General features: G+C 43.5%; 1 protein-coding gene across 1 annotated transcript; it reads left to right on the top strand.

The window, feature by feature from the left end:
* Positions 1-21,494: 21,494 nt before the first annotated feature.
* LOC144694671 (pancreatic lipase-related protein 2-like) lies at positions 21,495-47,596 on the top strand. The gene is made up of 12 exons (XM_078565258.1): positions 21,495-21,543; positions 24,622-24,776; positions 36,399-36,524; positions 40,150-40,284; positions 40,378-40,486; positions 41,384-41,503; positions 41,593-41,712; positions 41,885-42,003; positions 44,064-44,193; positions 44,298-44,409; positions 45,808-45,975; positions 47,467-47,596. Exons 1-12 carry the CDS (start codon positions 21,495-21,497, stop codon positions 47,537-47,539), a joined length of 1,416 nt encoding a protein of 471 aa, XP_078421384.1. The 3' UTR covers positions 47,540-47,596.
* The last annotated feature ends 23,526 nt before the right edge of the window (positions 47,597-71,122 follow it).

Here is a 71,122-nt window from a genome sequence, read left to right as displayed (position 1 = left end):
CATGCCAAGCCACTCGCTGTAAATTTTTGAAACTTGATTCAACTGCAGAAAGCAAAACTACATAGAATTTTAGTAACAGCCAGAAGAAATCAATGAGCAACTGACCTGCAATCAGTTGATGATCCCTTTAAATAGCATGGGTGGAGGCCTCCTTACCATTGCTTAATGTGTTTTTAGCTTAACAGCCAGCATCGGCTGCTTAATTGAGCTCCAAAATGACAGCCCTGGCTGTTGATTGACATTGTGATCTGTCTGCACTACGCACTTAGAGCAGACATTAACTGGGCATGCATTAATGTCTTTACCAAGATGGCACCTGACAAGCTTTGCTTCACAAGTGTGTTGTATTTTGGTGCTGTAAGGGCACTTATAATGCACAACATGTCAAAAAACAAAATCCAATTTCTCACCCTGGGTCTCACAAAGACCTGATTTTTGGGCGAGTGTAGAGATGAATTCTACTACAATTTACAACAAGAAAAAGCTGGGGCAGAAAGAGGCTCAGCTGGCAGCTAGTATGAACCTTGTAAACGAAGAATTTTGTTAATAAGATCCTGCATTGAAATTTACCTTTTCTGTGATCAACAATTGGTGCTCCCAGCACCCAAACAAAATTGGCAAATTAACAAATCAGTCACCTGAGCTGTTACTGAATTCTTATAGGCATCCTTTCCATTGACAGGCTGTGTTTTAATGGAACCATTGATACTTAGTTGTATTTTGCTCCCAATTTAGGGTTATTTTGATATGCAGATCATAATTTTTGCATATTTCATACAGATCTGTGATATTTTATTTAATCTCTACCCAAACTCCATCCATCCATCCATCTTGCTTTCATTAGTAGGTGATCTTCCAATATAAACTACACCATCCTCCTTTGCACAAGCACCTCTAGTTCTTTTTTTCTGAAAAGGAGTAGTTGTCCCCACATTGCCCTTTGCTTCCATATAAAATGTGGAAAAAATTATCAGTATAAATAAACACAGTTTAAAAGTTGATTGCTCATTGGAAATTCTATTTGCCAGCCAACTGTGCATCTGACTTAGCTCCCAGCACCATGGCACTGTGACAAATGTGGTTTTAGGTTTTTGCCAGAAACTTGCAGAAGCCTCATTAGCTCATGCAAACCAGAGTACGATGATGTCAATAGGATGCTGGTGCAATTTTGAAGTACCTATAGGCAGATCATATGATGGACAAACTCCGTCCATTGGTTCTCCCCTCTCCCCTTTAATCTACATGGTCTGGCTGAGCACTGTGGAAGAGCAACCAGATTGCCCACTCTCCCTGTGTCAAGAGCTGTACCAAATATCAGAGCAAGTCATCGATGGATTTTTAATGAGGCCCCACCATGAATATAGTTTGGACTTCCAAATTGATTCAGTCTGGCAGGCTGTGTACTCAAACTACCTGCCTCTCATCTGATGGAAATGGTCACTTCACAGCTGACCCCGACATTTTCACATTTACATAAGCCTGTCAACCAAGCCTACCATTTCATTATCTTGCTGATTGTTACCAAGTTAAGTTTCCAGTTGGTAGAGCAGTTTGGCATGTTGTTAAACATTTGCTTCACTGTTGCTATTTGTCATTTGATTGCAGTTACCATCCTGATTGATTTTACTGCTGGGATATATGACTTAGTTCATATATTCAATTGAGCACCATCATTTGTGATAGTTTTGAATCTTTCTGGGTTTTATGCCAGTGCTTTATCTTGATTTTAACCTATATTCTAAGCTCTTATAGCTTATAGTAAACTTTCTAACAACCCTGAAATCATCACCACGTAACTGGTATATCAGACCTACATTAGCTGCCATTTACCTTGATGCCATTGTTGGTATCTATCAATGCCTCACCTAATTATTTCTGAATAAATGATGAAGGAATGGGGAAGGTATTGCCTTATTTTTACATATAAAAATTAAGGAAAAATAAATGTTAAAGAATTATAATTTCTATAAACTATAATTTTGTATTTCCTTGAAGCTTCTCCCTTTTCACCATCAGAACTTCAGAAGAAGTGCAGCAGCTCTCCTCCCACTGATATTTGATCCACTTGGGCCAATTCATTCCCCAGAACCAGGTCCAACAATGCAGAAAGGGGCACGTGAACACCAGACTACACCTCAGTGGGATGTAGATTGAGTAAAGAGTTGGAATTTGGTTCAGGTGAGAATTTCTGGTAAACTTTTCTTAACTTTAAACTTAGATTAAGAGTTAGGTTTTTACTTTCAAACATTGTTATTTGAATACCCTAGTTAAACAGGGAGCTGCTGAAAGTGGTAATTAAGTAGTTGCCCTCAATAGGTGTTAAAGCTGAGCTGGCTAGTGAGTCATCAGAGCCTCTCTATACATAAGCAGAGATGTTTTAAACCTGCACACAGAAAGAGGTGCATGAACACCAGGCTATGCCTGAGTGAGACGTAGATTGAGTGAGGAGTTGGGAATTTGGTTCCGGTGGGAATTAGGGATAGAGGGGGAAAGAGGTGCTCCTTTTTCTACTTTTTTTCAGACTCCAGTGATTTTTTTAAAATTCGATCTTGGGATGTGAGCGCTGCTGGTCAGCATTTATTGCCCATCCCCTATTGCCCTTGTTCAGAGGGCAGTTTTTTTAAGAGTCAGCCACATTGCTGTGGGTCTGGAGTCACATGTAGGCCAGACCAGGTGGGGACGGCAGATTTCCTTCCCTAAAGGACATTAGTGAACCAGATGGGTTTTTACGACAATTGACAATGGTTTCATGATCATTATTAGACTTTTAATTCCAGATATTTATTAAATTGGTAAGGAGGATGGTCCTGTTTTTGAATGGGGAATCGGGGATGAAGTTACTGGTATTGCACTTGAATTAGCCCTTCATGTACAGCCTGAGAAGAAAGGAGCTGTCTAGGTTGCAGCCTCTCCCCTTTTCCTCTTCTTCCAAATTCACTTCCTCCTCCTCCTCTTGCTCCTGTTCCTCAGCTTCTTACCTAATCTATGGTGGCAAAGACTGGTCCCACATGATGGCAAGGTTGTACAGCATGCAAGATACCATCAGAAATTTTGAGACCTACTCAACTGAGTACCGCAGGACTGTAAAAGCAGATCAGGCAGAGGAATCGTTGCTTCAGCACGCCAATGGCATGCTGTGTCTTGTAACAGCATGGTTCTCATTATACGCATGCTTTGCATCCGTGTATGGGTTACAAACAGGAGCCAGTGGATAGCCCTTGTCACCCAGTAGTCAGCCTTTCGTTTGCTGTGGTGCCTGAAATACAGCTAGAACAGTGGAATGCTAGAAAATAAATACAGCAGGACAGTGGGCATTGATCTGCAAGATATGCTGCCTATGGTCACTGTCATTTTGACTTTGAGAGAATGGAATCCCTTTCTGTTCCAGTACATGGCAGCGTTGACATGTGAAATGCATATGTGCACAGTCAGTGGCATCCTCACGATGAAGAAGACTGCAATCCTTACAAACCCTTGTGCTTGTTCTGTGTATTTATTACTGGTAAGGGGGAATGCAATGAGGTTATCTCCATTTAAATAAAGAGCCTCAGTGACCTCCCTTATGTAACAATAGTTACAAACTGGGAGATGTTGCTAATATTTCCATCAACAGCCTAGAAGGCACTAGACACATAAAAGTCCATTGCCACATTCACATTAACAACCATTGTCTTTGTGGTCCTTGCCCTGCTATAAGGTTGGAATTGTACCTACAGAAGTTGACAAACTTCAATGAAGATGTCCTTAGTGAAGCACAAATGTCACAAATACTGTTCATCACTAAGGTTCAGGTAGGAGAATTGCTCCTTGAACACCCTGGGTAGATATAGCCTTCTGCTGAGAGTCCTTCTCTCCCTCCTTCCTCTTATGGCAGTTTGTTCTGCTCTGTGTGACCTCTGCTTATTCTCCTAGTTATGCTCTATTCCTAGAAGGAGGCCTACTACTCCCTTGTTTGGAAGCAACTCGTTTGTGAATTGGCCTTGAAGTCAGCAAAAATATCCTTCAGCACATGCCAAGCCACTCGCTGTAAATTTTTGAAACTTGATTCAACTGCAGAAAGCAAAACTACATAGAATTTTAGTAACAGCCAGAAGAAATCAATGAGCAACTGACCTGCAATCAGTTGATGATCCCTTTAAATAGCATGGGTGGAGGCCTCCTTACCATTGCTTAATGTGTTTTTAGCTTAACAGCCAGCATCGGCTGCTTAATTGAGCTCCAAAATGACAGCCCTGGCTGTTGATTGACATTGTGATCTGTCTGCACTACGCACTTAGAGCAGACATTAACTGGGCATGCATTAATGTCTTTACCAAGATGGCACCTGACAAGCTTTGCTTCACAAGTGTGTTGTATTTTGGTGCTGTAAGGGCACTTATAATGCACAACATGTCAAAAAACAAAATCCAATTTCTCACCCTGGGTCTCACAAAGACCTGATTTTTGGGCGAGTGTAGAGATGAATTCTACTACAATTTACAACAAGAAAAAGCTGGGGCAGAAAGAGGCTCAGCTGGCAGCTAGTATGAACCTTGTAAACGAAGAATTTTGTTAATAAGATCCTGCATTGAAATTTACCTTTTCTGTGATCAACAATTGGTGCTCCCAGCACCCAAACAAAATTGGCAAATTAACAAATCAGTCACCTGAGCTGTTACTGAATTCTTATAGGCATCCTTTCCATTGACAGGCTGTGTTTTAATGGAACCATTGATACTTAGTTGTATTTTGCTCCCAATTTAGGGTTATTTTGATATGCAGATCATAATTTTTGCATATTTCATACAGATCTGTGATATTTTATTTAATCTCTACCCAAACTCCATCCATCCATCCATCTTGCTTTCATTAGTAGGTGATCTTCCAATATAAACTACACCATCCTCCTTTGCACAAGCACCTCTAGTTCTTTTTTTCTGAAAAGGAGTAGTTGTCCCCACATTGCCCTTTGCTTCCATATAAAATGTGGAAAAAATTATCAGTATAAATAAACACAGTTTAAAAGTTGATTGCTCATTGGAAATTCTATTTGCCAGCCAACTGTGCATCTGACTTAGCTCCCAGCACCATGGCACTGTGACAAATGTGGTTTTAGGTTTTTGCCAGAAACTTGCAGAAGCCTCATTAGCTCATGCAAACCAGAGTACGATGATGTCAATAGGATGCTGGTGCAATTTTGAAGTACCTATAGGCAGATCATATGATGGACAAACTCCGTCCATTGGTTCTCCCCTCTCCCCTTTAATCTACATGGTCTGGCTGAGCACTGTGGAAGAGCAACCAGATTGCCCACTCTCCCTGTGTCAAGAGCTGTACCAAATATCAGAGCAAGTCATCGATGGATTTTTAATGAGGCCCCACCATGAATATAGTTTGGACTTCCAAATTGATTCAGTCTGGCAGGCTGTGTACTCAAACTACCTGCCTCTCATCTGATGGAAATGGTCACTTCACAGCTGACCCCGACATTTTCACATTTACATAAGCCTGTCAACCAAGCCTACCATTTCATTATCTTGCTGATTGTTACCAAGTTAAGTTTCCAGTTGGTAGAGCAGTTTGGCATGTTGTTAAACATTTGCTTCACTGTTGCTATTTGTCATTTGATTGCAGTTACCATCCTGATTGATTTTACTGCTGGGATATATGACTTAGTTCATATATTCAATTGAGCACCATCATTTGTGATAGTTTTGAATCTTTCTGGGTTTTATGCCAGTGCTTTATCTTGATTTTAACCTACATTCTAAGCTCTTATAGCTTATAGTAAACTTTCTAACAACCCTGAAATCATCACCACGTAACTGGTATATCAGACCTACATTAGCTGCCATTTACCTTGATGCCATTGTTGGTATCTATCAATGCCTCACCTAATTATTTCTGAATAAATGATAAAGGAATGGGGAAGGTATTGCCTTATTTTTACATATAAAAATTAAGGAAAAATAAATGTTAAAGAATTATAATTTCTATAAACTATAATTTTGTATTTCCTTGAAGCTTCTCCCTTTTCACCATCAGAACTTCAGAAGAAGTGCAGCAGCTCTCCTCCCACTGATATTTGATCCACTTGGGCCAATTCATTCCCCAGAACCAGGTCCAACAATGCAGAAAGGGGCACGTGAACACCAGACTACACCTCAGTGAGATGTAGATTGAGTAAGGAGTTGGAATTTGGTTCAGGTGAGAATTTCTGGTAAACTTTTCTTAACTTTAAACTTAGATTAAGAGTTAGGTTTTTACTTTCAAACATTGTTATTTGAATACCCTAGTTAAACAGGGAGCTGCTGAAAGTGGTAATTAAGTAGTTGCCCTCAATAGGTGTTAAAGCTGAGCTAGCTAGTGAGTCATCAGAGCCTCTCTATACATAAGCAGAGATGTTTTAAACCTGCACACAGAAAGGGGTGCATGAACAACAGGCTATGCCTGAGTGAGACGTAGATTGAGTGAGGAGTTGGGAATTTGGTTCCGGTGGGAATTAGGGATAGAGGGGGAAAGAGGTGCTCCTTTTTCTACTTTTTTTCAGACTCCAGTGATATTTTTAAAATTCGATCTTGGGATGTGAGCGCTGCTGGTCAGCATTTATTGCCCATCCCCTATTGCCCTTGTTCAGAGGGCAGTTTTTTTAAGAGTCAGCCACATTGCTGTGGGTCTGGAGTCACATGTAGGCCAGACCAGGTGGGGACGGCAGATTTCCTTCCCTAAAGGATTAGTGAACCAGATGGGTTTTTACGACAATTGACAATGGTTTCATGATCATTATTAGACTTTTAATTCCAGATATTTATTAAATTGGTAAGGAGGATGGTCCTGTTTTTGAATGGGGAATCGGGGATGAAGTTACTGGTATTGCACTTGAATTAGCCCTTCATGTACAGCCTGAGAAGAAAGGAGCTGTCTAGGTTGCAGCCTCTCCCCTTTTCCTCTTCTTCCAAATTCACTTCCTCCTCCTCCTCTTGCTCCTGTTCCTCAGCTTCTTACCTAATCTATGGTGGCAAAGACTGGTCCCACATGATGGCAAGGTTGTACAGCATGCAAGATACCATCAGAAATTTTGAGACCTACTCAACTGAGTACCGCAGGACTGTTCAAGCAGATCAGGCAGAGGAATCGTTGCTTCAGCACACCAATGGCATGCTGTGTCTTGTAACAGCATAGTTCTCGTTATATGCATGCTTTGCATCCGTGTATGGGTTACAAACAGGAGCCAGTGGATAGCCCTTGTCACCCAGTAGTCAGCCTTTCGTTTGCTGTGGTGCCTGAAATACAGCTAGAACAGTGGAATGCTAGAAAATAAATACAGCAGGACAGTGGGCATTGATCTGCAAGATATGCTGCCTATGGTCACTGTCATTTTGACTTTGAGAGAATGGAATCCCTTTCTGTTCCAGTACATGGCAGCGTTGACATGTGAAATGCATATGTGCACAGTCAGTGGCATCCTCACGATGAAGAAGACTGCAATCCTTGCAAACCCTTGTGCTTGTTCTGTGTATTTATTACTGGTAAAGGGGAATGCAATGAGGTTATCTCCATTTAAATAAAGAGCCTCAGTGACCTCCCTCATGTAATAATAGTTACAAACTGGGAGATGTTGCTAATATTTCCATCAACAGCCTAGAAGGCACTAGACACATAAAATTTCATTGCCACATTCACATTAACAACCATTGTCTTTGTGGTCCTTGCCCTGCTATAAGGTTGGAATTGTACCTACAGAAGTTGACAAACTTCAATGAAGATGTCCTTAGTGAAGCACAAATGTCACAAATACTGTTCATCACTAAGGTTCAGGTAGGAGAATTGCTCCTTGAACACCCTGGGTAGATATAGCCTTCTGCTGAGAGTCCTTCTCTCCCTCCTTCCTCTTATGGCAGTTTGTTCTGCTCTGTGTGACCTCTGCTTATTCTCCTAGTTATGCTCTATTCCTAGAAGGAGGCCTACTACTCCCTTGTTTGGAAGCAACTCGTTTGTGAATTGGCCTTGAAGTCAGCAAAAATATCCTTCAGCACATGCCAAGCCACTCGCTGTAAATTTTTGAAACTTGATTCAACTGCAGAAAGCAAAACTACATAGAATTTTAGTAACAGCCAGAAGAAATCAATGAGCAACTGACCTGCAATCAGTTGATGATCCCTTTAAATAGCATGGGTGGAGGCCTCCTTACCATTGCTTAATGTGTTTTTAGCTTAACAGCCAGCATCGGCTGCTTAATTGAGCTCCAAAATGACAGCCCTGGCTGTTGATTGACATTGTGATCTGTCTGCACTGCGCACTTAGAGCAGACATTAACTGGGCATGCATTAATGTCTTTACCAAGATGGCACCTGACAAGCATTGCTTCACAAGTGTGTTGTATTTTGGTACTGTAAGGGCACTTATAATGCACAACATGTCAAAAAACAAAATCCAATTTCTCACCCTGGGTCTCACAAAGACCTGATTTTTGGGCGAGTGTAGAAATGAATTCTACTACAGAGATGTTTTAAACCTGCACACAGAAAGGGGTGCTTGAACACCAGGCTATGCCTGAGTGAGACATAGATTGAGTGAGGAGTTGGGAATTTGGTTCCGGTGGGAATTGGGGATAGAGGGGGAAAGAGGTGCTCCTTTTTCTACTTTTTTTCAGATTCCAGTGATTTTTTTTAAATTCGATCTTGGGATGTGAGCGCTGCTGGTCAGCATTTATTGCCCATCCCCTATTGCCCTTGTTCAGAGGGCAGTTTTTTTAAGAGTCAGCCACATTGCTGTGGGTCTGGAGTCACATGTAGGCCGGACCAGGTGAGGACGGCAGATTTCCTTCCCTAAAGGACATTAGTGAACCAGATGGGTTTTTACGACAACTGACAATGGTTTCATGGTCATCATTAGACTCTTAATTCCAGATATTTATTAAATTCAAATTCCACCATCTGCCACGCGGGATTTGAACCCGGGTCCCCAGAGTATTAACCTGGGACTCTAGATTACCAAGATAAAGGCAAAATACTGGATGCTGGAAATCTGAAGCAAAAACAAAAAGTGCTGGAAAAACTCAGCAGGTCTGATAGCATCTGTGGAGATAAAGACAGAGTTAACTTTTCGAGTCTGTATGACTCTTCTTCTTCTGCTGACTTTTTCCAGAACTTTTTGTTTTTGTCCCTGGATTACCAGTCTAGTCCAGTGACAATACCACTATGCCACCGCCTGCCCCTGATTGATGAGTTTCCTTCCTGATCTCCAAGCTAGGTGAGTGCAACTTTCTATTAATTTATCTGTGTAAATTATTAACTAATTGACTAATTAAGTAAACAAGGTTAGACAGAATTGGCTGGTGGTGTGCCATGACTGCAGCATGTGGGAAACTGGAACGCACTGCAACCCTGGACAACCATATCTGCAAGAAGTGGATTAGGCGACCTTGACTCTGAGCTGCTGAGCTAGAGTATGTGTTGCAGACATTGTGGGGCATCAGGGAGGGGGAGAGTTTCCTGGGCACTTTATTCCAGGAGGCAGTCACTCCCCTTAGGTTAGACAGAACCTTGGAGTTGGTCAGTGGCCAGGGACAGGAGGGTGTGAGTGCGAGTCAGGTAGGTAAGGGGAACCAGCATGTAGTGATGGAGGAGCCTCAGCCCCTGACTTTGTCCAACAGGTATGATGTGGATGTGTGGATGAAGAGAAGGACTGCAAGGTGAATGAGCAGACTGACCATGGTGAAGGATGCCATTCGAGTGGGGGGAGCGAAGAAGAATGTGGTAGTGATAGGAGACAGTATAGTCAGGGGCATAGATATTGTTCCTGCAGTTGAGATCGTGAATCCTGATGTCTTTGTTGCCTGCCTGGTGCCAGGGTTCCAGATATTTGCTCAGGGCTGGAGAGGAACTTTCAGTGGGAGGGGAAGTCTTCCCTTCTTTATCCCTCAACTAACATTACTAAAACAGATGACCTGATCCTTATCACATTGCTGTTAGTGGGACCTGGCTGTGTGTAATTTGGTGGCTACGTTTCCTGCATTACAACTGTGACAACGTTGTATTGTAAATGTAGAGTTAAGAGCCTGATCTAGCTCTGGAGTGGAGTGAGAACCCTTCATCTCGGAGTCTCATTTTGCCTTACTTCAGAGTCAAGTTGAGTCCTGACTGAATCGATATCCAACTTTAGTGATGTGAAACCACCACTGTTGCAATGTAAAATCATCTTAAACACGGAACTTAGCAATAAGGAATTTAGCTGCAATATACAACAGCCTTACAGATCAAATATTATTTAATTATTCTAGTTCTCTTTCTTAAAAGAAAATATCAAAAAATTGAATTAAAGAATAACATGGGAGATTTCATTAGCATTGCAGATGGTATACTCCATACAAGCTATCTAAAGAAAACAAATGATGCAGTCTTGCAGTTAAAATATAATCTCAAAAGAAATCTTTGGCAGTTCCTCTTCTCAAATAAAAAATTATTATAAAAACAAAGCGCGTTAGAAATACCCTGGAGTTCTGGCAGCAATTGAAGCATACCTTGACTTTTTGGGTCAATTCTCCTTAATCTTGCAGTAAAGTTTTGTTTAACCTTTGCATTTCTTTATGGTATATTGATTTTTTATACTCATCAAAATGATGTCTATTACTGTTGAGAAATGGATTGCATCATTTTTCTTGTTAAGCATTGAGTTAATATAAAGCACTGTCAGGGTAGATATGTGGTATAGTTAGACTCAAAGTGAAGATCCCTGTACTCTGATCCAACATGAAGGTTCATGGGCTTCAATCCTTGTATCTAATGGGATTATTGGGAAAGCACCTAATTTACATGGGCTAATGACCACAAGTGTAATTTTAGGCACATTTCTCCTTGCAGCTGGAAATCTCGTGTTTTCCTGTCATTGCCCAGAATCATTGCTCTTCTTCCTAGCTTCTTTTGGATAAGTCCTTTACCTATTGAGCATATTCATAAAGCTACAGATAGTATTATGCCTGATAATTTACTTCACTTACTATCGACAAAGCATTAATCTTAAACACTCATTGAGAGTCCTGCACATGAGCTTTACTTTCGATTCTCATCCACAAGGATTTTAATGAGGAAGTAAAACATAGCATCTCTTTTTATATCACTTTCTTTATTATCCTCTTCCTGCTGGAAACAACATTATCTAATGCTTTAGGATCATCCAGTTGCTCAAACAGATTTCTACTGGTGGCATAGCCTATTCCTGCTGATTGTCTTTGCAGTAACGGTTTGCTTGTTTTAACCCTGAAAAAAAGTTTAGATAAGAGAAAGTACAATAAAAAGTATAAGTTCTGATGGGAAAACAATTTCAAACAGAGAGGAGAGACCCATGTCTTTTCACACCATACTGTTACTTATTATCATTGTTTTTCTCAGGGCCATAGCTTTATTGTAAACTATTATTGATGCATGCTTTAGGGCAACATACTGCCTTTCCTATTGCAACAATTTCCTTCTCTGATGTTATCAGCATAATTGAGGGAAAAAGACAAGTTCTGAATCACATGATATAAAACGATCTGTCAGGAATAGCAGTGCTATCAGTAGAAATGAATATGCCTGTCTTACCCAGAGATGCTATATACTGCCTCTATAATGTGGCGACCAGAACTGCACACAGTATTCCAGCTGTTGCCTCACCAAGGTTCTATACAACTCCAACATGACCTCCCTACTTTTGTAACCTATGCCTCGATTGATAAAGGCAAGTGTCCCATATGCCTTTTTCACTACCCAACTAACAAGCCCCTCCGCTTTCGGAGATCTGTGGACACACATGCCAAGGTCCCTTCGTTCCTCAGAACTTCCTAGTGTCATGCCGTTCATTGAATACTTCCATGTCAAATTACTCCTTCAAAAGTGTATCACCTCACACTTTTCAGGGTTAAATTCCATCTGCCACTTATCTGCCCATTTGACCATCCGTCTATATCTTCCTGTAGCCCAAGACACTCAACCTCACTGTTAACCACCCAGCCAATCTTTGTGTCATCCACAAAATTACTAATCCTACCCCCCACATAGTCATCTATGTTGTTTATATAAATGACAAATAATAGGGGACCGAGCACAGATCCCTGTGGTAGGCCACTGGACACTGGCTTCCAGTCACTAAAGCATCCTTCTGTCATCACCCTCCGCCTCCTACAACTAAGCCAATTTTGAATCCACCTTATCAAATTACTCTGTATCCCATGTGCCTTTGCCTTCTTTATAAGTCTCCCATGTGGGACCTTCTCAAAGGCTTTGCTGAAATCCATATAAACTACATCAACTGCACTATCCTCATTTACACACCTGGCCACCTCAAAAAATTCAATCAAATTTGTTAGGCATGACCTCCCTCTGACAAAGCCATGTTGACTATCCCTGATCAAACCTTGCCTCTCCTTCAGAAATTTCTCCAATAGATTCCCTACCACTGACGTGAGACTCACTGGCATGTAGTTCCCTGGCTTATCTCTACAACCCTTCTTATATTGCAGAACCACGTTAGCTGTTCTCCAGTCCTCTGGCACCTCCCCCATGGTCAGAGAGGAATTAAAAATTCGGGTCAGAGCCCCTGCGATCTCCTCCCTTGCCTCACTCAGCAGTCTGGGACACAAATCATCCAGACCTGGAGATTTGTCCACTTTTAAGCCTGCCAACACCTCCAATACCTTGTCACTTCCTATATCAATTTGCTTAGGAACCTTGCAGTCTCTCTCCACAAGTTCGATACCTTCATCCTCATTCTCTTGGGTGAAGACAGACGTGAAGTATTCATTCAACACTCTAGCGATGTCCTCTGGCTCCACCCATAAATTGCCCCCTTGGTCCCTTATGGACCCTACTCTTTCCCTGGTTATCCTCTTTCCATTGATATACTTATAGAATATCTTGGGATTTTCCCTACTTTTACCAACCAGAGCTTTCTCATATCCCCTCTTTGCTCTCCTAATTGCTTTCTTAAGCTCCACCCTGCAATGTCTGAACTCCACTAATGCCTCTGCTGATTTGCTTCCCTTGTACCTGCTAAAAGCCTCTCTTATCCTTCTCATCGTAACCTGAATATCTCTGGTCATCCATGGTTCTCTGGGCTTGTTACTCCTTCCTATCACCCTAGGGGGAACATGTTGAGCCTCTACCCTCCCCATTTCCTTTTTGAACACCCCCACTGTTCCTCTGTAGATTTCCCCACAAGTAACTGTTCCTAGTCCACCTTGGCCAGATCCTGCCTTATTTTACTAAAATCCACTCTCCCCCACTCCAAAACATTTTTTTTTGCCACTTGTTAAAACTTAAGAAAAGGCAGGATTGAATAATATTTACCACTGTTCATTTTGAATTTTTGTAACATTTCAGACCCTAACAGGCACCAATATTTTACCTGAAATTGGTTACTTTAGTTGGTTCTGGTTGTTCGCCAAACCATTAATATGATGTTGAAAGCAATACCTTCCTCTCTCTGAACTTTAGTTCTCTTGGAATTCCATTGATCAACAATGAGTGTGCTATTAGGGGATTCTTTATCCGGGTTGAAGCCACATGCTGAAGATAAGCTCTACAACACATCACAACTGTTTGAGTTTTGAAATGCAATCACTACCACATGTCCTACCTGGCTTGCCATAGTCATGTTACCTCTGCCATGAGGGAATGCCATGATACATACAGTTCAATAAAGACGCCACACTAGAAAGATTGTAGTCTTTGAGCTCATGACATGGTATCAGAAGTGGAGCTGGGATTAAGTTTTGAAAAGCTGGAAGAGAAGCCACAGCTACTGAAAGAGGAACACTGAAATGTTCTAACCTACTGAAAGCTGCTGAAGGAAAAGAAAACAAAATAGAAGAGCTGGAAAAGAAGGGAGTAATCAAGAAAGTGACAATTCCTACAGACTGAATTAGCAACATGGTAGCAGTGAAACAATCTGGAAAGCTGAGTGTATGCTTAGATCCAAAGGATCTAAATAAGGCACTGAACAGATCTCACTATGTCATGCCAACCATCAAAGGTATTTTGCCACAACTTGCCAAGGCAAAGATCTTCACTATCCTAGATATGAAGGATAGCTACTGATAAGTGCAGCTGGATGAAAGCAGCAGCTTTCTAACTACATCCTGGATGCCATTCAGGTGATACAGATGGCTGCACATGCAGTTTGGCATTTCCACGGCTCCAGAAGACTATCAATGCAGACAACATGAGATAGTCAGTGATCTTCCCAGAGAGGAAGCCATACTGGATGATTTACTAGTCAATGGATGTGGAGTCACAATATAAGAAGCCATAGCTGACCATGATCAGAATTTAATGCATACTAGAGAGAGCTCGCCAGATGAACCTGGAGCTGAACAAGAACAAATTACAACCAAAGATACCTGAAGCCAAGTACATAGGTCAACTACTGACAGCAAAACGTTTTTGCCAGGATCCTGACAAGGTGAGAGCTGTAGCAGCAATGCATCAACCAATAGATGTGAAAGCGGTGCAACAATTTGTTGGATTCATGAACTGTTCAGCAAAACTTTTGCCTAATTTGTCATTGGAGTGTGAACCATTATGCAAGCTCACTGCCAAGGATGTGCAGTGGTATTGGGGAACAGAACAAGAAACAACATCCAATAAAATCAAACAACTAGTGATGACAAGGCCAGTGCTGAAGTACTATGATGTCAATAATGAAGTCACCTTGCAGTGTGACACCAGCAAATGAGGTCTTGGAGCAACCCTAATGCAGCAAGGACAACCAGTCACTTTTGCATCCGGGACATTAACACAAACTGAACACTAAACAAATCGAGAAAGAGTGCTTGGCTATTAGAGTCATAGAGTTATACAGCACAGAAACAGGCCCTTTGGCCCATCGTGTCCGTACCAGCAATCAAGCACCTATCTTTTCTAACCCCATTTTCCAGCACTTGGCCCATTGCCCTTTATGCTATGATGTTTCAAGTGCTTATCTAAATACTACTTAAATGTAGTGAGGGTTCCTGCTTCTACCACCCCCTCAGGCAGTGTGTTCCAGATTCCAACCATCCTCTGGGTGAAAACATTTTTCCTCACATCCCCTCTAAGCATACTGCTCCTGCCCCTACCTTAAATCTATGCCCCCTGGTTATTTACACTTCCGCTAAGGGGAAAAGGTTCTACCTATCTACCCTATCAATCCCCTCATAATTTTGTATACCTCTATCAGGTCCCCCCTCAGCCTTCTCTGTTCTAAGAAAAACAACCCCAGCTTATCCAGTCTCTCTTCATAGCTGAAAAGCTCCATCCCAGGCAACATCCTGGTGAGTCTCCTCTGCACCCTCTCCAGTGCAATCACATCCTTCCCATAGTTAGGCGACCAGAACTGCACAATGCTCCCAGCTGTGGCCTAAATAGCGTTTTTACTTGTGAGCATTTTCATCAACACCTGCTTCCGAGAGACAAAGTAACAGTGGGTCCGAACAAAAGCGACTTAAAAGCATTTTTCTCAAACCGCTACTATCTGCTCCAAAGCGTCTGCGAAGAATGTTACTTTGTTTACAGAGATAAGAATTGCACTAAGTGCGGTAGCGGCGGGTAAAATAGAGCCCTGCCCGCCAATGAAAATGGTGGGTTTTCACGCCGTATCTTCCCGAGCCTGCCTCATTATATATTCACGCCCACGAAACACGCCATTTCCATGGTGGGCGGGCTCTCATTCGCCGGCTCGCCATCACCCCACTGTTGCATCACGCCGGCCGCCATCTTTAAAAGGTAGCCACCAGCAAAGCGCTCATCACCACCAGCTCACCACCGCTGCCTGAGAGACCTGGCCTTTCCTGGCGTTGTGTGACCACCCCTTAACGCTTCCTGGAGAGTGCTGGTCACCCCTCGGATGGCCAGAGATGAGTGCACTGCATGGCTGCCCCGTCAACCTGCGACACGGGAGACACTGGTCCAAACACGGATGCTGAGACTGCAAGAGTCTGTGAGCGCCTCCAGCAGTGACTGCTACATGGCCAGTGTTGGTGAGGAGACTGTACAACGTGTGCGGCCCAACTGCTCTGCGGTCCAATAAAGTGGTGGCGGACTCGAAGTCTGTGATGGAGGAGTGGAGGGCCGGGGTGGGGGAGGGGGGGGGTGTGGTGGGGGGGGTGCTGGGTAAGGTATGGAGTTTTGGTGGCCCTTTAGTGCCTCCACATCACTTGCATGGGTGGGCAGGCTAGGAGCCTGACCCCAATCATATCACTGTGGCTGCACCTAATCTGTTTTAATTGCAGAGACATGGTCAGTTTATACAGGTGTTCCTAATGCTTGGTCACTTCCCTCGCTTACCCTGCCCCCCCACCTCGATTGCCTGTGCGTAGGATGCCGCGCCAGGGCAGCACTTGACCCCCACTCAGCAGTTGCCTCCGAGACTGGCCAGCACTTGCCCCCAGACACCCCCAACTCCTCAGCAGTCGCCTCCGAGGCTGGCCAGCACTTGCTCCCCAGACACCACTCCACCCCCTCTCCCCCTTAAGCAGTCATCTGCGGGGCTAGGCATCAGTTGCCCCCACCCCCTGGCGCCCCTGAGGCCTATAAACAACAGGTGAGCTGTGGAGAACGCTGCTGCTCACTCACCTCAGTTCCCCCAATGTGAAGGCCACCAAGTGCGCGTAGCCTGCGTGCTGTTGTGAAACACATCGGCGTGCTTTCCTGCCGATGTGGACGGATGATATGGCGGGGTTCTAAGACCCTGGCGGGATGGCCTTTTAATTGTATGCTGATGTATTACAATTTCCCAACCGATGGCGGGAAACGCAGCCCGCTGTCAGCGGGCTGAGTGGAAGATTGCGACCTACATTCATGTCATCGTGAAGTGGGTCCCGCCCTATTTTCCGCGCATGCCACCTATCATGCCTGCCGCCAGCGGATTCAGAAAATTCCGCCCAACATCTGGCCATGACATAGGCAAGAGAAGCTGATGTACATCGCTGACATGCTGTCGAGAGCAGCACGCCCCATGAAGGTGGAGGATGCTACAACAGAATGTTGAATCTAGAAGCTTCAACGTGAAGCAGCAGCTCGACATGCTCTGGAAGTCATCAACCTGGCAGAGACATTGAATCTGACAGAAAAGCGCCTTGTTCAAATCAAGCAAACTACACAACACGATGCAACTCTCCAAGTGCTGCAAGAAGTAGTGATGAAAGGATGGCCTGAGAGCATCAAGGATACACCTCTGGTCACAAGAGCTTATTGGGCATGCCAAGATGAATTGACAGCCCAGGATGGCATCTTGTATGATTGAAATAGAGTCATTATCCCTAAGGAGATGAGAGGAGAGAGGCTGAAGCGCATCCTTGCACGACACCAAGGAATTGAATCAAGTCTGAGGAAGGCAAGAGAAGTGTCTACTGGCTAAACTAGAGCAATGATATCAAAGACCACATCAGCCAGTGTGGTGCTTCTAACAAATAACAAGATAAACAAGCCAGAGAGCCGTTGATGACACATGACTTCCCACATAGACCATGGATGAAGCTGGGAGTAGACCGCTCACTATAGCAGAAACAGATTATCGTGTCACTGTGAGCTACTATTCTGACTACTGGGAGGTAGACCAGCTAATTTTCAATGATGACAGGAGAGATAGTAGAACGTTTGAAAGAATACTTCAGTTGTTACGGCATTCTAGACATTGTGATGAGTGACAGTTCACAGCCCACAGTTCACGAGGTGAAGACTTCAGCTGCTTCACAAAGGATTGGGAAATTCAACACTAGTTATCAACTCCGCACTATTCCAGTTGAATGGAAAGGCTGAGGTGGCAGTGAAAGTCACCAAAGGAATTATCAAGAAATTGAACAGATGTGTACAAGGCAACCCTCGAGTGGAGAAACACACCAACTGAAAGCATGGAAAGTGGTCCAGTCCAAAGACTAATGTCACGTCACACCCAAACTACTGTTCCAATAACAAAAAGCTACTGAAGTAGTAACAGTGAGTGGAAAAACTCAAGGTAAAATGGCAGAAAGCCAAATTTCATTTTGACAAGACTGCCAAATCATTGCCAGAGTTGAGCATTGAAGAGCCAGTCAGGGTGCAAATCTCCAATGCTCTCAACAGGAGTCAGCCCAGGTGACAACTTGGGATGCAGTGGAAGTTAACGACCAAATATACCGACGCAGTCGCAGACATATACAAGCAAGTAGAGAAGCAGTACCTTCACTGCAGGTGGCCGATCAGGAAGATGGGATCTCACCAGCTGCACAGAGTATAGAATGACCATCACTCCCAGAGGTCCACCGGTCCCCGACAACAGAAATGGAACAACAACAACAAGTGCCATGGGAACGACACTCCCCAAAGAAGAAACATCATCTAGATAGCAGCCAATGACAACACGCACGTGTACCATTAAGAGACCTGCACGATTTAACTTGCATGCAATGCGGTTGCAGAGACTAATGAACAACTAACTATTTGTTAATGCATGAGAACAGTTGTGGTATAGTGCATAACTTCAGTAACTCACAGTTACACATGATGGTGCATGCAAAGTTGTTGCTTGTTCATTAAGGAAAGGCGGGTGTTTGGGTTTTGAAATGCAATTACTACTACATGTTCTATCTAGCTTGTCACTGTCAAGCTAGATAGGACATGTCTGGGGGCAGATGTGATACATTCAGTTCAATAAAGGCACCACACTTGAAAAACTGTAGTCTTTGAACTCATAACAACAACCGCATAGCCGGCATCATGTTTCTTGGAACTACAATAGGTATCTGAGCCTTTCCAGATATCTCTTGGATACTTTGCAAACTCATACCTGTCTTTCTTGCCTTGTCTCTAATTGGTTTACCATATCTTCCCAAATTTGATCCCTTGCCCCCACTATTCAGATCAAAACCCTCTCTACGTCCTTAGTTAGGCAGCTCACAGGGACACCAGCCACAGCACAGTTCAGTTGTAGACCATCCCAATGGTACGGATCCCACTTTCCCCAATACTGATGCCAGTGCCCCACAAACCAGAACCCACTTCTCCCACACCAGTCTTTGAGCCATATGTTCAATTCTCTAATCTTATTTGTCCTATGCCAATGTGCTGTGGCTCAGGTAATAATCCAGAAATTATTACCTTTGAGGTTCTGCTTCTTAATTTAGTGCCTAGCTAGTCATATTGACTATGCAGAACCTCCTTCCTCAGCTTGCCTATGTCGTTGGTACCTACATGGGCCATGACCACCAGATCCTCCCTCTCCCACTGCAAATTCCTCTCCAGCCCTGAGCAGATGTCCCAAACCCTGGCACTAGGCAGGCAACAAAACCGCCTGGACTCTCGCTCTTTGCTACAAAGAACAGTGTCAATCTCCCTTACTATACTGTCCCAACTACCACTCCATTCCTTTTTGCTTCCCCCACTTGAATGGCTTCCTGTACCACGGTGCCATGGTCAGTTTGCTCATCCACCCTGCAGCCCCCACTCATCCAAACAAGCTGAGAAAACCTCAAACCTATTGGACAATTACAGAGGCTCACACGCCTCTGGGTCCCCTTGCCTGCCTCACTCACAGTCACACCCTCCTGTCCCTGGCCACTGACCAAATCAGAAGACTCTACCCTAAGTGGTGTGACTGCCTCCTGGGAGAAGCATCCGGGTAACTTTCCCCCTTCCTGATGTGTCGCAGATTCTGCAGCTCAACCTTCAGCTCAATGACTCTGAGCCGAAGTTCCTCAAGCCACAAACACTTACTGCAGACGTGTTTGGCCTGGATCACAATGTTATCCAGGAGCTTCCACATGCTGCAGCCTTGACACATCACCTGTCCTGCCATCCTTAATGTGTATTAAATAATTACTTAATTATATTAATCACTTACTTATGTTGTTTTCTTATATATTTTATTAACTTTACCACCAAATTATGTACTATATTAAACCTTAGGGACACAATAGAACTTACCCACTTACCAGATATTCACCAAATAGCTAGCTCCTTTCCCTGTAGTAGAGCAAGAACTAATTTTTATTGGGTGAGAAAGATAAAAAGAGGAAACAAACAACTCTCCTCTCACCAAACTCCAAGTCTTCACTCAGTTAGTCGGCTGCACAATTCCTCAGATCTTCTTCCTGAATTATGCTTAGTAAAACTGTACATTATTTCTCTTAGTAGCACATGATTAAATTTCATAATCATAACAGTTACATAAATCAGAAGGCAAAGTTACAAAAGAAAAATTTAACAGAGCAACAGAATAATTTCCGAATTGTACATTACTTACTGCTTTTCCTTGTCACTGACATTGTGTTGCTTCATCCTTTTATTTAGTTACATATGGGATCTAACTTTTACCATTTAATGTGAATCCCCATTTCAAACGACTACCACTATTGATGAGTTAATTTGTTTCTCTGCTTGTTACCAGAAACATGGAGATTGATAGACTTTTGTTAACCAAAGTTAATATGGGATATATGGCAAATGCGGGTATAAGGAATTAGGTCACAGATTAGCCATGAACTCATTGAATGGCAGAACAGGCTTGTGGGGCAAAATGGCCTAATCCTGTTTTGATGCTCAAATGTTCTCTCCCCTTCTGAATACTCTGTTCTTCTGACTCCAGCCTCTTGTGTATCTATCCTTCACTTCACTCATCATTAATGGCAGAACCTATTTCATCAACCAAATCTTTGGTCACTCTTTCTAACCTCTCCCTTCCTGACTCAATGCCCATTTTTCTCAAGCACTGTGGGACTGAAGATTCTATGTTAATGTAAATGATTGTTATTGTTACATTTAGAAAATCATATTTCAGTGCTCAATGGCATGAACATAGGAAATAGGAGCAAGAGTAGACCACACAACCCATCGAGCCTGCTCCACCATGCAATACAATCATGGATAATGTTGGGCTTCAACTCCAATTTCATGTTAACAATGTTAATGTTAAAATGTTAATACTGCTGAGGACAGGATGAGGCCATACAGCTTTGGACCATGAAGCAATGATTTTCTGAAATGGAAATAGATATCACTAAATAATAAAGCATTCCACTTTGATGGGATAGATGTTATGTGTTATTGAACTTGATAAATGTTTATTACAGTTAAAGCAATATCTGACAGAATTAAAAGTGCCTTTTAGTGTTGCACCTGTGTAAATCACTTTATTAATTCACTGATAAGGAATATGAAAAGAAGCAAAAAATGTTTTCAATTTCAAAATATCTGTTAGTCCTGTAAAATCATGGAAGCCTTGCACTCATGAAACTGCTTGGCATTGTTTGAATTTCCTCCAAGAATTAATTTGTCATCTGCCTGTTTCACATGCACAAAAATAGCACCAATGTTACAGAGCAAACATTAGCACAGTGTGTGTGTGTGTGTGTGTGTATGTGTGTGTCTGTATATATATATGTCTGCCCGTTACACTACCAATTGCACCTTGCTCTCAGGCCAGGGCACTTGTTAAAGTAAGTCGCAATTCATGAATATGATTCCTGAATACATTACTTTCAATTAAAATTTTTTTAACATGTTTTCTTATAAATTCCATCTTAGATGCTGTGGCTCGCAATTTTAACATTCGCTTTGGGCAACACAGTGAAAGGTAAGAACAAAACAGTACAGCTTGGTATGTCAGCTGTGTACAGCAAGAAAACCAATACGTTATTTGCAGTATTGCAACTCCAAAAATACTGTGATTCTGAATTCTTTTCTTTCCTCTGCTTCTCTCTCTGACAGTGTGTGTGCACATCAATTTTATATATTTGTTTTTGATTTGTATTTGATGTAGATTAGACAAATCATTGGATTCATTGAATAGGCAGAGGAAAGGTGGAATCTTACCAGCTGTGCTGAGCTGGTATTGGGGGGCTTGGAGGGGGTTGGGGGGGGTGGTGTTTACAATTTCAGAAAATTTCACCTCAGGGTGGTTCTCTGACACCTTCCCACTTCCGAGCGGGGTCTGAATGGCACCAGCTACCTGCCTCGTAGTGGTGGGCAGCTAATTATCAACATTAAGTGCCCACTTAACAAACTGGTGACACTGCCAGGATCTTGCTGACAGCAGACGGGCCCCTTGCTGAGACTGAAGCCAGTAGGTGCCAACCCCCCGCAGCAGCAGGACACTCCTGGAGCCGCAGGTGTCAGAGAGCCATAGCTCTGACTGCAGGCCTTTCAGTGGAGGGGTTCCCCCACCACAATGATGGTCTGGCAGCTGTGGGCACCATTTGCTTTTAAGCATTTAAAGGTTTTGAAGGGTACCTTCATCTTGAAATGCCTTGTGGCCTCCCTCCTACAGTGTTAGCACCCACCTTTCCCAGTGGCACAGCTGGATGTCCAGAACCTAGGGTGCTCAAATTGGCCTTTCTGCTTGCGCAGCTCACTTGCCACCCTTAATTAGACAGGGCTCCAGGAAGCTGCCTGTTAATTGTCCACCTCTGGTAAGATTGTGCAGATGAGCAAACCTCATAAATTGTCAAGGTTGGGGACCCAGAAATGGTCCCAGCCCACATTTAAAAACTAAGGCGGTAAGATTCTACCCATATTAGGCCGAAGTATGCTAAGTGTTGATGTGATTGGGTCATTTCTACCTTTATAGTGCTTATCTTACAAAACACTATGTTAACTTTTGTGGATTCCTTTTGCAGATCCTCCTTTAGTAAGTTTATGATCCCATCAATGTCAAGAGATAAATGGAGTTAAATTGTTTCCCCATAGGGTGGCCCTCCAGCAATAGCAACCTAGATGGCCACTGGCAATATGTGCCCACCTGGTCCACAGTGAAGGTGGCCTTGCTGTAGGATGCATTGGATGTCAGCAACAACATGCCTTGAAAGCGTAAACATCATGTAGGACTGGTGCTTACACATGCCAAGAGAGCTGACCCTCTGCCTGTAGACCTTGTGTTAAAGGTATTGAGTCTTTCGAGCTGGATCTCTTTAGCCATCCCCTCTGCCCTATGAAGCAGCATGTGGCTGAGGAGAAGGTAGCTGGTGTTGCTGCTGACACTGTTGGTATCGGTGTTGCTGCTGCTCTTGTTCCACATCAGAGGCGTAAGGTAGAGCTGCATAAGCTGCTCCCATGCTACAGTTAAAGCTGACTGCAGGGAAGAGCAATCAAGATGGATGAAGTCCAAGATAGGTGAAATGACTTCAGAAAATTTGGAATTCATTTGTGAAAGAGTGAAATTAGGTTCTCAAAACAACAGAGTACAAGCCTTACCCACAGGCAGGCCAGTAGCTGTTCACTGTTTAAAGTTTTTTTTCCTTAATCAATGGCTCCCCACAGTACTCTCACCTTGTTGACTCTGGCAAGTGCCATACAGCCAAACCTCTTCTCTAGTTTTCAAGGCCAGAATTCATAGTTAAAGACTTAATTAATTGATTATTTAAATATTTAAATGCCCGATCCAACAGTTTATCTCTAAATGCACCCTAGTGAAACCCGCAGGTGGGTGGGATCAGTGTCAAGCTTCAAACTCATCAACATTTTTCAGAGCTTTAACCTCTGCTCCACGCTCCTGACCACACCTGAACCCACTCCCAGTTAACATTTAAAATTCTGCCATGTGTTAAGATTCATGTGGTCTGCCACATGCAGCAGAATCTCAACATCATGAAGGGACAGCACTTGCCACTAGCTATAAAATGAGCAACCAACAAACAGGAGGCAGAGGAGGAGAAATTGATTGAGATTGAATTGTGATTAGTAGAGACTGCTAGTAGATAAATGATGGGGTGGTGCATTGAGAAGTGTGTGAGGCTAATGGACCAGTTGTGGGATTTGGTATTTGACAATGCAAATACTGACTCTGATCGCTCGTATGAAATCATTTAACTTTTTGCGGCACTGCTTCCTTGTCCTCGGGGCGACACATCTGGCATTGATTACCACAGCTATCTGCCCCTACTCCCTTTTTGGAGTTTGTCTGGAGGACCTCCTGCCCCCTGTCGATAGATGACATCTTTCTTCCTCTCTATCTCTTTGACCCAGGCCTTCAGTTCATCATCAGAAGATCTTGGAGCACACTCTCTACCATGCTGTGTCATCATTCCGTGTTTTCCTTGCTCACGTTCTTTTCTGGGATGAATTCCAGCACTTTCTCCAATCCTCCCCTTTGAGAGGTACAGGCTGGCTTTAAGTAGTGCTAGCCTCTCATGATTTTGCAGCCCCTAATCACCAAAGTGTCAGTGCTTAGCTGAATGCAGAAATCATTTTAAGAGCAGGTAGCACAAAACGTAGGTGCTGTCTGCATTAGGTGGTCATGGGTTAATCGTGTATCACAATCTCCTCAACCTTTTTCCAGGCCTTATCAAATTTCATGGTCACAGCCTCTGCCATGGAAACAGTCCCTCAGTATTAAACTAACTTATCAACCTGCATATAATGCTTAAATTTCTGAAGTGGGACTTGAACCCATAGCCTTTAAAGAGGCTATAATGCTAATTCTGAGCGAAGGCTGACACAAGAAAGAAGCAGATAATGTTTCACTGTACTCCATTCATCAGAAAAAAGTTTCTCACATTTTCTTTTGTTTTTATTTATAATTTGTAACATTGGCAGGTTTCATTTACCTATTCATTTACACTTCCTACTAATTAATATCGTGTTCGGGGGATGAAACATATGTTTTACATAAATCCTAGTTTGTGAAACTTACTTAAAAAATGACTTTTCTTTGCAGCTGCCGAAATCTGCTACAACAGACTAGGCTGCTTTACGGATGATGCTCCATGGGGTGGAACAAAGGAAAGACCAATTAAAAAGCTACCCTGGTCCCCAGAGGCTATTGATATACGATTTTTGCTTTGGACAAGACAAAATACAGCAACTTATCAGGTAGTTAGAATGTACAATTTTTAACCGCTTGGAATGCAATTATTACATCTTCAAAAAAGGTGGGTTGGAACTTTAAATATAATAATGAGGCTGTGAGCCTCTTGTCATTGTATTTTTCAACTTTAACTATTGTCGGCTGAGTTTCCCGAGTGTCCCAGCAGCTTCATTGAAGTGTTGACTTGATTGAGGAGGTTAAAAGTGCCTTTAGACCTATCCCCAGGACCTGGTATAGCTGTCTGTGGAGCCTCTGTGACCAAACACTCCACTTTCCCCCAAGGCCCCCAATTATGCCAACCCCACCCCCACCATTCCCCCCACCACCAGGTTTCTGATTTCCCTAGTCCTATCCTCCGATTTCCCCCTACCATGAGCATGTGATCCCTCCCTAGGCCCCTGACCTCCACCTTCTCCCCATCATCTTCCCCCAACCACCATCCAGTGTCAGCAACCCACCCATTCAATCCTCCTTCTCTCTGCATGTCGTTGGCACAGACTTACCTGTGCCTGCAGCCTTCACCGACTGGCTTCACACCTGACAGAAGGCTCAGCCTGAAAAACAGGCTCCCCTTTGGGTGGGGAACTGGTTGGTCGCGTCACTGTGGAGTTAATGCTACACAACATGTGGAGGGAGTTCAGAATCCCATATTTCGTCCCCCCCACCACCAGCGTTCTGACTGACCTGCTTCCTGAGGGCCAGGTAAGTAAAACTTCAGGCCGATGAATGGGGAAGGCAAGGGAATCAAGCAAATATGGGGAGTTAAGACCTGCAAACTAATGCAAACTACTTAACAGAAAATTGTTAGGTGAGAAGAAAGCTCATCAGTGAAATAATGCAAAGATATAGAAGGAACAAAAGAATGTGAAAATAGTTGAGGTGGAATGAAAAACTAGGGAAGAAGAATTAGGAAAATAGAGAAAAGACGAACAAAATATGTTACCAATGCATTCAATTTGAAATCAAAACCCAAAATACAGGTGAAACATTGTGGATCCACAATCAAGTGAAGAAAGAAAAACCAAGTCAACACCATAAGGCAGAGCCCACCAGGCTAGGATAAGGGGAGGCAGTGGGATAGTGGTATTATCACTGGACTAGTATTCTAGAGACCCAGGGTAATTCTCAACAGAATTTGAATTCAATAAATGCTGGCCTAGGCAGCGATGCCCACATCCCATGAATGAATACAGTCATAGGATGTACAAGTGAAAGAATAGACAGGATTTGTACTGTGCAATGTGACAGAGTTAGCACTACATGACCTGAGACATGCAAACAGAAGAAGTGTACAGTAATTGGGAGTTGGCCAAGCACTGCGGAGAAATTAAGAATAGAAAGGCACAAAGGAGGAGAAATGGCAAGAGTAAAGAAAAGTGAGCAAAGCAAGCAAAGAAGAGGAAATCAGCCTGAAAAAGGATAAGCAAAAGAGAAAAATCAAAACTGGGTTAGACAGTTAGAACAAAGATAACGAAAGGCAATGAAGTGAACAAAGAAACATATTGAGGGAGAATTCCTTTTGTAAAGAAGTTGTTAACCTATTTATAGAGATACTGAAACAAATATTGAGACACTACTGAATAAGATAAAGTGAGTGAGCACAAAGCCAAAAATAAAAGCAAATTGACTAGAAACCGCAAAAAGCTTAAAAAATAACAGAAGATATTAGAGAATAATAGAATTTTAATGAGAAAGGGAAGAACACAAGCAAATTCATCAATCGTGAGAAAGGCATGCTTTTTTTTACTAGTTATTCTTTCATGGGATGTGGGTGTCACTAGCAGGTCAGCATTTGTTGCCCATCCCCTAATTGCCCTTAAGCTGAGAGGTTTGCCACACCATTTCGTAGGGCAGTTAGGAGTCAATCACATTGCTTTGGCTCTGGACTCACTTGTAGAATAGACCAGGTAAGAATGGCAAACTAGCTTCCTGAAAGGATACTAGTGAACCAGGTGGATTTTACGACAATCAACAATAGTTTCATGGTCACCATTACTGAGACTAGCTTTTCAATCCCAGGTTTCAAATTCCACCAGCTGTCATGGCAGGATTTGAATCCTAATCCCAGAACATTAACCTGGGCCTCTGGATTACTAGTCCAGTGACATTACCACCATGCCACCAGCTCCCCATAATAAAGGAAAAGCTAAACAATGGAGAAATAAAATGCAAAGCTTAAAAATGTATTGCAAACAATAAAAAGGTTGACAGGGTACAATGACATTTTTAAAAAGCAGCTTGACTAGCAAGACAGGGCCTTCCTGATTCATGGAGCACTGTTGTTTGTTAGAGCGTGGCAGTGTTAAGATTGGTGGGGACCCAGTGAGACTTAATACAGGATAGTTTGAACTGAATATAAATAAAATACTTTGGTTGCTTCTAATTTTTTTTCATTACGCCCTGATTCTATGGACAGTGTTGCTGATTGAGTGAATGATTCTGAGAGAGAAAGGGAGAAAATTGAAAAGAAAAAAATCAAAGCAAACACAATTGTGAATAGAAATTTTGAAAACGTTGTCTATGGAACTGCAAATTTGTTGTGACAGTTTTATAAACTCAACAACTATAGTATCTAGTTTTTCACAGAAGATATGAATATAGAGATGCTGCCATTCACCTTTGCTCCTTAGTTTGAGATAATTTTATCATTATTTAATGGTACTGGATGTATGGAATCCATATGTTAAAAATGAAGGAACCAAAGTTTATAGCGAATTCAGGTTATAGAAAGGAAATGTTAAGAAAAGTCAAAAAATTAGTTTGTGTTTGATTTTTTTTCCTTAAACTTTGAGCTGATCAATAGTCCTAACAGTGGGTGGAATGTTTCACTCCCACCAGTGGCAGGAATCGTGGCGGTTGGGGGCACTAAATTTGGCGTGATGGAAAAAGTCAGTTTCCTGCCGGCAGAAAATTAGTTTGGATTTTTGTTCTCCTGACTTTGATGACGGGTTAAAGGCGGGTCAAGTTTCCCGCTGATCTATATCAGGAATCACATTTGCATTCATTTTTCATCTCATGAATGCTCATTAAAAGGCCAACTGGCTGGAATTATTTCTCGTCCCTCCAAGTTAAGTGCCCCATCAGCGGATAATTATAATGGTCTGTTTCCCGACTGTAAATAAGTGACGTGCACCTGGCGAGCTTCACTTTAGCAACAACTTTGAGGTACATAGGCTTTCACCTACCTTTAAGAGCATTGCTGCAAGATTTCAGGTGCCTATATTGTCTTGCTTTTTGTTTCAATGATGCACACAGGCCATCGACATTGTAGCTGAGCTAACTTTATTGATAACACATTTTCCTAACTTGAACACAGATCTCTACAGTAACTGAATTCCCTCAAGACAGGCTCCAACATGTGCTATCTGACCTTCAACTTCCATGTCAGGTGACCTCCTATCTAGTACAGAGTACCATATAGTATCTAATACTAGGGTCCGCTACCACAATCAACTATTATCATGACATATATCACAAGCTGAGCCAAGGCTGGGCTCAGGAGGCAATACCAGTGAGGAGGGGGGGCAACAGAGGCAGGACTTGGGTGGGGGGAAACACAGGAGAGGAAGGGGAAGACAGAGGCAGGACTAGGGGGCGGTCAAGGGACAGGGTGGAGTAGTGAAAGACTCCTGGGGCAAGAGTTATAACACTGTCCTGGGACTGAGGCCCTACTGTCGGGGGATATTGAAGAGACTGTCCTTGGGCCGTGCGGGCCATGTTAAGGGCTCTGCATGCATCTCTTGGTCCTGGCCTTGGGCTGGGCAAGGCCCCTCTGGGCAGTGAAGGTCATGCAAAATATAGTGCGCAGGGTGTGGTCAATCACCAAAGGAATTTAGTCTTGGGGGTTAGAGCTATGGTATTGTGAAGCAGAGGGCACCCTAACATTCAGGGTAGGCATCTGTATCTTATAGATCAGTAGCCAAAAAGTCTTAGTGGGTATTGGATAGTCTTATGGGGGAATCCCAGAAAATCAGGATACATGTGGCCTTCAGAACGGGAGGGGTCAAGTTGACAAAGGCCATGGAGATATCGACATTAAAGGGTCAGGGGAGAGAACAGGAATATCAACGTGGATAATGATGGGTTCAAGGGTACCGGGGGAGGCTGGATAGTGATAGGAGGAAGGGAAATTGGGAGGTAGTGAATATGGAGGAGGAAGGGATGTGTTTGGTAGGCGATGGGGAGATTGGAAGCTGGTCTTCCAGACAAAGGCCAGCAGCATCATTTTTGAGCTCACCTTTCAATGATGCAGATTTAAAAACAAGCTAGAAAAAATTTGTCCAGGAGGAGCATCAGGACATGTTGAAGGTGTTCATCACAGCAATTCTTGTCTGATTAAAGGGGAACCCTATCCATCCTGCTCGAACCATGTTGAGCGTGGCTCAGCTGAGTACAGGACTAATGCACAAAGAACGAGCTTGGCTCCTTTATCAATGGTGCGCATTCAGACGAGAATCAAAGTTTAGGTGCTGCAGTGCATTGGTCTTATTTGGCATCTGATCCTTATAGAGGCACAGATGTAGGGTCAAAAAATCAACAGCCATGTCTACTGAACAGAGACAGCATGTGCCCTACAAGCCTCCATGTTCCTATTATACTGGTCATGGTATTCAAGGACCATGCTTGCACTCAGGACAAAATTGCAAGGACTAGATATCAATAGTTATTAGCAAGGCCACTGGAGGACAGCCAAGACAAGGCTGGCTGTAATTCCTAGGACTTGGGTCCTTTGATCCTAATTAAGACCCTTGTTGTGAATGCGCAGTCATGTCTGAGGGGAAAGCTCGGCCATACGTCATTCTCCAGGGTGATATCAGCCTGCAAGGGGTGGCCTTGGTATGCATTATGCAGACTGAGTGAAAGCCAAGGGCTGGAGACTACATTCCTGCCTCGTATATGGAGGGAGACAACTCCACAGGGACCACCAATGATTGCTCAATGATATCCGCTCACAGATACAAGGAATGTAGAATGTGGGCCGAAGGCAACACTGCCTTCTTGGTAGCTTTGATTAGCATGAGGAGGAGAAGGGCCTGTCACTGACTGGCTCAGCTCAGGAACACCATCACCCTGAGGAACAAGAGCCAACAGTGCCCCAGGAAGCACCAGAAGCTGACGATGCAAGGCCAAATCCACAAAGACGTTTGGCGCAACCAAAGGTCTACAGATGACGCAGCTCATACGTGGAGATGAGCAAAAGACAGTTCTGCAGGCACCTTCACTTGTCTAGGGACCTGGTAGCTCATATTTGCCACATTCTCCATGTGGAACTCACGTCACATGGACGTTGAGGGCGTCCCTGCCGCTTGCTGTGATGGTTACTACTGAACTGAACTTTTTTGCCGATGGATCCTTCCGGGACTCCACTAAGGTCCTCTGCGGAATCTCACAATCGGTGACACACAAATGCATAAGCAAGGTGACCGATGCCCTTTTCAGTAAAGCTCACCATTACATGCAGTTCCATATGGATGAAGCAAGCCAGGCTGTCAGAGCTGTGATCTCAGACTTCCCACTAGTGCAGGGCACCATTGATTGCACAATGTATCCTTGAGAGCCCGCTGGCAGAAAAGGATTTCACTCTCTGAATGTCCAGCTGATTTGTGATCACAGAAAGCGGATCCAGCATGTTTGTGCTAGGTAACCAGGGTGCTCACACAACTCAGACATTTTGAGTCACTCCCTGATGCCAGAGATACTTGAGGGAGCTTGGCGCTTTGAGGGTTGGCGCCTTGGTGATAAGGGGTACCCCCTGAAAACATGGCTAATGACACCTGTTCGTCATCCACAGAGTGCATCTGAGGAGAGATACAATGCTGCACATTCAGCCACTATATCCCTAATAGAGAAGACTATTGGCCTCTTAAAGATGCATTTCTGATGTTTGGATCAGTCATCTGGGGTTGTCCAATGCTTACTGCAGAGAGTGTCCCTCATCATTGTTGCTTGCTGCGCCCTGCATAACCCACTGCTGCAAAGGCAGAATGTGTTGCTACAGGGAGACCTAGAGGAGCTAGGTGTCTCCTCGGACAAGGAGGACTTGGAAGGAGATGAACTTGAAGAGGGTGAGGATTCAGACGAGCTACATGAGGAATGCCATTGTATGGGCACGCCACAGTAGACATGCCCATGACAGCCTCATAGCTACAAGTTTCCAGGAGGAATAAGGTGAAGACAAGTTGTTTCGATTTCAGTTCTCTTCATGCTTTGGTGCAGGGGACACAACATCACCTTCATTGTCATCTTCAACATGTAGTGAAAGGTCATCAATCTCACAATGATCACGGAGGAAGCATAAGTCATCTTCAACTCTAACAATGGGGTCATCCTAGGAAGGCACAGTAGCCTAGGGACCATGTGACCACCATGGAATGTGCCTAGCACTCCACTAGCGCACATCCTTAAGCAACTATACATAGTGCAGTCCTTTCAACCATGGCAGCAACAAGGCAGTGGCCATGGCATCCTTCAAGAGGCTAAAACTCTATTGCACACATAGATGCTCTCAGGCCAGTATGACAGCAGCTTAACAAGGTGGCTCTCAGATGAAAAGCATTTGACAATGGTTGACCGTCTCAAGAAGGAGCTACATCCGGACAGCACTATCTCTCCAAACACCAGCTCTCATGCATGATTAATGCAGACGCTGCATCTTAATACTGAGCCCCAAGATGCCATCGGACATCAGGATGCAGTGATCTGTTACATGACAGCATGCACACAAAGCTGCTAGTCATGTTTGCAGTGTCCTCACAGAGAGAGGTTTAGCAGGACCATCATGTGATTATTGACAAACACTCAGAACCCTGCATTCGTCAGAAGTCTGCCAAGCTAACATCCTGCATTGCCTTGGCATTTGGGAGGGATGTGACTCAGTCCAGTACGACACAGCAGTCAGTGATAACTTATTCCCTTCATAGATACTGCTGCACACTCACAGAGATGTGCTGGAGCACCGCTTTCATATCTCTACAGTCCTCAACATTGTCCATCTCACAAAGGCCAAACATTTCTTTGAATCTTAAGTCAGTGAGTGCGTAGTCATGCCATGAATTACATATAGATTTGTGTTCTGTGACTTCACAGAGGGATTCTGTGAAGCACCACTGGGCAGCCATTCAGGAGCAAACTGAGATCCTCACAGTAAGTGGACAGGTTTCTCAGAATGAGCACACACCTCTGACAACACACATTTATTCCTGTCTAGCAGACATTTCAAATGTCACCAAGTAGAGCCAACTTGCATCACTCAGTGTCATGCATGGGGAGAGTGGGAACTAATAAAGGAATAGTGTTCAGCCTTAAACGCTGAGATGAAATAACGCTGCAGGAAGCCATGAAAGGCTATGGTGCTTGACGGTGAATACGACAAAGCAAAACCTCACAGTTGGAAAATAAACGCCATTGCAAAGTGCACTTGGTTGAAAAGACTCCAACATTGGTCATGATAAATACTTATAACATCCACAATCTATAGACTTCAGTGCAACAGCATTAGGATAGTCACTAACCTAACCCTAACCTTGATGAACAATTCTTATGAGGTCACATAATGTCTGCCCTGAGACCCATGTGTCTTGTCCAGCCATCATTGTCATATAGGAGCTGCCTTTGTTCATGTCACAGATGTGGAACTGAAGGCCAGCATTTATTGCCCACCCTTAGTTGCCCTTGAGAAGGTGGTGGTGAGCTGCCTTCTTGAACCCCTGCAGTCCATGTGGTGTAGGTATACCCACAGTGCTGTTAGAAAGGGAGTTTCAGGATTTTGACCCCGCAACAGCGAAGGTATATTTCTAAGTCAGGATGATGAGTGACTCGGAGGGGAACTTCCAGGTGGTGATGTTGCCCTTGTCCTTCTAGATGGTAGTGGTCGTGGGTTTGGAAGGCGCTTTCGAAGGAGCCTTGGTGAATTCCTACAGTGCATCTTGTAGATGGTACACACTGCTGCTATTGTGCGTCGGTGATGGAGGGAGTGTATGTTTGTGGATGTGGTGCCAATCAAGCAGGCTGTTTTGTCCTAGACGGTGTCAAGCTTCTTCGGTGTTGTGGGAGCTGCACTCATCCAGGCAAGTGGAGTGTATTCCATCACACTCCTGATGTGTGCTTTGTAGATAGTGGACAAGCTTTGGGGAGTTAGGAGGTGAGTTACTCGTCGCAGGATTCCTAGCCTCTGACCTGCTCTTGTAGCCACAGTATTTATATGGCTAGTCCAGTTCAGTTTCTGGTCAATGGTAACCCCCAGGATGTTGATAGTGGGGCATTCAGTGCTGGTAATGTCATTGAACATCAAGGGTTGGATTCTCTCTTGTTAGAGATGGTCATTGCCTGACATCTGTGTGGCGCGAATGTTACTTGCCAAGAATGTTGTCCAGGTCTTGCTGCATTTAGGCACAGACTCCTTCTGTATCTGAGGAGTCGCGAATGATGCTGAACATTGTGCAATCATCAGCGAACATCCCCACTTCTGACCTTATGATGGAAGGAAAGTCATTGATGAAGCAGCTGCTGATGGTTGTGCCGAGGACATTACCCTGAGGAACTCCTGCAGTGATGTCCTAGGACTGAGATGATTGACCTCCAACATCTACAACCATCTTCCTTTCTGTTAAGTATGACTCCAACCAGTGCAAAGATTTCTCCCTGATCCCCATTGACTCCAGTTTGGCTAGGGCTCCTTGATGCCACACTCGGCCAAATGCTGCCTCGATGTCAAGGGCAGTCACTCTCACCTCACTTCTTGAATTAAGCTCTTTTGTCTATGTTTGAACTCAGGAGCAGAGTGGCCTTGGCAGGTACCAAACTGAGCATTGGTGAGTATGAGGTTTCTGAATAAGTGCCACTCAAGCCCTTCCTTCATTTTGCTGATGAGTGATAGTAGACTGATGGGGCAGTAATTGGCTGCATTGGATCTGTCCTGCTTTTTGTGCACAGAAAACACCTGGGCAATTTTCCACATTGCTGGATATAAGCCAGTGTTGTAGCTGTACTGGAACAGATTGGCCAAGGGCATAGATAGTTCTGGAGCACAAGTCTTCAGTACCATTGCTGGAATAGTGTCAGGGCCCATAACCTTTGCAGTATCCATTGCCTTTTGCTTGTTTCTTGATATCACGTGGAGTGAATCGAATTGGCTGAAGACTAGCATCTGTGATGCTGGGGACCTCAGGAGGAGGCTGAGATGAATTATCCACTCAGCACGTCTGGCTGAAGATTGTTGCAAATGCTTCAGCCTTGTCTTTTGCACTGATGTGCTAAGCTCCCATCATTGAGGATGGAGATATTTGTGGAGCCTCCTCCAGCGAGTTGTTTAATTGTCCTCCACCATTCACAATTGGACGTGGCAGGACTGCCGAGTTTAGATCTAATCCGTTGGTTGTGGGACCACTTACCTCTGTTCTTTTCACTGTTTGGCATGCATGTAGTCCTGCATTGTAGCTTCACCAGGTTGACACCTCAGTTTTAGGTATGCCTGGTGTTGCTCCTGGCATGCCCTCCCACATTCTTCATTGAACCAGGGTTGATCCTCTGGCTTGATGGTAATGGTAGATTGGGGTATATGCCAGGCCATGATGTTACAGATTGCAGTAATGTACAATTCCACTGATGCTGATGCCCACACTGCATCATGAATGCCCAGTTTTTATTGCTAGATCTGTTTGAAATCTATCCCATTTAGCATGATGGTAGTGCCTCACAACACGATGGAGGGTATCCTCAATGTGAAGACAGTATTTCTTCTCCACAAGGACTGTGCGGTGGTCACTCCTATCAATACTGTCATGGACAGATGTATCTGCAACAGGTAGATTGGTGAGGACGAGGTCAAGTATGTTTTTCCCTCTTGTTGATTTCCTCACCACCTGCCACAGACCCAGGCTAGCAACTATATCCTTAGGACTCAGCCAGCTCGGTTAGTAGTGATACTACAGAGCCACAACTGGTGATGGCCATTGAAGTTTCCCACCCAAAGTACATTCTGTGACCTAGCCACCTTCAGTGCTTCCTCCAAGTGGTGTTCAATGTGCAGTACTGAATCATCCGCTGAGGGAGGGCAGTAGGTGATAATCAGCAGGAGGTTTCCTTGCCCATGGGACTTCATGGGGTGCATAGTCAATGTTGAGAATTCCTAGAGCAACTCCCTCTCGAGTGTATACCATTGTGCCACGCTATGTCAGGCTATTTCTTGACTAGTTATTTTGGGATGGGCCTCCCAGTTTTGGCACAAGCCCCCAGATGTTAGTAAGGAGGACTTTGTAGGGTCAACAGGGCTAGGTTCTAGGTTTTCCATTTTGTCGATTCCAGTGCTTAGGTCGATGCCAGATGATCCGTTCATTTTCATTCCTTTTTTTTAAGTCTTCATAGCAGTTTGATACAACTGAGTGGCTTGTAGGCCATTTAAGAGTCAGCGACATTGCTATGTGGTCTGGAGTTACCTGTAGGCCAAACCAGGTAGGGACGGCAGATTTCCTTCCCTAAAGGGCATTAGTGAACCAGTTGGGTTTTTACGACTATTGACAATGACTATTACCAAGATTAGCTTTTCCTTTTTGATTCCAGATTTATGAACTGAATTTAAATTCCACCAACTGTCATGGTGGGATTCGAACCCATGCCCTCAGAGCATTATCCTGGGTCTCTGGATTGCTAGCCCGGTGACATTAAAATATGCCACCGTCTACCCTAATAAGGCTGTGTGGCTCAAGATTCACCACCATTTTAAGTTGAACCCTGGCTGATCAGGTTTCCCAGGCCTTGGGAATCCTGTTGGCTAAAGAGAGGCAAGGGCTTTGGAGCTAGAAGGTCATTTCCCCTGAATTCTCTAAACCCTCTGTCCCTCCTCTCTGTTCCCTGTTTGTTGCTTGGTGCCAAAGGCCAAGCTGCCTGACAGACGTCAGCCTCTCAATGCAGCCAGGAAAAGGGAGATAAAAACTCTTAATCAGGCCCTGTCATCAAACTTGGCAAGGCCTGAAAGAAACCCGATCTTCTGGGTTTCCTCCCCATTCCTTCCCCCCCTCTAAGTTGATATCAGGGCCAGTATTTCTGATACTGCAGCACCCTCTCAGTCCTGCACTGACCTATCACCTTACATTGAATGCTTAAATTCTTAAATGCTCAAACATCTAAGTCAGAGGCAAGAGCAATGCCACCCAGCCAAGTCTAATATGAGGATGTAAATTGGATGGATAGAAAAACAGCGAGCTAGCAATGATACAGAAATTAAATTGTCATTCAGAAATAAATCATATTCTGTAATATATTTAATCAGTAGTTAAACTGACAATGACATTTTATAAGGAATATAGGGTAACAGGGATTTGACTCAACCTCCATTGTATATTCTCCACAATTTTCATTATACTAAACCTTGTACTGCAGCATGTAAATCTCACATGGAACAGTTATATCTGCTGGCACTAAAAGTTTTCTAATTATATAGGATTTAAATATATAATAACATTTTAAAAATGTGAGCAAGGACATGGTGATACTAGCATGCATCAATGAAACATGCATTAAAAATATGAAAGCTGTATTGTTAGATTTTCTACCAAGATAATATAGCTGCTTTAATATTGTTATTTGAGAATACAATTATAATGCAATTTACAGATATACTTTCTCAACAGGAAATTTATGACGTAAATCCTTCAACAATCAAAAACTCTAATTTTGACCAGACCAAAATAACCCGCTTCATTGTTCATGGGTTTATAGACAAGGGGGAAGAGTCATGGCTCACTGAAATGTGCAAGGTATTTGCTGGGACAAATATAAAATACAAATTGTATTCATGTTAATATCATCACAATAGTTCTGATTGAAAATAATATAAATCCACTTTAAGTGCAACCCTTACTCTTCCGGTACTTTCTCCTCTTTCGAGCATCTCCCCTTGGTCAACCACCTTGCTTCTCCTTTAAAATCCTTGTTATCAACCACACCTACAAGCCCCAATCTTGTTTCTCGTCAAGACATTCTGTCTCCTCCTTCAGCCTTTGCCCTGAGTAACTGCTCATCCTCAGTGCTTCCATCTCCATCTCCACTCCACTTTGGCTTCTCTTTTAAAGTACTGCTCTCCTATCATCGCTAAATTGTTCCTTTCATATAAACTATCATATCCATACTCATGGCAGGTCCCTCAATCTTGCCATTTTCTATGGCCTCTTTGCTCCCATGATTTTGATCGCTGATGACCCATATCTCACTACTCTTTTCCAACCTCACTTCTTCTCTCAAATCATAACTGCACTTTCAAAATAACAACTGCTTGGCATGTGGCCTCCTATTCTCCACAATACATCTGTAGCTCTTGATCTGCTCAATCATTTAATGCCCCACCTTTAATGCCTTTATCCCCAGCAAAGCCTTCATCATCCTGCTTTTTCCACGATATGACTCCTAATTTTGCTGCTTCAAGCTCAAGAGGCTTGAATGTTTCTGCCACAAAACCAGTTTAACCATCTGCCACCAGATTTGGCTGGACCACATCTAGCATCACTAGGTCTCACTTTCCTCTGCTAAAACCATGCACTCTTCAAGATTATGATGAAAAGCAAAGATAAATCTGATTCTGCTCTCCACTAATAACTTTCTCCTTAAACTGCTCCCTGCAGCTCTCCCATCCCCATCCTCCAAACAACAAGTTTCAGAAACTCATGGTCTTTTTTGTCACCAAGATTGAGATTATCAGTCCAACTGTATCAGCTGCACCTTACTCTCTGTTGCCCATCAAGCAAAGCCCCCACCCACACCTCCACAGGATCCCCCTGCCATAGCCTTGAACCCAGTTTTGTCTCTCGTTTCTCTCCATTCAAGCCCTTCCCAAGTTCATCTTGCCCATGAGACCCATTTGTGCTCCCTGACTCCATTCTCACTTAACAGCTTACCACCTAATTCTGGTTTCTGACCCCAATGCCAATTTATATTGCACTACCCCCTTCTCGCTTTCAAATCTCAAATCATCATCTTCCTAACCAAAACCCCAACATTGAACCCTCTGTTCTTGCAAACTATCACCTTGGGCTGGATTTTATGCTCCCCACCTGTGGGTTTGAAGGTGAGGGGGTACGTAAAGTGCAGCAGGTGGCTTTCCTGTCACCTACTGCCGCCCTTGACCCGTCTGAAATGTTATGGGGTGTGAGGGAGGCACCGGGCAGCCCAACCGGCCTTGGGCCTATTGACATGCTTAAGTGACCAATTAACAATCACTTAAGGGCCTCATCCCACCACCGCCAGTATTTTACCCACAGCAGGGGAGACCCACAACATGCAGGAAGTCCGGCAGCTTTAGCTGCATGGGCTGGTGTCGGGAAAGGGGGGGTAACCTCCTTTACAGGCTCTATGGGCCCATCGGAGATACCCCTCTCCCAGGTCATTCCCCTTAAACCCTCCCTCCTAGCCTCTTGAACCCAGACCCCCAGCCCCCTCAATCCTTCACCATGACTCCTTACCCCAAACTTACCTTGGCTCTTTGGCACTGGGGACTGCCTGTAATTCACGCAGTGGCCACCACTCTCGGCTGGTGCTGTTGGGACCATGGAGCTGCTGGCCAATAGGATTAGCCGGCAGCTCCCTAAGGCAGGAATTTCTCCTGAGAAAGGGACAGAAGTTTTGCTTTAAAACAATTAACGCTGCTTCCAGCATTAAATTGCTGCAGGGCAGCCATTGGAAAGGTGAGTGGGCTCCCCCGACTTTTTAGCTGGGTTGAGGGAGAGGTGACAGGGACTGCGATGTCTGGCAAAATCCAGCCCCTTATTTCCAATCCCCCTTGGCTCTCCAAAGTCCTTGAAATTGTTGTCATCTCCCAGATCCATGCCCATCTTTCACACAGCTCCATCTTTGAATTGCTGCAATCAGGATCCCAGCCCAGCCACAGAACCGAAACAGCCCTGACCAAGGTTACAGATTACATCCTCTGAGAATGTTGTGCATTACCCCTCCTTGTTTCCCTCTCACTGTCTGACATGTTCAATTCCACCATTCTGCTCCAAAGCCTCTCTGCATTATGCAGCTCAATAGGATTGCTGTCGCTTGGTTCCACTCCTACCTTCTTACCTAATTGATCGTAGTGAGAGAACCTTTAGCAATGGCTTCTCTTCCAGTCTCGACACCTTGACATCCAGAATCCTCCAAAGATAGACTCTTGGCTCCCTACTTTTGTTCATGCTGCCACTGGTGACATTCATTCACAGACATAATGACATCCAGCTCTATTTCACAGCTATCTCTTTCATGCCTTCCACTGTTGCTGTTTTGTTGGGTGGTTACTTCAGCATTATTTCTTGCATGAGTCATAAACTCTTCCAGTTAAATATTGAGAAGACCAAAGCCATAATTTTCAGCCCCTGCTACAAACAACAAACACAGATTCCATACACCCACGCCCCCACCCCCACCACCACCACCCCACCTCCTACCCCCACCAGCCATTGTTTCAGGCTGAACCAGACTATTCACAACCTTGGTATCTCTTTTAGATATAACTTCCAACTCCATATCCTCATCCTTGGTGATTTCAATCACCACATCAGTTCTCCTTGCTCTTTCTCTTTCCCTTGTTCATTCACTGCTCTCTTAACCTCACTAAATCTTTCTCTCCATATAAACATTTCTATCCATATTTGGACACTCCTTGACTTTCCCATCTCCCATGCCTTCTATGGCTTGATCACGGGCCACCCACGTCACTCTAGCCTCATCCAACTTCGCTTCCTGCTACAATGATTGCCTACTTCCACCATAGAAGAATCGTCAGCCCATCTGCTGCCAAAGTTCTTGTCCATGCCTTTGTCATCTTTAATCTTGACTATTCTAATGTTCTCCTGTCGAGTCTCTCACCCTCCGTAAATTTCAGCTCATTAAAAATCCTACTGTCTGTATCCTATTTCACACTAAGTCTTGCTTGCTTATGGTTTTGCTGACCTACATTGACTATCCTTTCCCTAAAACCTCTGATTTAAAATTCTCACCCATCTTTTTAAATCCCTTAAAGATGAAACCTTTAAATTGAAGGTGTCCTTTCCTATCTCTGTAACTTCCTTCAGCCTTGCAATCTCCTACCCCCCCGGCTCTCTGTTCCTCCTACTCTCTACACTTCTGTGCCGCCTCCCTCCCTTCACTCTACCATTGGCAGTTTATTGTCAGCCTCTCAGACCTCACTTTCTCGTATTCCATGTCTATGCCACTCTTCCTTTCAGACGCTCCCTAAACCTGCCCTTTTTACCAAGCTTTTAGTCACCCCTCCTCTTATCACTGTTTTTTGTATGTCTTTTTTTAAACTTCTGTTTTTCTCTCTGTGAAGTATCTTGGGACATTTTACTATATTAAAGACGCAATATAAATGCAAGTTGTAATCATTGTTGTGGACTTATTTTTAAGGCAATGTTTAAAGTGGAAGATGTGAATTGCATTTGTGTTGATTGGGTACGTGGTTCAAGAACCTTATACGATCAGGCTGCTAACAACGTCCGGGTGGTTGGTGCAGAAATAGCATATCTTATTGGTGTGTTAGAGGTAAAGCCAAACTTACTGAAGAGTTACAGCACATTACAATTCTAAGAAGAATAGTACAGTCACATTAAAATATATTCGTTTGTGTATAAATAGAAAAATTTTAACTACTCACGTACCGAGATCCACATTATTGGCCATAGCCTGGGCAGTCATATTGCTGGAGAAGCAGGAAAACGCATTCCAGGGATTGGAAGAATCACAGGTAAATATTTCAGTATTCAGCAACTACTTACTGAGAAAAAAAGCAAAAACTGAGTATTTTTCTACAAATGCATTTTAAGCTCCTGTTTCCTTCACTGAAGCTAAAATATTTCCCCCAAGGAGCTCCTCTAACAATGACAAAATAAAATATTGCATGCGTGTCAGGAGCTAGTGTTCTGTTGCTCATGCACAGTAGCTGAGGACTGTCACACTCACTTGATTTATTGATGTATGCCTAAGAGGAGATTGATAATTACCAAGGCTGCATGTGTGAAGGACTGCAAAAATGTAAAACAACATTTTTAAAAGCACAAAGAACTCGATGGTACATTGGGTTAGAATTTAGTCATTCCACATCTGCTATCTGAATTGGGATTCAGTCTACACCAGTGAGATGAGGATCTCTTGTATCTGCCACTCGTTCTGAGTGAAGTAAATTTGGAAAGTGTCAATCTAGGTTCCAGTGATGTGTAATACACAGCATAAAATGACCCACAATCCATAATTTTACACTAATTGGTAATCTGGCGCTGAGATGAAGGCTGTAAAGGCAACTGCCACGGGGAGTAGATGAGGTATATAGCCTGTATTACTCATGCTGGGAGAACTACAGATTAACACTGGGGTGCAAAAATGTAGAAACATTGCATATTCCAAAGCACTGACAGCTACACCTGGGTAGTTTGCATCTATGGATATATAGCTACTTGGGACTAAATTGAGTCTACCATTGGGGAAGGCAGAGGTCATCATATATGTACAATAATCAATGGGGCTCAAAATGTAAAAACGAATGCCCGCTGCATATGATATATTACAAAATAGAAATAACAATAATGAAAAATTACTTGAAAAGTTTGCATTCACTGCAGTTCACTAACTTTATTATTTACTGTAGGTCTAGATCCAGCCAAACCCTTTTTTAAGAACACTCCCATTGAAGTTCGGCTGGATCCTTCAGATGCATTGTTTGTTGATGTTATCCACTCTAATGGTGCTCCATTGATTCCTTACCTTGGTAAGATTTTCTACAAAAAGGTTATTGAGCAACAGAAAGCGACAATTGATTTTTACTGCTTTCTAATTGTGATTGCATTAACCTAACAGGTTTGGGAATGTTCGAACCCGTTGGACATCTTGACTTCTATCCAAATGGTGGACAATTAATGCCCGGATGTGACAAAAATATTGTTTCAACTATAATTGATATTAATGGCATTTGGGAAGGTACAAAAATTTCTTATTCACTGCATGCTTCAGAACACGAACAGTTCTCTTTCATTAACAAAATTCAGTATCTGTAATTATATATCTATTAAGTATTGAGAGCTGATTTATTTATCTATGGTTTTTCATTCACTGCAATAAACTGTACAAACATTTGCTGATTCTTTTAAAGGAACTCGCAATTTTGCAGCATGCAGCCACTTACGGTCATATAAATATTACACTGAGAGTATCGGAACCAAAAATGGATTCATGGGTATTCCATGTAACAACTATGATGACTTTACAGCAGTAAGTTTCCTCTTGCAATTTCTCCCAGCATTTCAAGATGCTCCGAAATTGGAGTTTCTAAGTTAGTTGCAGATCTAGTTTTTCTTTATGGTGAAATCTTAACAAGCTTTAAGTACAGTTCAGTCAGTTCCAGAGAACACCACAAACTGCATTGTAAAGAGAACCTTTATAGTTATTACTGTGTAAAAGATTTGAATTATAGTTTGAATTAAATAATGTAAACAATACAGCAAATTAGAGTTTTAATGTTCATATAATTGAATTATCAGATAATTTGAATTAAGCAACTTTGACTTAACATAATTGACTGTAATAGATAAAGTCTGTTAAGAACTTAAGCACGCTCTCTTTGGGTTCCCCTTTAGTGGAGAAACCATATCAAATACCAAGGGTGATTAATTGTTCAAGGAACCAGCTTCTGCGCTTTTGTTAAGACACCTGAAAAGGGAATGTTTATGATTTTGTTACGTGCGGCAAGCAATTCTTCCTCTTACCTTCATCACATTTTCCTTGCCGCCATAAATTACATGTTCCTTATGGCTGCTTGTCAAAAACTGCTATGTAAATAGGGCCAATGCCAATAATTTCCCAGCACAATACTTCCATATTGCACAGGATTTGCACTAAAAAAAGACACATAAATGAGCTGAACCCACAGTGGAGCCAGCACCGGACAATATCAGCTTAGAGTCATAAACCAATGTAAATGGTCCCATGGAATTTCAAGCTGTTGTCTTCACCATCTCATCACCTGCATTAAGTTATTAAATTAAATTTTAAAAATCTTTTACAAGCAAGGTATGTTGAGATGGAAGTGCTGCAGTATTTTAGCATTCAGGTGAAACATTCCAGGGCATTTTTTTCCCTCCATGAGGTTTAATATTAACTAACATTTCCAAAGACTGATGATTTACAATGAATAGGTAAATAGATGACAGACTGCCAAAGATAATACCTATAACTGGCAGTCATTTATTCGATATACAAGTAAATTCTACTGACTAATTTTGTTTAATAATGTACTATAGTTTGCCAGTTCTTTACTATTACTCTAGTGAAACACAGGGCAAATAGAGACAATATAGCTACAAAATTATTGAGTATTTCTGAAAAAAGGGACTTTTTTTAGTTAAAACTTTTCGTCTTGCATTCATTAGTACAATTCATAAGAATACCAAATGTAAAAGGAACAACAATTTATACAGTATGAGAAGAGAGTGCTGATTGGTTAGCAATTGGAGTCGTTGCCATGGAGAATGCACCAGCTGATGGTGACTGACTGTTAACTATCAAACGTTTAAAATTTAAACCAGGCAGCTTAACTCTGGTCAAGGCATTATACATCTAATGTTAGACACTTTGTTTTGAGTTTGCTGGTGCATTCTTCAGGGCAATGTCTTGACCGGAGTTAAGCTGCCTGGTTTAAATTTCAAACAATGTTTGGCAGTTAACAGTCAGTCACCATCAACTGGTGCATTCTCCATGGCAATGCCTCTACCAATTAGAGTCCACTTGCCAACCAATCAGCACTCTCTTCCCATACAGTATAAATTGTTGCTCCCTTTAAATTTGGTATTCTTGTGCATTGTCCTAATGAGTGCAGGATGAAAAGCTTTGACTAAAAAAAGTTTCTTTTTTTTCAGCAATATTCAAATTTTGTACTACCAAATGTCTATTCACAACATTATTGTTAACCTTGAATGTAAGCCTGAAGAATTTACAATAACCATTGTTGCTCTTATCACTGTAGATTTCTCTGGCTGTTTTGCACTGACTTGCCCTTTCTAGTGCCTTGAAGGCAACATTTTAGCACTTTAGAGTTTTGTTGTGACCTGGACATCCCTGAGACTTGCTTGTAGGGCCCATATTTGTTACGTTGGCTGAGATAATAGAGCTGTTGGATTGGCTCATTGGCCAAGACTAGATGGATTATTGGCTTTAGATTGTTTTATTAATTCTAAGCCAAACTCCCTTGTGGCTTTATGGGTTGCTTATAAATATTTAATAAAAGAAGACAACTGCCAATGAAGACACCTTCACAATATGTTTGCTTTTCTAAGGGGCATTGTTTCACTTGTCTACCAGAAGGCTGTCCCCCAATGGGTCACTATGCTAATACCTATCCTCGTGGAAATGTTACTAGTGAACCCAAATTTTTTCTGAACACGGGTCCTGCTCCAACTTTTGCACGTATGTATATATACATTACAAATTACAATGGTTTTCAAATTGCACTTGAAGCATATTTATTAAGAGATTGCAATAAAATCTCTGAATCTGATCATTTATAACAGGCTGGAGATACAAGGTTTCTGTTAAAATTGCATGTACACGGAATATCAGAGGATTCTTCAATATTGCCTTGTATGGTTCCAATATCAATACTGGACAACTTCAAATTGCAAAGTAAGTTATGGCTGCTGATCAGGAGATCATTGCTCTAAGGCTGGAATCTCCCATTCTGAAGTCTAAGTTCAGTGGCAGGTGCAGAAGTGAGTGATTTCCACTGGGGGGCGGGACAGCTGACCACATGCGACCTTGCGCTGTTCAGCGCATTAAATATGCATCTGCAAGGGGCTCGCTGATTCTCGCAGCGGAGGTAGGTAGGAAATCGCTGTCCTTGCCATTACCTCATGGGGCTGAAGGTCCAGACACCATATTTAAAGGGCACCCGCACACTCTTCATTATCCCTTCTATCTTTGTCCGGCCACTGCTCCACCCTTCCCTGCTAACTCTCCTCCCTTCCTTGGTCATCATCCACATAACTTGCACTGCCACCACCTGGTCTGAAGCACAGGCTGGCATTTACAGATGCTCCCCAAAGAGGACAGTGACACAGCAACTCGCTGTTAATCATGCCAGAGGTCTACCTCATCAGGTCTGCGCCTCTTATGTGTAGTCATAAAATTTCTCACTGGGAACTTAATTTGGAGGGGGCACTTGATTGCGGCGAGCTGACCTTTTAATGACCAATAATGACATGCTATTGCATGCATAAGGCCTTCTGGGCATTGCTTGTCGGGAAGCTCGACCCACCTTTAACCCGCCTTTAAAGTCCTGAGAACTTAATTCCTACAGTTAATCCCGCTGTCAGGAAACTGATTTTTGGCCTCACGCCAAATTAACTTCCCCTGACCGCCAAACTTCCCACTGCTGGTGAGATGGGAAGATTCCACCCTAAGTGTTTAAAAAACCTTTGCCAATGTGTGGTTGTCACACAGCCTAATAAAACTGATATTCCTATTTTATCATTTATTTAATGATGTTTCAAAATTTTGTCTCCTTACGTGGGCTGCACTGACAAGACCACATTTATTGCCCATATTGCTGTAACCTCAACAGCAGACCACGGAAACATTGGAGAAACAGTCTAAACAGATTGGGGAATTCAGAGAAATTTACCCCACTGAATTTAGTTAACCCTGCAGTAAATATTTAATGGATTTGTTGTCAAAAACCATTAAAATTGAGCCATTAAATTTCAGTTGCCCAGCAGAAGGCTGTCCCCCAATGAGTCACTTTGTTGATGTCTATCCTCTTGGAAATGTTGCTACTGAACACAATTTATTCTGAACATGTGTGCTGCTCCATCTTTTGCATTTATGTATATACACATTACAAATTGCAATGTTTATTCAAATTGCAGTTAAGATATATTTATTAATTAATAGATTGCAATAAAAATTCTGAATCTGATCATTTACTTTTTTAATTCCATTGCTTATCTTCAGACTGTAAAAGTTAAGTTAACATTAATATGCCACAAATGATTTAGATACTGATCTGTGTATTTTGCTTTGCAGAGCACTGTTGGAGTCTGGAAAAACATTCACAGCTGACATCGATGTGCAGGAAGACTTAGGAGATGTTACGAAAGTCAAATTTCTCTGGAATAATCTGTTGCCAAATCTTTTTGGGCCAAAAATTGGAGCCCAAAGTATAACTCTATTAAGAGTATATGACCAAAAAATGTAAGTGCACATTTAGTAAATTATTGACTAAAACTGATTCAGACACTGACTATAATAGTATTTGTATATCTAGTGTGGATCCTGGTTACAATATGTTTGGACAGACTCCCAAATGACCACTGTAAGTGATGATCATTACATCAGAAGATGGCAATCCCATAATGTCATACTATTCTGGTTTAGCATGTTGGTAAAGCCCTGATACATTGCCTAGTCCCCATGAAAGCCAAACGTCCATTTACACTTTTCCTGAAAATAAGCTAATAAAGTTCTAATTTACTGAACGTGATGGCCTTTTGAGCCATCTCAGAAGATCTTTAAAAATTGTGTTGCTAAAACCTATTCTCTAAATAGAGAGATGCTCAAAATTCACCAGTACTTTAAGAGCCCCTGTTCAGAATGCCAGTTTTTGGCTGAAAGGAATGATGGAGCACAGTGAAGGTAGAGGTTAAGCAACATATCAGAGGTGAGAGATTTATAAACATTACATAAAAAGAGTACAGACATAGGAGCGAAATTAACTCATCCCTGCTATGAACCTCGCCATTACAATTGCTGTGAATGATTCCAGACTGTTTGACTCCACTGCCTTACCCAGAAGACCATTCTAGGCATTGATCAGCCTTTGTGTGAAGACTGCTGACCTCCATCATGGACTTGCATGTCATTAAGGTTTGTATACAGTTTCTCGCCAACACTGGGTAGAAAACCAAGGTCTCCTCCAGGCCCCACAAGGAACGTTGCCTACCCTCACATCCCCTCCCTTCCTGAATGAAAGACTGTTCCGAAAACCACAATTTACGTTATTGTTGGCAACCATTCCTTTGGTGGTGGCTGATAGCCTCCTGAAATTCTGCTCCACCTACTGACAAGTTGCTGTTCCTGCACGTTTCAGGCTGTTAAAATTACCTGGGCCTCAAACCAGGATGGCCAGGAAGCATTTAGTACTTGCCACAGGCTCACCACCCCACCCCCCACCAACCCAATTCTCACTCCCGGTTAAAATCGGGCCTTACAAGTATATAGGAAATGCAGTATAAAACTGATCAGTACAAATATTGGAAAATGTAAAGAATTAATACAAATGGGTTTTAGGAAATGTACTTTAATCATTCTACCTACTGGATCATACAAGCAGTTACACAAAACAAGGGTCCATATACGTTTATGTTATCAGTTCATTCAATTCAAATTCTATTGTTGTTGAATTGGACATTCTGCTAAGAATAAGGCTTCAAAATAAAAAATTCAACTCTTATTTCAGTGATGTAATTAATGCTTCCTCATTTAAAAAATGTACGTATTTAATTATCATTTGTAGTAGAATTGAATCACTTTTATGAATATGATATAATCACAAAAATATATGAATACAGATTTACATTATCTTGTGGTACATATGGAGTCAAATTGATGAAATATAGGAATGTTGAATAGATGTTTCATACATGTAGAAATTTACTTATTCCAGGGTAATATTTTGTTTTGCAGCTTTAAATTTTGTGGAACTCGGGTTGCTGGTGAAGATGTTCTGCAAACTGTTTTGCCTTGCTCAAATGCTTGAAAATTACTTCATGACCTTGTATCGTGGCCACATGAAAATGAATAAAACTGATCGCATACTTTAAATTGTAGTTTGTTTTATGTTTCTCTAGAACTATAGTACCACAGAATAATTGCCACACAATACACAGGCATTCAACCAGTAGCAATGGTGATTTAACCCAAATTAAATTATTCTCATTTGCACAGCTGTATATAGATGATGCCTTCATATGCAGAAAGCTCAGATATGATCGTAATTGGTAATAATAACATGAAAACAATAGTAAGCATTGTGCATTACTCTTAAGACTAACAAATGCTCCACGGCAGGTGGCCATTATTGAAATAACTTTATTTCCACCTCCCCAACAGAGAGGCAGCAGAGAAGGCAATATAACAAAATGCTCAGATCTTGCAATATACTAGGGCAAGGAATTAATTCAACTAGACAAGATCTCTTCAATTACAATCGATCATTATTATATTCATCAGACTATTTCTTACTTGTAATTTATCATAATGGAAACACCACAGATTGACAAAAAAGTAAAACAAGTAAAATACTTGAGTATATTAACTGATTGTTTCACTTGGTTAGTGCTCTAAGCTGATCCATACTTAAGTCACTGAAGCTTTCTGTATCCCCAAATGGACACTGCTAGGTATATTAGAAGATACTATAAAATGCAACATAGAAAGATGAGAACAGGATTAGGCCATTCAGCCCCTCCAGCCATTCAGTGAGATCACTGAACTGATTGACAGGACTGTAACTTTGAACAAGCGTGCTGAGATTTGGGTGAGTGAGGGAGCAAGGGGAAGATGGAAAGGAGATGCTCTTTTGCTTTTACTAGCTTTTTCAACCAAGAAAAACTGGTTCTTACTCGACTACAGTGGACGAAGCTAACTGTTTGGTGAGTATCTGCTAAGTGGTGAAGGTCTATTCTATTCCTAAGATTTAAAATAGTCTACAAACTGGTGGTAAGGTTAGAAAATATATTATAAAATGGAAAAAATTAATTGAATAATATAATTAAGTAGTTAATTAAAACACATTTAGGATGGCGGGAGCAAAAAGGAATGTAGTAGTAGTACGTGACAGTATAGTGAGGGGGATTGATACTGTTCTCTGCAGCAAGAAGTGAGAGTCCAGAAGGCTGTGTTGCTGGACTAGTGCCAGGGTTCAGGACATCTGTTCAGGGCTGGAGAGGAACTTATGAACATATGAACATACAAATTAGGTATAGGAGTAGGCCAGTCAGCCCTTCGAGCCTACTCTGCCATTAAATAACATCATGGCTGATCTGACTGTAACCACCGCCTACCCCCAATAACCCTTCACCCTCTTCTTTATCAAGAATCTATCTACCTCTGCCTTGAAAACATTCAAAGACTCTGCTTCCACCACCTTTTGAGGTAGGGAGTTCCAAAGACTCATGACCCTCTGAGAGAAAAAAACTTCTTCTCATCTGTCTTAGATGGGCAACCCCGTATTTTTAACAGTGACCCCTAGTTCTAAATTCTCCTACAAGAGGAAACATCCTTTCCACATCCACCCTGTCAAGACCCCTCAGGATCTCATATGTTTCAATCAAGTCGCCTCTTATTCTTCTAAACTGCAGTGGATACAAACCTAGCCTGTCTAACCTTTCCTCATAAGCCAACCTGCCCATTCCTGGTATTAGTGTAGTAAACCTTCTCTGAACTGCTTCTAATTGCATCTATATACTTCCTTAAATAAGGAGACCAATACCGTACACAGTATTTCAGATGTGGTCTCACCAGTGTCCTGTACAATTGAAGCATAACCTCCCTACTTTTGTATTCAATTCCCCTTGCAATAAACAATAACATTCTATCAGCTTTCCTAATCACTTACTGTACCTGCATATTAGCCTTTTGTGATTCATGCATTAGGACACCCAAATCCCTCTGCTTAACAAAGCTCTACAATCTCTCACCATTTAGATAATGATGCTTTTTTATTCTCCTACCAAAATGGACAGTTTCACATTTTCCCCACATTATACTTCATTTGCTCGATTTTTCTCCACTCACTTAACCTATCTATGCTCCCTTGTAGCCTCATTATGTCCTCTTCACAAGTTACTTTCCTACCTATCTTTGTATCATCAGAAAATTTAGCAACCATACCTTCTGTCCCTTCAGCCAAGTCATTGATATAAATTGTAAAAAGTTGAGGTCCCAGCACTGATCCCTTTGACACACCACTCATTACATCCCGCCAATCAGAAAAATACCCATTTATGGCTCTCCTCTGTTTTCTGTTAGCCAGCCAATCTTCCATCCATGCCAATATGTTACCCCCTACACCATGAAATTTTATTTTCCACAATAATCTTTGGTGTGACACCTAATTAAATGCTTTCTGGAAATCTAAGTACAGTACATCCATTGCTTCTCCTTTACCCACAGCACATGTTACTTCTTCAATGAGCTCCAATAAATCGGTTAAACATGATTTCCCTCTCACAAAACCATGTTGACTCTGTCTGATTACCTTGAATTTATCTAAGCGCCCTGCTATAACATCTTTAATAATAACTTCTAACATTTTCCCTATGACAGATGTTACAGATTGGAGGGGGATTAATTTGAACAGCTCTGATTTCTCCTCTCACCACCCGTCCTTAAACAGAAAGGTGTTTTTGATTTTTGATTTCCCCTTTATAAGTGGTGACATGTTTCCCTCAACCCTTTAATTTTGGAGTTATCCAATTCTCTATTAATAACCTCACAGCAAAATCGAGATAAGGTAAAATAAGAGGATTGGCGTATTCTACATACACGCAAAATGCAGTAAAGGGGTTTCAAAACATCTGTCCCTTCATGCACTCGTACAGTAAAAGAGGGGTAAGGGAAAGAAAGGAGTACAAGACAAAACCACAATAAAATTATGAGTTATGGTTTCACGTGATTCCAGAGTCCAGAATCAAAAGTCCAATGACATAGTCGATGTTTTACCCGCCAGCCACAATGGCGCCTTCTCACTCTGTATTGTCCCAATCCTGCCAAATTAATTATGCATCCCTGGGAAACATGCCGTTTTGATGATAGGTGGGCTCTTATTCACCCACCATGCCATCACCTTGCCGCTTCCTCACACTGGGGGCACCATATTTAAAATGCATCCGGGTGCACCCCTCTCAGTGCTTCCAGCCCAGGACTACTACACGGAAGACATGGCCCTGAAAGGCAAGAAGACTGCAGCCCCCCTGATTCAATGATGTGCCCCTTAAGCACCTTTTGGATGCAGTGATGTCCTCTAACCCTGTTCTGGCTGCAGGAAGGGCAGCATACTCACTAATCCAGCATGGAAGGCGGTGGCAATGGTGGTCAGTGCCGATGCACTGCAAAAGAGGACAGCCACCCAGTGCCGAAAAAGGATGAATGATCTCCATTCTGCTAGGGTAAGTCTTCTCATCACTCTCAACTCACACACTCACAAACTCATCATACATCCATAGGGCCCTCACTCACTGCCAGTTCAAAGGGCATCACTATTCACTCTCTCATACACACCTTGATTGTCCTCATCCTGTCTATGGAACCACTCACCACCCACACATGCCAGGCATACTTATCACCTGGCCTGGCAGGTGTCCTGCTTACACTCTCTCCAACTCTATTGATTCAGGACAAGCTGGCAGACAAGAAGAGAGAGGTCGCAGACTGGTGGAAGGAATGCCTGAAATCAAGGTTCTCACGGACTTTGAAAACAGAGCCATCCAGCTGGCCGTCAAGGGTCTGGACCAGTCCTGTGCTGACAGTGAGGTCGACGCTGCTCTACCAAGTGAGAATCCAGCAGTGTAACATCCATCAGACAACCATGCCATGAGTGATGTGTCCTGTTTCACAGGGCACTGCCATTCATTAATTATCTCTCCTTGCTTTTGCAGGCACATCTGGGAAAGAGCCAAGGGGGTCGACGGCCCAGGTCCTCAACTCAAGCCCCAAAGAAACCTCTGAAAACCAATGTGAAGGCACCTTCACTGAAGACCATCACAGTGCTCACCCACACCCTCCACCAGCACGGAGACACACATCTCTGTGGGACCTAGCTTTAGAGTAGCCTTGGGATCACCATCTGATGAGCACATCTGATCCACAGCAAGTGGCAGCAGGGACTTCCCATGTCTCCAGCACTCGGAGAACTGCCAGAGGACAGAGATTTGCTGAGCCTGAGTCAGATGATGAGCCTCTGGACTCGGTCATACCTCAGTTGCTGGAGCTGCAAAAGCAAGCTTGGGAACATCAGGAATGGATGTCCGCTGCACTCCTCAGATTCCAACAACCTTCAGGCTGAAGTGATACTGTTGGTATGCCAATGCATCCAAGTTAACACAGGTAGGATGGCTGCCGCCATGGAGACCTTGGTCCAGGACATTGCTCCTGCACTGCTGCACAGGCTGAACTCAATCGCTGACACCATAGTTGGCTTCCAAGTGTCAATGCGAGAGGGTGCGGGGCAACTCGATCTCGCTCCAGCCACCCCTTCTCCTGAAGGAGTCAGCCAGGGGCCCTCAGGCACCCATAGTGAGGAGGATCAGCAGGTGCACCTCCCGGGGCCATCCACAAAGGTGACTCTGGGAGTGTCTGGCCAATCTGACTCCCCTCTTGCTTTGACCCCAGCAGCTCCAGCTCCATAGGCTGCCACACAGCAGGACCCTGCAAGCAGGCCAGGGCCATCTAGGTCTCAGCCCTCCAGAGGACACCCGCCAAGGTCATCACAAACAGTACGTAACAGTCAGCAGGCTGCCTCCACCTCCGCTGTGGATGTCTGATAGCGGCAGGGTTAGAAAGATTAAGAAGATGTAGTTGCATAGACTGTGCACAGTTGTTAATCACTTGTACATAATGTTCACTATTGTAAATAAATTCCAGAGAACCTTGCCCTGCATATGGCTCCTTCTTCTGATGAACAGTGTTTGTATCACTCAGATGTGAAACCTTGGTTCCTGCACAAAATAAAGGCAGGTGGCTCAGTCCAGGGCCTCTTCCCTGCGCTATGTGTAGCCTTCAGACCAAAGTGATGGCGGGGCTTCACACTCACTGGACACAAATACTGATGCCTGCACCTCGATGGTGCTTGTTATTGCTGCCAGGATGTCATGGGCAGGTGCCACAGAGTTCCACCATTCTAAACGTGAGCTCTCAGCACCTAAAAGGTGGGGCTGGACCCCATCTCTTCAGCATCTGTGACCAGTGATGCTGTGCTCCTGAAGGGGTCAGGTGCTGAAGGCTGACAAAGGATCAGGTGCATTTAAAGTTTCTCCATGATATGACCCTGATTACAAGGCGCAGGAGTCAGGCATTCATGGAGGCTATTGAAGATCTATGGTGTCCCCTCACTGCATGTTGTCATCATCTTCCAGAAATCTAGCAGCTACAAGGACTGCCTGAATGCACCTGCCTCATCCGGCCAGTGCAAGGGCCTCAACCCCATCATCTCCGCCTTCAAGGACCTCCTATCCTCATCCTCATCAACGCCCTCCTCATCGGAGGAGATGTCCAGCTCCTACAGCTCCTCCTCATCATAGCTCCTCTCCTGGTTGCAGTGCCAGATTTTAAAGGGTGGAGCAGGTGATGACGATGCGTGAAATGCTCTGTGGACTATATTGCAGGGCTTCACCAGACTGGCCCACGCAACGGAACTTCATTTTTAGTATCCTGATGCTTTGCTCCACCAAGTTGCAAGATGCAGCATGGGCCTCGTTATACCTTCACTCTGCTGCAGTCTGAGGCCACCGCATGGGTGTCATCAGCCATGTCCTCTGCGGGTAGCCCTTCTCCCTGAGGAGCCATCCCTGCATCTTCTGTGCACCCTGGAAGACGTCAGGGTTCTGTGACTGACTGAGAATGTAGGAGTCTTGGACACTCCCTGGAAATCAAATGCAGACCTGCAGGACGCGTTTGTGGTGGTCGCACACCAGCTGAACATTCAGTGAATGGAAGCCCTTGAGGTTGACATAGCTGACCACTTGTTGCAACGGAGATATGAGTGCCACGCGGGTGCAGTCGATGGCATCCTGCACCTGTGGGAAACCTGAGACCTGGGCAAATCCAATCGCTCTTGCATCCTGGCTTTCCTGGTCCTGGGCAAAATGCAACCTTGTGTGCCTTTGTGAAGATGGCATCTGTGACCTCATAGATGCATTTGTGGGTGGAAGCTTGTGATATCCCACAAATGTCACCTGAAAGGAGCCATTGGTGTAAAAATTGAGCATCACAGTCACTTTCACAGCCATTGGCAGTGGATGCCCTCCATGTCCCTGTGGCGCCAAGTCCTGCAGCAGCTGGCAGATGTGACCAACCAGTTCCCTAGACATGCGCAGCCTTCGGCAACACTGACTCTTGGTCATCTGCAGGAATGAAAGGTGGTGTTTATAGACCCTGGGTCTAGCTAGGCACCGACCAGCAACAGCTCACTGTGGCTCTTCAGCAGCATGTGCGAGAACCCCAGGCACACATTCGTCCTGAGGGTGCTGCTCCTCCCTCTGTGCAGCCAGATGCCTCAGTCGCTCTCTGCTCCATCATTTCCGCTCTCTGTACACCACAAGGCACACAACTAGTTCAGCAGGCTCCATGCTCCTGATGTACTCCTCCTGCAGGATGAAAAAGAGACAGATACGTGGGTTAGCTTAGGCGTTCTAAGAACTTCTCTTGCTTAATTCTTAAGGCCCCTTAACGCATCCCGGAGAGTGATGGCCACCACTTGGATGGGCAGAGTTTAGTGCGCTGCATGGCTGCCCAAAACCCCACCCTCCTCTGCCCCATTCCACCTGACTGATTGGCGGCAGCTTTGCCCATTGGATTACATGCTGTGCTCTCAGCTCAGGTGCAGGCATTCTCCTAACCCACACTGCAAGGCTGCACTGTTAGTTTGAACCATGGTGGGGAGACTGGTCCAAACCGGAATGATGACATTGCAAGGGGCTTTGAGAGCCTCCATCAGTGACTGCTCCATGGCCAGCATTAGCAAGGAGATTGTGCAGTCGTCCAACTTTCTATGCCCATTAAAATGCTCATTAGTTTGCAGTCTGTGCCCGAGGGGTGAAAAGCACTGGAGCACTTGGTGGCACTTTCATGCCTCTGCATTGCTTGAGTGGGCAGATAAGCTAGAGACCCAACTCCCGACTCCAAACATGTTAATGTGGCTGCGTTTAAAATGTCTTAGCTGCTGAGGATTGGTCACTTTATACAAGGTTTCCCTAATGCGTGGTCGCTTCCCTCTCCCCAACTCCGCACATGCTTGTGCACTGCAATCAACAGCAGGGCAACCCTTGCCCCACCCCACAACTTGCCTCAACCACAGAGCAGCCCTTATCCACCGACCACCCCCCCTTCCCCAAGTTGCCTCAACCACAGTGCAGCCCTTGCACCCCCCCCCAACTTGCCTCAACCTTAAAGTCCAACAGGCAACCCTAGCGAGCACTGTGCAATGTTACTGTGCACTCACCTCCGGATACCCCTCAAAGTGCAGCCTGCCAAGTGAATGCTGTTGTGGAACATGCCAGCACATTTTTCCACTGACGTGCGCGGATGATCCAGTGTGGGGTGATGATAGGCCCGCCATTGACGGGCACAGTGGACGATTGCAAACTGGTTTCACGACCTCATGAAAGCGATTATTGGCCTTCTTGCCCTCACCCAATATCCCCTCACCCGGCCGAGCGCACCCAATGCCAGCACGCACGGAAAATTCCACCCACTGTGAGAGTCCTTTGGATTTCCAGGAGACTGAGTCACAGGTCATTGGACTGATCTTGGAGATGTTTTCTCTGTGTGAAAATTTGCTGAGCTGGCACTCTGAGTGGCTGGAGCCTCAGGCAGGAAATTCAGAACCTAGAAGTACTGGGTCCAAAATTTAAAGGGGCAGGTCACAACTGAGGTGCAAAGGAACCATCATTTAAGGTGGCATCACAGATCTGAGTGCCTAATGGGAGCACACTTAGGAGGCTGCCTGCAACAAAAGGGAGAGGTAGTGGCAGCATAGGAATCACCCATACTGCCCTTCATCCTTATTGGCTGGACTGTGACATGTCAGACCTCAGTTGAACCTGTTGATGCCATCGAATTACCTTGTGCAACAGTGGAGGAATCTTCTCCCTGGGCTTTGCAACCTCCTTTTGTGCTGGAGCAGCAGAAATTCAGATGCTGGAGATTTAAACTGTAGAGCCTTCTTAAAATCCTGATTTCCAACTCTAACACAGGACTGGCTGCCCTTTAAATGTGGTGCCAGCTCCTGCACGGCCAACAGGTGATGTGGGTTTCCTGATATCAGTTCTGTCCTAGCACATGATTTGGCGGCATGCCCAGGTCACCTGTACTCATGAGCTTGCCCTCATGTAATTGGGTTCAGCTGACCGCCACAGACCCGCGCCACATTCTCAATAACTTCTGGGCCTGCCAACGGGCGCTCCGATGGTAGGACTAAATCCAGCCATAATGGATTTATGGTAGGACTAAATCCAGCCATAATGGATTTATGCTTTCGTGCTTAGAAATTTGCAATTGATTTTCCCCTTTCACTTTTACATCATTTTCTTTATTATTTAACTTTATATTTTGAAACAGATTTTTAATCTAAAACAGTCCCATAGCTCTTCCGCATTCCCAGATCTTGGACTATAAATTCACATCAAATCTTCTGAAAATTAAGGTAGTGCAGTGCCATCTGCTGTACTAAACATCAAAAAAATCTGTAACTGTTGATAGCGCTCTGTTGTTAGTCTGTGAGAGAGACACATTCGTGGAAACACAACCACTTACAGAAACTTTTGCTGGGAAAATGAATAAATTGTGCAACTGTTACTGATCTGTCAGCCTTGAAAACAATACACAAAGGGTGTTGTTTTCAGAAATACCAGGAAAGCACTTGAGAACACACAAGCAGCTTATTATGGGACTAGAGGGCTGATGCAGCTGGATTCATATCACTTGGAAGAAAGGATTGCAGGTTGAATTACAGCACATAGTATCTTTTATGTGTGATGCATCACCAAATTCTCAGACTATTAGGCATCTTTGGGCTTCATGTGCAGTTGTGCAAGTAATCATTTTGACAAAAATAATTCCCACATCCTTTGAGAACTTTTGACTGTGGGAAACCAAATACAATTTTTAAAAAACCAGAATGACTTAATGTGATGATTTGTTTTAATTAAATATAAGCTTCCACTTCAAAAAAAATAAGTGTTTACTCCATCAGCTAAAAGACAAACATTAATCAGCAGATGAGGAATGCTTAACCCTTCCAAGTGTCAGAAATCTAGGGAATTCTGTGCTCCTTTGGGGACATACGAGACAAAAAAATCATAATGTTACCGAAATGGGAGGAACAGAACTATTATTAAAAGATTAAAACTATACTACTAAAATGTACACTTTGGAATAATTTCAAATAAAGCTCAAAAGTTTAAAAAATTCTTCTGCTTAACCAGATCGATTCTTCTCTACACTATTTCCTATACTTGAAACGATAGATTCTTACATCACAGTTGGAGCCATTCAGCCCATCACACCTGTGCCGAATCTTTTAAAAGGGTTGTCGAGTTTCGTCCAACTCCCCAGCTCATCTTTATAACCCTGCAAGTTAGTCCTCTTCAAGTATATGCCAAATTGTCTTTTGAAAGTTCCTATGGAAACTGCTTCTACCACTCTATTAGGGTAGTGCAGTCCAGAATGTAATAGCCAAATGTGTGGAAAATAACTCTTCATTTGTCCTCTAATTTTTTCGCCATTTATCTATCACCTCTGGTCACTGACTCACTTGTCAGAAGAAACATTACTTGTTCTATCAAAACTTATAATTTTGAATTCCTCTATTAAGCCTTTCCTTAACCATCCCTATTTCAAGAAGAACAAAACCAACTCTTTCAATTTCTCCACATAACTAAATTCCCTCAGCCCTGATAGCAGCCTGGTAAACCTCTGTACCCTCGTCAAGGCCTAACACCCTTTCAAAGTGAGGTACCCAGAATTGTATTCAATACTCCAGCTGAGGCCTAAAGTATGATTTGATTTACTTGATTTTATATTCAATGCTCCTATTTACAAAGCCATGTATTTGATAGGCCTTATCAAAATGCCCTGTAACCTTAAAATGAGTATGAATATGTACCCCTAAGCTCTTCTGCTCTTCCACCCCATTAAAATGTATCATTTAAATTATACTGCCTCTCCATGTTGTTCCTCCCAAAGTGCATGATTTCACAATTATCCTCATAAAATTGCATCTGCCTTGTGTTTACCCCTGTCATTAGTGTACCTGTGACCCCCTGAGGTCTGCTACTATCCTGCTCTCTATTAACTATGCTGCAAAGTTTTGTATCCTCCACAAACTTTGAAATAGTCCTCCTTATAACCAAGGCCAGGTCATTTATATATAAACAAGAAGCCCAATGGTCACAATGATCCCCATCAGCCACCACTGCATATCTCTCTCCAGTCAGAAAAACATCCTTTCACCATTACACTCTGCCTCCCGTCCCATAGCCAATTACATATCCAGGTTACCATCGTCCTTTTAATCCCATGTGCTTCTATGTTCTGAACAAGTGGGTCATGTATTATTTTACCAAATGCATTTTGAGAGTCCATATATAAATCTACTGCACCACCATCATTCCTGTCTGTTTCATCATCAGAGAATTCAGCCAGCTTAGTCAGACATGATTTGCCTTTAAGAAAATCCATGTTGGCTGCCCTTATAACCCATACTTCTCCAAGTGAGAATTAATTTGTCCTTGTCAGAGATCACTAGTGGATTTCATACCACTGACATTCAACTGACTGGCCTGTAATTACCAGTTTTTGAACATGGCTATAACATTTGCAATCCTCCTGTCCTTTGGCACAGCTCTCATATCCAAAGGGGATTGAAAGATTGTGGTCAGAGCTTCTGCTATCTCTATCTTTGTTTTCTTCAGAAACCATCCCATCTGGACCAGGTGACTTGTTAACGTGGAGTGCTGCCAACCTATTTAAACCTCCTTTCTACATATTTTTATTCTATCAATCTCTCTACTCTCTCCTCCCCCACTGTGACATTAACTTCATCCTCTGCTTCCGAGAAGATGGATGCAAAGTACTCATCCAGCATCTGAGTCATGCCTTCTATTTCCAAAAGATAATTTCCTATTTGCCCCTAATTGACCCCACCATTCCGTTAACTACCCTTTCGTTTTTTTATAGAATAGAATCATTGAATGATGTAGCACAGAAGAAAGCCATTTAGCCCATCATGCCTGTGCCAGCTCTTTTTAGAGCTATCCAATTTGCCCCAATCCTCTTCTTTCTCCATGGCCCTGTAAATTGTTACCTTTCAAGTATTTATCCAAATTCCCTTTTGAAAGCTACTGTTGAATCTGTTTTCACCAACCTTTCAGGCAATAAATTCCAGATTACATTAACTCGCTATATAAAAAAAAGTGTTACTTCCTGAAGCATTTAGTTCTTCTGCCAGTCACTTTAAATCTGAGTCCAACGGATACCAAACATTCTACCAGAGGTAAGAGTTTCTCCTTTTTTAATTCATTCATGGGATGTGGGCATTGCTGGCTAGGCCAACATTTGTTTCCCATACCTAATTGCCTTTGAGAAGGTGGTGGTGAGCTGCAGTCTACACGATGTAGGTACACCCACACTGCTGTTAGGGAGGGAGTTCCAGAATTTTGACCCAGCGACAGTGAAGGAATGGTGATATATTTCCAAGTCAGGAAGGTGTGTGGCTTGGAGGGGAACTTCCGGGTGGTGGCGTTCCTGTGTATCTGCTGCCCTTGTCCTTCTAGATGGTAACCGTCATGGTTTTGGAAGGTGCTGTCTAAGGAGCCTCGGCGCAGGGGTCCTAGCCCCGACCTGCTCTTGCAGCCATAGTATTTATATGGCTAGTCCAGTTCAGTTTCTGGTCAATGGTGATGTTGATAGTGGGGGGGCGCGGCAAATTCTGGAGCACAAATCTTCAGTACTATTGCCGGAATATTGTCAGGGGCCATAGCCTTTGCAGTAGTGCCTTCAGCTGCTTCTTGATATCACATGGAGTGAATTGAATTTTCTGAAGACTGGTATCTGTGATGCCGAGGACCTCTGGAGAAGGCTGAGATGGATCGTGTAGGGAGGCGGTGCCATAGTGGGGAATGCTCTAGGGACCGGGGTTTGAATCCTACCACAGTAGATGGTGTGATTAAATTCAATTTTAAAAACAAATTTTGGAATTAAAAGTCTAATGGTGACCATGAAACCATTGTCAATTGTTGTAAAAACCCATCTGGTTCACTAATGTCCTTTAGGGAAGGAAATCCGTTGTCCTCACCTGGTCTGGCCTACATGCGACTCCAGCCCCACAGCAATATGGTTGACTCTTAAATGCCCTCTAAACAAGGGCAATTAGGGATGGGTAATTAGTGCTGGCCTAGCCAGCGACGCCTGTAGCCCACGAAAGAATTTTTTAAAAATCATCTACTCGGCACAAATGCCGCATATTTTGCACTGATGTGCTTGGCTTCCCCATCATTGAGAATGGGGATAGTGGTGGAGCCTCCTCCTCCACGAATCAGTATTCTTGCATGTTGAGAACCTCTTGAATGAAGCACTGAGCGTGGCAACGACACAGAATATACACTGGGCAGGGAACTTCAATGTCCATCACCAAGAATGGCTTGGTAACACTACTACTGACCAAGCTGGCAAAGACCTAAAGGACATAGCTGCTAGACTGGGTCTGCGGCAAATGGTGAGGGAACTAACAAGAGAGAAATACCTACTTGACTTCGTCCTCATCAATCTACTTATCTGAGATGCATCTGTCCATGACAATATTGGTTGGAGTGACCACTGCACGGTCCTTGATGGAGACGAAGTCCCTCTTCACATTGAGGATACCCTCCATCGTGTTGCGTAGCACTACCACCTTGCTAAATAGGATAGATTTCAAAAAGATATAGCAACTCAAAACAGGGCATCCATGAGGCATTGCAGGCTATCAGCAGTAGCAGAATTGTATTCAACCACAATCTGTAACCTCATGGCCTGGCATTATCCCCACTCTATCATTACCATCATGCCAAATGATCAATCCTGGTTCAATGAAGAGTGCAGGAGGGCATGTCAGGGCAGCACCAGGCATACCTAAAAATGAGGTATCAACCTGGTGAAGCCATAACACAGGACTACTTGCATGACAAACAGCATAAGCAGCAAGTGATAGAGAGAGCTAAGCAATCACACAGCCAATGGACCTGATCTAAGCCCTGCAGCCCTGCCATATCCAGTTGTGAATGGTAGTGGACAATTAAACAACTCACTGGGGGAGGATGCTCCACAAAAATCCCCATCCTCAGTGCAAAAGACAAGGCTGAAGCATTTGCAGTCATCTTCAGCCAGAAGTGCCAAGTGGATGAATTAATTTCAACCCCCTTCTGAGATTCCCAGCATAACAGATGCTAGTCTTCAGATAACTCAAATCACTCAACATGATATCAAGAAACAGCTGAAGGCACTGGATACTGCAAAAGCTATGGGCCCTGCCAAAATTCCGGCAATAGTACTGAAGACTTGTGCTCCAGAACTTGCCGCACCTCTAGCCAAGCTGTTCCAGTACAGCTATAACACTGGCATCTACCCAGCAATGTGGAAAATTGCCCAGCTGTGTCCTGTCCACAAAAAGCTGGACAAATTCAACCCGGCCAATTACCGACCCATCAGTCCACTTTTGATCAATAGTAAAGTGATGGAAAGTGTCTTTGACAGTGCTATCAAGTGGCACTTACTCGGCAATAACCTGCTCGCTGATGCTCAGTTTGGGTTCCGCCAGAGCAACTCAGCTCCTGACGTTATTAAAGCCTTGGTTCAAACATGGACAAAAGAGCCAAATTCAAGAAATGAGGTGAGAGTGACTGCCCTTGACATCAAGGCAGCATTTGGCCAACTGTGGCATCAAGGAGCCTGAGCAAAACTGGAGTCAATGGGAATCAGGGGGAAACTCTCCGCTGGTTGGAGTCATAGCTAGCACAAAGGAAGATGGTTGTGATTGTTGGAGGTCAATCATCTCAGTCCCAGGACATCGCTGCAGGAGTTGCTCAGGGTAGTGTCCTAGGCCCAAACATCTTCAGCTGCTTCATCAATAACCTTCCCTCCATCAAGGTCAGAAGTGGGAATATTCACGGATGATTGCACAATGTTCAGCACCTGACAAGTGGCAAGTAACATTCACGCCGTACAAGTGCCAAGAAAAGACCACCTCCAACAAGAGAGAATCCAACCATTGCCCCTTGATATTCAATGGCATTGCCATCGCTGAATCCTCCACTATCAATATCCTGGGGGTTACCATTGACCAGGAACTGAACTGAACCAGCCACATAAATACTGTGGCTACAACAGCAGGTCAGAGGCTGGGAATTCTGCAGGGAGTAACTCACCTCCTAACTCCCCAAAACCTGTCCACCATCTACAAGGCACAAATCAGGAGTGTGATGGAATACTCTCAACTTGCCTGGATGAGTGCTGCTCTGAAAACCCTCAGGAAGCTTGACACTACCCAGGACAAAGCAGCCTGCTTGATTGGCACTCCGACCACTACAATAAACATTCACTCCCTCCACCATTGATGCACAGTGGCTGCAGTGTGTACCATCTACAAGATGCACTGCAGCAACATACCTTCGACACCACACTCCAAATCCTTGACCTCCATCACTTAGAAGGACAAGGGCAGCAGGTGCTTGGGAACTCCACTATCTGTAAGTTCCCTTCCAAGACACACACCATCTTGACTTGGAACTATATCGCTGCTCCTTCACTGTTGCTCGGTCAAAGTCCTGGAAAGCCTTTCCTAATAGCAGTGTGGGTGTTCCTAAAACAAATGGACTGCAGCAGTTCAAGAAGGCAGCTCACCATCACCTTCTCAAGGGCAATTAGGGATGGCAATAAATGCTGGCCCAGCCAGCAATGCCCACATTCTGTGAATGAATTTTAAAAAAAACTTCTCCTGACACCTTCAAAGACATGAATGCCTTACACCCCTAGGTTTCTCTGTTCCTGCACCTCCTTTAAAATTGTATCATTTAATTTATATCATCTTTCCTCATTCTTCCAACCAAAATTATCATTTGAAGCTTTTCTGCATTAAATTACAACTACCATGTGTCTTCACATTTCACCAGTCTATATATGTTACTATCCTCCTCTGTTTACTACATTTCCAAGTTTCATGTCATCTGCGAAATTTGAAATTAAGCCTTGAACACATAAGTCTAAGTTACTAATATAAATTAAAAAGAGCTGTGCTGCTAATATGTTTATAAAAGATTTTTGGTTCCTTTTTATGTTATCTGCTAATCTTTTCTCGTACTCTATCTTGGCTCTTACATCTTTTTCAATTTCCCCTGCACTCTACCCAAGTGTCTACTATATTCTGTACCTGAAATTTGTCATAAACATGCTTTTGCTGTTTCATTTTAACATTTATTTCTTTTGCCAACTAGGGAGTCGTAGCTATGGATGGTCTACCCTCCCCCCTTATGGGAATATGTTTGGTTTGTTTCTGAACTATTTCAATCTTGAAGGCCTCACATTACTCACTTACTGTTTCCCTGGCCATTCCTTGTTACCAGCACCCCCTGTGCTAGATCCCTTCACAAGGTATTGAAATGAACTCTCTTCCAATAAAGCATTTTCACCTTTTTTTGTCTTTTTCCACAACTACTTTAAATATTATGATTATGTCACACAATGAAACACACCACTTGCCCTACTCCGTACACCAGAACTAGATCTAGAACTGTTTGCTTTCTTGTTTGGCTAGAAACATTCTGCTTAAAGAAGTTTTCCTGTACACATTTTAGGAATTCTTCATCCTTGCACTTTATACTGTTTCTTCCCCCATCTATATTACTGGACTATATATTTCCTTTCACAATACCATCACAATTACTTATTGCTCAATTTCACTGACTGTTATTCTGTTTTTTTTTATCCATTTGTGGGCATTCCTAACAAGGCCAGAATTTATTGCCCATTCCTAATTACCTTTGAGAAGGTGGTGGTGAGCCTACTTCTTGATTGCTGCAGTTCATGTGGTATAGGTACACCCACAGTGCTATTAAGAATTAAGTTCCAGGGTTTTGACCCAGCAATGAGCAGCGATATATTCCCAAGTGAGGGTGATGTTTGATCTGGAAGGGAGCTTGGAGGTGGTGGTGTTCCCTTGTGCCTGCAGCCCTTGTCCTTCTAGGTTGTAAAGGTCATCAGTTTGGAAAGAGCTTGCAATACATCTTATAGCTTGTCCACACATTGCCATGATGAATGGTTGTTGTTGTTAAATCAGAGTAACTGAAGCCTCCTACTATTACTGCTCTATTATTTTTACATTTCTATGCCGTTTACCTACAGATTTGCTTCATTATCTCTTTCTTAGCAACATGATAGGTCTTCTTCCATTTATTAGCTCTAAACCAATAAATTCAGGCCACAAAATTGGACAGGGACTGGAAATGGGCACAGGGATTGCGTTGTGTGTCTAACCTGTAGCTGTTGCTTGCAATGCAGGCAGCACACAGTTCTTGGTCTCAGTCTTTGAACTCCCTAGTATATCTGTAGAATTGTATTATCATTCTTCATTAATACTGCCACATTCGCTCCTTTTTATTCCGTTCCCTATTGTTCCTGAATACATGGTAGTCAGGAATGTTTGGTTCCCATATTTAAGTCAGGTCTCTGTTATAGCAACTGTGTCATAACTGCATGTGGCCACTTGTACCAGCAGCTCATCAAACACTCCTCATATTAACACACATGCATTCCAACACCATGTCAGTCAGCTTTGCTTTTTGCCTCCATCTAATTCCTATTTTTCCTGCACTATTCTATTTTCTATTGCTGTTTGTCCTTCTTAGTTGTCTCTGCATCTTGCCTCTCCTCTCTGTTACTTCTTAGAACCATAGAACCATAGAAAAGTTACAGCACAGAAGGAGGCCATTTGGCCCATCTTGTCCATGCCAGCCCGAGGGCACCCAGGTGCTCTTTCTAATCCCACCTTCCTGCACCCGGCCCATAGCCCTGCAGCTTACAGCACTTAAGGTGCAGATCCAGGTACTTTTTAAAAGAGTTTGGAGTTTCTGTCTCTACCACCAACTTGGGCAGCGAATTCCAGACACCCGCTTCCCTCTGCATAAAAAAGTTCTTCCTCATGTCCCCCCTACACCTTCTGCTACCTATCTTGAATCTATATCCCCTGGTTCTAGAATTCTCCACCAAGGGAAACAATTTTATCCTGTCCACTCTATCTATTCCCCTCATAATTTTGTATACCTCAATCAAGTCACCTCTCAGCCTTCTTTGTTCGAAGGAAAATAACCCCAACCTATCCAATCTCTCTTCGTAGCTACACTTTTCTAACCCTGGCAACGTTCTTGTAAACCTCCTCTGCACTCTCTCCAGAGCTATTATGTCCTTCCTGTAATGTAGTGACCAGAACAGCACACACTACTCCAGTTGTGGCCTCAACAGTGTTTTATACAATTCCAACATTATATCCTTACTTTTATATTCTATACCTTTGCCAATGAAGGAGAGCATTCCATATGCCTTCTTTACAACCTTGTCTACTTGAAATGCTGCCTTCAGGGACCTGTGTACTTGTACGCCAAGATCTCTCACTTCATCTACCCTTCTTTGTATATTCCCATTTATTGTGTAATCCCTGTAACTGTTTGACCTCCCTAAATGTATGACCTCACACTTCTCTGTATGAAAATCCATCTGCCACTTTACTGCCCACTCCACCAACCCATCTATATCGTTTTGGAGATTATGGCTATCCTCTACACTATCCACTACTCGGCCAATCTTTGTGTCATCTGCAAATTTCCCAATCATGCCCCCCACGTTCATGTCCAAATCATTAATATGTAACACAAACAGCAAGGGTCCCAACACTGAGCCCTATGGAGCACCACTTGAGACAACTTTCCATTCGCAAGGGCATCCATTGACCATTACCCTTTGTTTCCTGTTACAAAGCCAACCTTTTATCCAGTTTGCCACATTACCCTGAATCCCATGGGCTTTTACTTTCCTGACCAATCTGCCATGTGGGACCTTGTCAAATGCCTTGCTAAAATCCATGTACACAATATCCACTGCACTACCTTCATCAACCCTTCTTGTCACTTCCTCAAACGATTCAATCAAATTTGTGAGGCAAGACCTTCCTTTAACAAATCCATGCTGACCATCCCTGACTAGTCCATGCCTTTCCACATGACAGTTAATTCTATCTCTCAGGATTGATTCCACGAATTTGCTCACCACTGATGTAAGACTAACTGGCCTATAATTGTTTGGCATTTCCTTTGATCCCTTTTTAAACAATGGAACTATGTTTGCATTTCTCCAGTCCTCCGGTACCCCCCTGTATCTAGTGAAGATTGGAAAATCATCCTCAGAGCATCTGCTATCTCCTCCCTGACTTCCTTCAGCAGCCTCGGAAACAATCCACCTGGCCCTGGTGACTTATCAACTTTCAAGGGTTTCAACCCTTCGAGTACTTCCTCTCTCTTTATGATTATCCCATCCAATATCTCGCAGTGTTCCTCCTGGACTTCTATATCTACATTCCCCCTTTCCTTTGTAAACACGGAGACAAAATATTCATTCAAAACCCTTTCCACAGCCTCTGCATCTAACACAAGTTTCCATCTTCATCTCTGATAGATCCCACTTTTTCCTTAACTAACCTTTTAGCATTAATGTATTGGTAAACATCCTGGTTCCACTTGCCTTGCTATTACTTGCTATTTAATTTTACTTTACATCACTAATTATCATATGGGAGAGATGGTGGTGTAGTGGTAATGTTGCTGGACTAGTAACCCAGAGGCCTAGGCTAATGCTCTGGGTCATGGGTTCTAACTCCATCACAGCAGCTGGTGGAAGTTAAATTCAATTAATAAAACCTGGAATTGAAAGCTAGTCTCATTAATGGTCACTGTGAAACTATTGTTGATTGTCATAAAAACCCATCTGGCTCATTAATGTCCTTTAGGGAAGGAAATCTGCTATCCATACCTGGTCTGGCCTATATGTGACTCTAGATCCACAGCAATATGGTTGACTCTCTACTGCCCTCTGAAGTGGCCTAAGGGCAATCAGGAATGGGCAATAAATGCTGGTCTCGCCAGTGAGGCCTACATCTCATGAAAGAATAAAGAAAAATATAAAGCTATTTTAAGCTACATTACATTTACCCAGTTATCTGGATTTTATATAACAATCTTCAGAGATCTTCCTCCATCGGATTGGAGGGGATCCCATCCGAAATGCTGCTCTGACTGTATTTTTCCATCCCTCCAATTCCACAATTACTTTTTGCCCATTTTCCTTGACTTTCATTTCTCACCAGCATGAGATTCACTTCTCTGCCCCAAACACGTGTTCCTTCATGTTAGTCTGATCCTCTGGGGCCCTGATTGTTGTATTTAATTACATCCCTAGTGCAAATTGTGTGACTTGCTCAACTGTTCCCAACCATATCTGCCAGTATCAGGCTTGAGTAGCTTTCTTCTTGTTCAGCTCCACTCTGTGCCTTCTGAGACTCACATCTCAATAATGCTTCTTCCTTTAGCTTATATGATCTCTTGATATTACTGTGTTTAGCTGGCCTTATGCACTTGACTGTTATGCAATTTCCTCAATCTTATTATTGCTGCAATATTGATATTCTGCTGTTTATATGATGTTCAAATTTTTGTTTTCTATTTCTTTATTTGTATTTCTGTTTGTTTCGCCTGTATTTAACGGCTGCTGCTGCACAGTTATCTTTCTGTCTTTCCACTACTCTGTTCCTCATACCAACCTGGCACCTGCATAAAAATGAAGTTTGGTTCCTCATCTTGAGAAAATCAGTTTCAAAGGTCAGTTTATTTAACCGATTGGAAACTGGACATTGTAGTTTGATCTGACCATGCCAATGAGAGGACCGGATTGAACAGTAACAATTTTAAGATTAATATTCGACAGCTAAAATAGCCTGAAATATCTTGTGGTCAGTGACTGAATCGCTAACCTTGTTAGCAGCAATTGAGGGGTCAAGCAAGTGCCTTATGACAATCAGCTTTTACTGGTTGGATGAAAAGGCCACAGCTAGATCAGAGACAGAAAATTAGCTTTACAGAAGGGCTGGATGGTGTCATGAATTAGTACAACCTCCTTTCACTTTGGGAGTTCCAATCAAAACTAATCTGAAGTCATAGAGTCATAGAGGTTTACAGCACAGAAAAAGGGCCTTCGCCCTATTGAGTCTACGCTAGTCAAACAAGTACCTAACTATTCTAATCCCATTTTCCAGCACTAGACCCATAGCCTTGTATGACATGGCATCGCGAGTGCACATCCAAATACTTCTTAAGTGTTATGAGGGTTTCTGCCTCTACCACCCTTTCAGGCAGAGAGTTCCAGATTCCCACCACCCTCTGCGTGAAAAATTCTTCCTCACATCCCCTCTAAACCTCCTGCCCCTTACCTTAAATCTATTCCCCCTGGTTATTAATCCCATTGGGTTAGCATAACCACAATGGTTCCCAGGGAACGCGAGCAGCAGTTCTGGGTGCTGCTTGTGCGGGCAGGGGGAGGAGGGCGAGCAGGTCTGGCACAAACTTCGTGCACGTGCGCAAGAGAACGCTGAATATCCTCCCCGAGGCATGAGCTGCCTCAGGGAGATGAAGAGATATTTTTAAAAATAATGAGGAGCAGAAAAATGTAATAAAACATGTCCCCTTACCTAAATCTGTCACATGAGCAGGGACATGTTTCCAATTAAAAAAAACAAAGCTTTTATTTTATTTGTATTTGTTTTTGGAAACCTAATCTTGCCCATGGATGAGATTTCCAAAAAAAAATGCAAAGACTGCTTGGCCTTTTTGCCAACCGTTGGGTTGAACGGGCAGTGAAAAATTAATGTCAATTGATAACTTAATGGCTTTGATAGGCCTTTTAATCACTGGCGGGCGCATTGCCGGCTCCGGCACGTACCCACCAACCGAACGATCACGCGACTGCGCGTGCCGTCGGCACACTCGGCCGACATCATCGCATGTCATTTCATGCTCAGTCCGGCCAGGCCTGCGCCCGCCCACCAAGCTAAAAATTCTGGCCTGGTGCTCCTACAAAATGGTTCCCCAATGGTTACAGCTTGTGAGGTGGGAGGCTACTGATCTTTCTTTGAGTATACTTCAGGTGGCTGTGGAGGACAACCTGCTGCAGGTCTGAGCCTTAAAGGTCTGACTGCAGACTGCAGCATTTTAGTTTGGGCTGAGGTAGCCTAGTCCAGTTAGCTGTGTGGCACTAACAAGGATACTGATTAAGTGGGTGGCTGGAAACAGGCACGCTATCATCCTGAGGGAGAACAGCTGGGGCTTCTCCCATGGAAACAAGGGACTGCACCTTCAAACTCCTATGGCTCTGCACAAAAACAGAGTGCAGGAGTGATGTGACACTCAGGAGAACACTAGGCCCCGGAGCTATGATGGCAGCTCATGGAACTTCCATGATAGCAGCGTGAACTGCCAGAGAAGCTGTCAGCTCGATCATGATGTGTGCCATTGTTGTATTCATGGAGATGATGGCTCATTCAATGTTGGACTGAATGGTCTCCGTGTTTTGTGCGAAGCCCAAACAACATTTGAAGCTGAGCGATTGCACGCAAATGCTCTAGCAGGGTATTCTCCCTGGGATTTATTAACCTTAATCTGCATCCTGGGCTTTTAATGTCTGCCTCTGAGTCATCTACAACAAAGCCAGTCTGATCTCACTCTCTAATGAACTGAAATTTGTGGCAACCTAGCTCTTGCGCACTTGTGTCCAGCAATTCACTACATGAGGACCCGTCCTCTAAGAGAAGCATAGTGCCAGTTTCTGAGATGGTGCTTTCCAGGGTCAGATCAACTGGTCGACTTCAGGATGGCAGGCCTTCTCTTCCTGAAGTTTCAACCAGGCATCCACCTTCTCAGCACCTGAAATTAGAGAGAGGGAAAAGGGTTAGCTTATGGTGTGGAGGGACAGCAGACAGAAATGAGTGGTAGTGAAAGCAGCTGGAGTTTGACACAGGGCAGAATATTGCGCTTGTTGGGTGGGCGTGTGCCCAACCCCAATGAGTGTAAAATGATGCGCGATGATGTCAGGCGAGCACCCGAAGTCATCGTGCACTCGCACGACATTTCAGTCGGCAGGCACGGGAGTTGGCAGCGTGCCCCCCAACAATTAACAGGCCTATTAAGGCCATTAAAGAAGTAATAAATGAAACTTTTCACTGCCCATCCAACCTTATGTTTGGCGGGCAGACGAAAAGGCCAAGCGGCCTTTGGATTTTTTAGGAAACCTCATCCACGGGCGGGATGAGAATTCCAAATGCAATTAAAAATCTAAAATTTTAAAATTTCATTCATAATGTCCCTGTTCATGAGTCACATGAGGGGACACGTTTTTAACATTGCTTAAGTTTTTAATTTTTTATTGATAAAAATCTTCTTGAGGCAGCTGTTCCTCACACACATGCATAAACTTCAGTGCTCACGCTCCTCCCACCCCCAGCAGTGCTGACCGCTGCAGCATGCGTTTCACGCTAACTGCCCGTTAATTGGCCAGCCAGCGTGAAATTGTGGTCAGAGCCCGATCACGGACAGCAGTCAGCTTCCCAACCGCTCCCAGGCCCAACCGCCAAGCCTGCCTGACTACTGGAAAATCCTGACCAGTGTTTAGGGAGAAATAGAAGTAAGAAGCTAAAAACAGGACCTTTGATGCTCTTTCCCAAGGAGAGGATGAACAGATGGGTTCAGCCTCCTCCAGTTGTGATCTCCTGGTGCAAATTGTATACAACCATCACCTACAATAAAGATGGCAGTTATGTTAGTGACATCCTTGTGGGGTATTTAGAGAATGCGCTGCACATGAAAGAATAGTTTGTTTATTGTGTGCAAGATGGGAGGAGTGAGGAAATGAGGGTTACAGCTGTGGTGCGATTAGGAAGTATGATAGCGCGAATAGAAGCAGAAGGGGATGGGTTGACGTGTGGTGTAGTAATTGTAGAAGAGTGAAGGGGAGTATTGTGAGTAGTGAAGTTGCAGGTCCAAGGAAAGAGGAGTTCAGCTGAAAGGTAAGATTCATACCTTGACAACTCTGGTGACTTTCAGCATTTCAATCGTGGCTGAGATCTGAGCTCCTGGTATGAACCTATTCAATGAAAGTATTGCCCTGGGGAATCTGGATCACCCTCTTCTTGCCCACCACCTGGATCAGAGCTTCCAATTCTATACCAGAGAACTTGGGTATCCTCTCTGAGCAGTTCTTAGTCATTTCTGTACTTGCATTGCTTCCCTGACGACTGCAGCCAGTGTGCACCTTCCCTTTAAAAGCTGCTGATTGCCTTTAAGTGGCATCAGTCAAGCCTAACTTCCCACCCCCGAAGAAGCATTCGGTCAATGGTAGCACTAACTGTGCACCTGATTCATGCACCAATTTTATGTGGTTCCTTCAGGCATGATCAGATAGGCCTTAGCTCATTAGATAGGGTGCCACAATGAATTAA

This window comes from Cetorhinus maximus, chromosome 20 (genome assembly GCF_964194155.1).
Source record: "Cetorhinus maximus chromosome 20, sCetMax3.hap1.1, whole genome shotgun sequence".
In the NCBI taxonomy this organism is placed as follows: domain Eukaryota; kingdom Metazoa; phylum Chordata; class Chondrichthyes; order Lamniformes; family Cetorhinidae; genus Cetorhinus; species Cetorhinus maximus.
Note: the sequence above shows the minus strand (reverse complement) of the source record. Positions and strands in the feature narration are given on the sequence as shown.

Excerpts from the sequence above, each read along its gene's own strand:
- LOC144694671 (XM_078565258.1), top strand. The coding sequence starts at position 21,495 with ATGCTGTGGCTCGCAATTTTAACATTCGCTTTGGGCAACACAGTGAAA. Across the intron at positions 41,504-41,592 it reads TCCATTGATTCCTTACCTTG|GTTTGGGAATGTTCGAACCC; the intron begins GTAAGATTTTCT and ends TTAACCTAACAG. Across the intron at positions 45,976-47,466 it reads AGAGTATATGACCAAAAAAT|CTTTAAATTTTGTGGAACTC; the intron begins GTAAGTGCACAT and ends TTTGTTTTGCAG.